Raw genomic sequence first — 72,089 nt, 5'->3', positions numbered from 1 at the left:
CTAAAAACGACTGCGTGGGAGGCTACTTTGTAACCAACCAGAAAAGAAAGTCTCTGCATGCAATGAATTAAAAAAATGGTTATCTTTTTAATATCAGGAAAAGCCCACTAAATTTGATCAATCAATCAATCAATCAATCAATCAATCAATCAATCAATCAATCAATCAATCAATCAATCAATCAATCAATCAATCAATCAATCAATCAATCAATCAATCAATCGATTAATCATTTTTATTTGCCCTTTTCAAAGTAATTACACGAAGTATCCTATTTTAAATTATTTACGCGCATAAGCTCTCGTCAAACCCTTTGGTGTTTTACAAGGATAGCCCCTGATCAAGCTTACAATTATGGTATTGAAGCTTTGAAGATGGGTTTAGTCTGCATGCTCCCCCCCCCCCCCCCCCTTCCCACCCATACACTAATTATGCATGTTTATGTATTAATTATGTATGTGCTTCATTGTTTTTAAAGACAATAACCTATTCCCATGTGTTTTGCATATATACATTGTAATTATACTTACTGCGCCAATAAAAAAGGATTTCGTCGTGTCGTGATTTTTCTCGCCTTTCCTCTCAGTTTTTCCCAATCCCATTTTCGTTATTTCTCTACCCCAGACCCCTAACGCTTTTTTTTTTCGGTCTACCTACTATACCGAGATTTAAACTGAAGCCTTACTGTTAGCGTTGTATTTCCTGCCCTTCTGCTTTACCACTACACTACGAGGAATTTGTTAGAAATTACCCCTCAATAAATATATTTTATTTTTTGTAAGCCATTCAAAATCTACGTAACAATACAAAGGCAAATTATTCATGTGCGTTGCACATGCCTTGCCATTTTCACGGAAAAATGCGTCATTTTCACCCCTTGATTGGCCGGTCTCGGTTTGGGTCTTCCTCATAGATATAGCCCCATGCAACCATGTTATAGTGGTTATAGAGCGTTAACGACTCTTGGCTGACGTCACTTTTTGTAGTTATTGCTTGTGCTCCAAATCGTCGTCTTATTATTTTTGTGTCCTTCCTTTGCTGTTTCGTCCATCGCTTACCCTACGTCAATGCCATGTTACTGCGTCTGTTATTTGACTGACCTTTGCCCATCGTTCCAAGCCTTTAATCAACTTTTAAAGTTGTTGTGGACGTTCAAAGAGAAAATTTTTGGATTTTCATTTTTTTAGATAAAAATAAACTTCCCAGTAAGTTCTTACAAACCAAAAAGGAATTTTTGAAAGAGAGTGAGTATTTGCCGAGAAATTGGTACGTAAGCGATTTCCACCGGAAGTTAATTTTTACTTTGATTGACAGCATATTGCTGCCGGTGTAGCCACCCTTTGCGATAACTGTGCGAACGGTCTTTCTATATATTTTATAGTCTTGAACCCCTCACGTTCCTGCACTTCGAATATCCTGTATTTAGTGGGAGAACTTGGGTTTGTTCGAGTACGAAACTGCGATAAAAGAAGACAATAGCTTTAAGCTACACTTTAAAGTAGGTAATTAAAGGTCTTAAAATCTTCCAGCGAAGCGAATATTTGGAGACGCGCTTGTTTCAATTTGCGAGTCCGTGAATTACGCTTCATGAGCTTCCTGTTTCAGTTTGCTTTTTTTATTTGTTGCTGAACGTTATCAGATTACTGAATCTTGTGTTCTGGTGCGTAAAACGTACAAGTCTCTGCAAGCGGGAAAAAAAATCAATTGAAAAATAACGCTAAGAATCATGTCCTATGTCTTGCTCTTTTTTCGCGTCGGTCGTCGCTATAAGATAACTAGTAAAGGGAAAGTCACCGCTTTTGCTCGTAGCGTTTTCACAAAGACTTACTTATTATGTTAATTTCCAAAACGTTAAATGGAGTCAACTATTTTAAACGGTTCCGTTTAAAGGTGTCATTCCAAGCGTCAAATGGATACTTGTTTCCTATTTGCAGCATTAACGTTTGGGAACGTTCATTCAAGGGAAAATTTTCACCCGAACTTTCGATAAGCAATCTTGAAACTTCGCTATTCTCAACAATATTTTGCTCGAATAAATGTATTCGCCGGAATTTTCGTTTTGACTGAGACTATACATGCGGTAACGGTGGTTCCCCGATAATTCGGTAGTGCTTTGTATTGATAATTTTGCGCTCCTCAGCCGCTTCTGCCTCGGCCTAACAGCTTTGCTTGATGAAGCCGGCTTCAGTCCCCATTTTCGTTTTCCCCATAATCATTACGGATTACAAAATCGACATACAAGTCAACAAACATCGCAGATATCCAACAAAATGGTGAAGGAATTGATTGCTCTGGAACGCGCGAGTACGTGCAAAACTGAAGAAAATTTTCACAGGAGGTGACACAAAGAAAAAGTAGCTTGCAAAATGATTGGCTAATTTTCCATAAAGACTTTTGAGGGTGGTACATGTTTGTGTAGCAAGGAATTCAGTTTTCAAGCGCTGTTTTCTCAAACTTTAATTTTCGCTTGGAGGGGACACTTTCAAGAGTTACAACTCAACAACGATTTGGCCGATGTCTGTCAAATTTGGCCAGATGCTAGAAACATATATATTCAACAAAAACCTGTCGGGGAATTCGATAATTCTTAAAATTCTTTCCTTGAAAGCCATTTCGTGCGTTCACTCCGCACAGTTTTTTCGCAGTTTTGAAAATGTTCTGTAACTTTTGAACGCAATCGAATCAAGGAAAACCCTGACACGTTTTTTAAGCTTTTGAATCCTGAACTGGAGAAGAAAACAAACTTCCAAAATATAAAAATTGCATTGACTTGGAACTCTTGAACGACGATCTGGAAGTTTCGACTTCACGGAAAACCTGGAAATTTATTTTCTTGGAAAAGCAATGAAATATTTGAACACCCAGTTCTATTGGCTTTAATTTGATATGTGGTTTTGGGTATCTGTGATGTAACTGGGAGGCGCCTCATCCGTTAAACTGAAGCCACCTCTGAAGGTACACGGTTACCTTAAAGTGGCCCTTGCGGGTCACGAATGGTGAACAGAATAGTACAAGGAACACAATCTAAACGTGTTGACCGTGGAATGTCCGCCAGTTGGATGCAGGAATGCCCTCAGGACGAGCAATATTGGTATATATTGTAAGATGCGAACCTTTACGAAGTTCACCAGGACCCGCAAAGCGTTCCTGAAGATGAAATATCAGATAACACATGAAGACCGCACGTCTGTGAGAACCTCTGCGAGAACCTATGGCTTTATTTTACGAACGACAGCAGCAAAAATAGGACGTTAAACAAAAATCGAGAGTGAAGAAATACTTTATCATTAATAGTTTACGGCAGTCGCGATTAAAAACCACTGGTTAATCTACCGTTACTTTTACGTCTCACGCGAAAACATATCACTTTTAAAACGTGGACAAATTAAAATGTGTAAAAATTGCTAAAATTGTCAACTCTTGTTTGGATTTTCCGTATTTTTTACCCAAAATTCGAAAATATTGGCAAAGCCCATATGGACTTAGAAAGAGAATATAAAAACTAAAGGCTTGTTTCCATATGATCGTGGATAGCAGATCGCAGATCGCAATAAGGTCTGCGATCGTCTGCGAGCATATGGAAACATACTTCTGCGATCGTCTGCGATCCTGCGATCGCAGTCGCAGAAGATAGAACCATGTTCTATCTCCTGCGATTGTCTGCGATCATCTGCGATCCCCTGCGATCAATTGCGATTGTGCGATCATATGGAAACCAAAGTTTTGCGACCCGCGATCGAAACGCACCCCATAATATATAAGTTCTCTCCCACGATTCAACGCTCGTGTGTTCGATTGTACGAACGGTCTACGTGGCAATACTCGTTTCGTTGTCATCATGGCTGAGATTGAACATGTTAGTAACGAGGAATTTTTAGAGGAAGTTGCACGTTGTGAATGTGTTTACCATCGCAACAGCAAAGATTTTAAAGACAAGAACAAAAAGGCCAACTTTTGGGGCAAAATCGGGCAGAAGTTTAATTTGTCGGCCGGGGAAGCGGAGGCCAAATTTCGCAACATAAGAACTGCGTACGGTCGTTATCGAATCCAATACCGATGTTTTCGACGGTTTTGGAGCTGACGACGACGTCGCTTCATGACAAACAGAAGAAGTAAATTTGCTTGCAGCAAAATCTCCGCTCTTCCACGTTCGCGATGTTGTTTGCTCTTCACCCAACACGAGCGTGTATATTTGACATTTCTGCTGACCAAAACGTACAGCTATCGTCGGCTCTGCGATCGTTGCGATTATATGGAAACAGCCTTTTTTGCGATCGTCTGCGATTGTTTGTTATGTGCGATCTGCAATCTGCGATCGTCTGCAACCGTCTGCGATCATATGGAAACCAGCCTTAAGAGGAACAAAGCGTAGTTATGCCAACGGCGCACTATTGTTATCCCCATTGTTTCCTTTGAACAAAGACTGTATGCATAATTAACGTTGGGCTGTGCGGAAATCTTGTTGAAAATAGAATTAAGAGAGAAAAGAAGTACGCAGGAAAAGAAAACTATTCGAATTTACCAGCCATTAAGGAGAGTTGAATCTTGGCAATGTTGTCGCGTGACAGCGGTCATTTCTCCAAACTGAGGGAAAATCGAAACATATTCACAAAATACAAACGGCTTTTTTTATGGCCAGAAATCGTGTTGTGAAAAAATGTTTTGGTATTTTTCATAAATGATAAAATAAAAAAAAAATAACAATAAAAATAACCTTCATTTACTCTCGGCAGTGTTTATAGCACAAGTGCTAGTGGGGCCGAGCATTAAACTTCGTAAACAAATAATACAAATTGAAAATAACATAGTTAAAAATCCCAACTGGCAGGAGGCAGACCAGCTGGCTATTTACAAGGGCAGCCGAGGAGATTTTTTTTTTGTTAATTTTTATTGATTATTAAATATTCAAGAATACAATTTTAACAATTACAAAGGAAAGAAAAACACGTAATACTAGTTAATTACATATAATAAAACTACAACAGAAACAACAACAAACAACAATACGAAGTCAATTACAAGGACATATTGTATTGGAATCCACTCACACGAAACCTGTCACTGTTTAAATACCTTCCATTGAATATCGTCACGTTTAATTATTGGAAAATATGAATTTCTCCCATTTCTTAAGATGCTGCAAAAGTTTATCATTCTCCTTTGCAATATAGAGCTCAATGTTGTACTCACGTTTAGTCCTCGCGATAAAAGCTGGCAGATTAGTTTCGGATATTTTTTGACACCTATTGCAATAAAGATAGAATTTACCCATTAGTAACATGTGATTGATTAGAGTGAAGTCATCTGTGGCATCAAATTTTCCAAATATGAAATCTGTCTCTTTTAGTGTATTGATTTGAATTCCATTATCCCTCAACCAGGACAAAACGTGTTGCCAAAATTCAAAAGATACTTTGCAGGAGAAAAGCAAATGCTCGATGGACTCTATGTCCTCTTGGCAAAAGGTACAACATGGAGAGTTAGTTAGGCCTAGCCGAAATAGCTTTTCATTGGTGTAAAGAATACAATTTAGTATTTTGGATTGAAATTCCCTAAGTTTTGATTCTAACGGTAACATTAAAAGCTAAGGAGTAAAGCTTTTCCCAATCAACAATTGTATCTGAATACCTATCTTGTAACTTTTGTTTAGCGGTGGGTGGGATCTTTTTTCTCTTAAGGAAAAAATGATATATCTGCCTCGATGAGACATCAGTAATCGCAGTTAAATTGCCGTCGCCTGCCTTGATTGTCGGAGTGCTCGGAATGGGAGCGTTTAATGATAAATTAGTGGAAGCTTTAGCAAGGGCACGCCATTCAGACGGGATTGAATTTACAACACTCATAAGGAAAAATCTTTGCTCTGGGGATGTAAGGGGTGTGAGAAAATCTAGTGAGAAGGAGCAATTAACGGAGATTAAATCGCCTATTCTCAGAAAGCCAAGGTCCATTAAATCTTTCCTGTATGTAGATCTTATGTCTAAACAAATAAATTTGTTGTTCGAAATTATTTCATCTAAAACCTCTTGAGGAGTGCTCGGATTTTCCGGTTAAGTCCGACCACGCTTCTAGACACTCCTTATAATATGCTGGCAACTGAATCTTAAGCTTAGAAGTGTCAAAATTACAATGCAGGACAAAACATCCGCCAATTGGTGATAACAAGTTGTTCAAAATAGTTTTCCAGGGACTTGGGTACTCCTCTAGAATTTTTTTTTTCATGAAGGCTACTCGCTTTGCCTTAATCATGGACTCAATGTCTAGCATTTTTAATCCTCCCTTCTTAGGGTCTGATACAAGAGCCTGGCGTTTAACTTTATCCTTCCCGTTCCAGATGAAACCGTACAAAATTGAGTTCACTTCCTTAACTAAACCCTTGGGGAGCCGAGGAGTTGAACTTGGGGCTGCCGAGAAACAACCCCAGCTAGCGGTCTGAGCGGGACTTGGACCCGGGACCACCAGATTTCAAGTCCGGTGCCCTAACCACTCGGCCACGCCTGCCTCCTTATGATGGCAGTGAATCGAAGCAAAAATTTCCCCTGCTGGTTTAGTCGCAGTCCAAAAAAAAAAAAAAAATGGGATGAGCGTAGTATTTCGTTACATACACTCCAACGGACGTCACGGTCAACAGACCACTGGCCTGAAGCGACGACCGCCTGACTTCCGTTGGAATGTATGTAACGAAATACAACGCTGAATATCCAATTCTCCGTAACGTTAACCTCTTATCGAAAGGGTTTATTTTTCGCCCAATATGGCTGCCATCAGAGGACAGAACTTCGATGCGAACGAAAAAAAAGCGAACTGAAACAAAAGAAAATCGTTTTTGGTAACCTCTATTTTCTTTTGCCGGAAATCATCGGTCGTTTCTTAGGCGCTTGGCCTCTTAAGCCCCTGCTGGAGTACCTTGTCTGGAATTTTCGGGCTTTAATGTTTTATTATACTTATCTGTTATTTCAGTTCATCTCTCAACGCAGGAGTGTACATTGGGAAATTGCCCTAATCTTAACTTGTTAAAATCCTGGAATTACACATGTGATGGACCAGCACCCCATCCACATCCGCCCGGAGCTGTTTTGTAGTAAGAGCTGGCGACGCAAGGGGAAAGTACATTTGCAACGGGCACAGGGTGACGGGATTGACTTTGCAATTGGGATTTCCGCTAACGTTTAGCCGTCAATTTCCAACTTCCACCCGATTTCTAATTCTTCTTTTTCGGCCTTATCTTGGACGGTGAGGTCAGCAAGGTTATCGTTTGGATTGATATTACCGCCAGGCGTAGCAAGGGCCGTGGACTAAATTTGAACCGCACAATGGCCCCTGCTTGCGTTTTTTCGGCAGGAAATTCAAAGATATCGTGGAATATTACTCTTGGTCGTCGTGTAAGGCCGAGTAATCGCGAGAAGGACGATCGAGTAAATTATATCGAGACATGCAAAATAATAAAAAAAAATAAAATAAAATAAAATAACAATAACGCTAAGATTAGAGCCGCTGAACTGAACGCTGACGATGATAAAACTTTCCCTTTCCCTTTGAAACAGGATATCAAACACTGAACCTTGTCCTTGAAAAAGGGGATCTGAACATGCACTGTTTACTAGGAAAATGAACTATTTTTATGACCTCGAAAATAAGACCATTATTCCTAGACACCTCATTTTACATGAACCGCACTCAAACCAGTCTGTAAGGTATTTTATTCTCCTTTAAACAATAGTTTAAACTAAAAGTTCTGAACAACAACCAATGTAGAAAAGCTCTTTTTAATTCATTACTACTATGGTATGAATTTTATTTTTATATACATTGTTGTAAAGATGTGTAATGTGACTCATTACTTTGGGAATTATTGATTTATTTGCCCTTACTTATGGGAAAATTTAAAGAAATACCCCAAGTGGGGACAAATTAAGCTAACATTAATAAAAAGTCACATATTGACTTTTACTCAGATTGGCCTCACGTTTAACAACATGCCAATTATAGCCCTGAAAATTAACTGCCTGCGATTCAAAAATTGTGTTGATTTTGAGTTGTCAAGACAGTACAAAATACATGCATGAATTTTGCAAAATATTAATTAATTTGGGAAATTGACGATTAGTTAGTTATTTTAAAAAAAGTTATTTAGTAGCTATGGAAATAGTTGTTTCTTGTTTTTGTATATTTAATACCCTTCAGGATAATCAAATTACAGTATAAATCACAGTCTATATACTAAACTATTTACAAAGGTGAAGTAGAGCCGACTTTATGGACACCCACTTTTTTATGCACAGTTTCTCTTGTCCTGTCGGAAAGCTCATGTATATATGAATATGTTCTCTTACATTACGAAAAACACCGGGTAATACGGAGAACAGACTCTCGATCTCCCTGTGACTTGGCTCCAAGACAAAATGCGGCAAATCGAAATTGTGCTGTGCTAATAATAATTAGTATAGATCCACTAGTGTTCTATCACGAATGCTGTTCTCTGATTGGCTACGCTACTCGCTATCTATTCTGTGATAAATAGTGAGTAGCGGTTGTCAACAATTAATGGCGGCCGCTTCGTCGCGTTTTCGAAGTGTCTGCGATGAGGATATAGATAATTTACTTGCTAAGTTTTGAACGAGTAGTAGATTTATACTAAAACAATTCGCCCTCCATTTCTAAGCGTTTAGCTGATTGGGGCGCATCACGCGATAGAAATCTCGAGCTCATAATCCACTTGTTAATTATAATAAATAAATAAATCACTTTATTTAAGTGTTAATTTATTTAGCACAGGGCACTAATTGTGGACACCTTCCAGATCGAATTGGAATTTAGAAGTGTTCGTTTTTATAGGAGAGGGGGAAACTGGAGTACCCGGAGAAAACCTTTCCGAATAAGGGCAAGAACCAACAACAAACTCAACCCACATATAACACCGAGTCCGGGAATTGAATTACAATAATAATAGCAATAACTAAGACTATAACAATAGTAATACAAAATTAAACAGGAAATTTTAAATTAACATGTTTGACCTGTGCTTTAAGTGTTGGTTTGTCCCAAACTATGGGCAACACTTCTTTGATTTTAAGGGCAAACCGCGTGGATGCCTGATTGATGATGGCAAAATTGACACGGGAGTATGCAGAGCGACATGCTGGGGAAGTCTCTAAATGCTTGAAGATCTGTCCGTTTCCAAGTGTTCCCTTACACGTGTGTTTAAATATCTGGTGGTCTCACCGGCATAGCAAGCTGCACAGCCTACACACGAAAATTTGTAAACCACACATGAAAAATATGTAAATATTCGTTTACTAAAATGTTTTTAAACGAAAACCCGTTGTCTCTCACTGGGGATAGAGAAGTATATGGAATCAATAGAAACGCTGGGTTTCTGTTGGGTCCTTTAGTAATGTCATTGGTTGATTCTCTTCTTCGTTGGCTTTTGCAACAGAGGGATGTACCCGTTTAAGCGGACGTAAAAAGAAGCTGTAGGAGACACTGCTAACTTCATCGCTAACATTTTACTTCATTAACATTTATGAAACAAAATTATGATAACAGAAGGGACACCCTAACTAATAGAGCGTAATAAAACTCTTCATCATACTATACTTAAATTTACCTAGCAGTTTCACTTTATAGAGTTCGTTTATTTGTAGCTAGTTTGGTCGTTTTTGCCAATTAATGCATGTGATCAAAGATCAACCTATATAGCTTAAAACCTTCCTAGACTAGTGAGGACAGTTAACCAGAATTACTATTTGAAATACGAGAAAAGGACATGAAGCTGGAAACAAATTGATATGGACCGTTATCGTTCATTGATTTTGATGTTACCATGGCCAGGTCATGTTTACTATCTTTACTGAAACGATTGTTTTTTTTTTTAGCTCATATTAGTTTTTCTTTAGTGGTTTTGATTACTCTTCGTTCAATTTTGGAACTGTCTTTAAGCTTTGGGGAAATCTAGAAATCCTAGATGGTGGATTTAAAATAACCGTCTTTTTAATCGTGACGTATTTACCACATCTTATCATGTCATCGATCGTTTGCTGTTGCGGACCAAAAAGAAAACATTTCTTGTATGCTTCTAGTGTCATTGTCATAGTTTTGTTAGTCTCGGAATTGTGGCCCTTAATTCGGTACCCCCAAAGAGACACGCAACGTCACAGGAGATAATTTTTTTGGACATAACATAAAATAACATAACATAACATGACGTAACGTGACATGACGTGACGTGACGGGACGTGTAACATAACGATAACATAACAATAACAATAACATAACATAACGTATTAACGTAACGTAACGTAACGTAACGTAGCAATAACATAGCATAACATAACAACATAACATAACGTAACGTAACGTAACATAACAATAACATAACATAACAACATAACGTAACGTAACGTAACATAAAAATAACATGACATAAAATAACATTTAAGAATTGGTTCATGCTTAGCGTGCGTATATCGAGTTATGGATGCACGCGGGAAGTTTGGAGAGCACGAGAGAAGCGTAAGAGTTGCTCGAGGCGTAGCCGAGAGCAACTCTAGCTTCTTGAGTGCTCTCCAAACTTCCCAATGCATCCATAGCTCGATATACGCACAGCTAAAAGCATGAACCAATTCTTTTATACCAGTGAAAATAAAGTAAACGATTTCTGGAAAACAGGTTTTGTTCCTGATTAATAACAAAAACTCTGAACAAAAAAAAAGGTTAAGGTGGTTTTTCATATTGGTTTAATCTTAACGTTTCATTCACTTCGACAAGCTCTTATAAATATACATTTTTTATGGTGCTGTCCCTCTGTAAAAGTTTTTTATAACATAGCGCGCGCATGCTTCTCCTTCATCTAACTTGCACACGTCATCGGATGGACGCACGGCCGTGCGTATGTTGAGAAATATACCATGATGACGCCAATAGAAATTAGATTAGGATGCGCGCGCGCTATGTTATAAAACATAACATAACATATAAACATAACATAACAAAACTTAACATAACTTAACATAACTTAACATAACATAACATAACATAGCATAGCATAGCATAGCATAGCATAGCATAACATAACATAACATAACATAACATAACATAACATAACATAACATAACATAACATAACATAACATAACATAACATAACGTAACGTTACATAATATCTTGGAAAGGAAAAACTAGAGGTTAGCCTTATGACGTTTCTCTAACTAAAAGGATTAAAAACATACAAGCCATGTTCAAAGTATATAAAATTGTAGATTATTCAGGGACACTCATGTACAATGTTTGGCAAACAAAAATTCTAGTACGTTTTTAAACGCTTGATTTTGAGATATTCATCACTTTATGAAACTCAGATAGCAAGTTTGTTCTAAAAAAATAACTAGTCGATCATTGACTAAAAGCTGCTTATCGGGCCTTATGGGTTCCCAGGACGTTTGACAAGCGGGCCCCAGGCCGTTTTTAATTGTTTTCGCAGAAAATGCGACTTTCTTTTAGTCATTTCGTCTCCCTGGAATCCTGCACAGTCTAGAAATAGTAAATCAGCGCTCTGTAAAATATAACGAATGAAGTTATCTATTGCGGAGCAATTAAAGTTTAATTGAGTGCCGAAAGTAGTTTCGCGTTTGCTTTCATTTTGGTTTACTTGGCTCTTTGATGTGCTGCTAATGACTGTCTGTAGTGCTTGTTACTACTAGAGGCTAAAATTGATGAAACATAACTTTGTGGCAGTTAAGGTAGCCGAACACAGTTTGCGCGTGAATTACAAGTTCATTCCTTTAGTGATGATAGTAAGCGCGCGCAGGGGTTGTGGTAATATATGGCCTAGATAAATTGATCCCTTTATTTTTATCAAATGGATCACAAAGTTAAATAAGTTAAATACATTCAATACTTTATTAAATCTCCCCGAAGGGTTTTTCAGGAGTAATTTAGAACATGTATAGATACAACTAAAATTAACGATAAAAAATAAAAACTTACATATTCTTAATATAATAACAACATTAAATTGCTACTGCTAAAATAATCAACAACCGGTCTCCTATTTTTTTCATTAATTCTGCCTTTGCATGTTTTTTGAATGATCTTAAGAGCGGTTGTCAGTAACTTTCGAGAATCCGGCGACAGAAGCGAAAATTCGAATTTTTTTTATTTGCCCCAAAAGACCCTTTTGGTGAACTATTTTCAAAAATAATATTTAAAAGTTCCAGCGAATTTTTGTTTTGGCAAAAATTGGAAAGTTCGAAATCGGCCAAAACGTGGCCGATGACCCGATCGAAATTATGCAAATTAGTACATTTTTAAAACTCTCGCGTTCAAGGCAAGGCAGCGTTTTCTCGAGTTGACACTTTCACAATCGTTTTTACATCCCTTGTGTTTGATTCCAAACTATATTTTATCTCCACCTAAACATTCTTTCATTTAAAGTTGCCCACGTAAAGAATACAATGTTTGCTATTCCTTAGATAGAGTGATTTTTGCCATATTTCAGATGACCATATCATCAAAGGTATACAAATATACTGGTAATAAAAGAGCTTTTTTTGAACGGGAAATTGTTCTTATTTATCATGTTAAAATATTTAGTTTGGCCCGTGAAAAGCGAGCGCGCTAGGTCGAGATGTGTGGAATGCACTTTGACACAATTCGCCATTTCAGTACTCCATGTTCCTCCTGTTACTTTGCACTTATCAATACACTTCACGGAAACTTTTAGATAAAAGCCAAGGTCTCTGTGTTCATTTCATGCTTTTACACACGTAAATAACTAGCTTCAAACTTGAGTGCACCCCATATTAGCATTAGGTTATCAAATGATTCCTTTCAGGTGAAATTTTCGAGTTTATATTGAGCCGTTCAAGCGAGATGAAAGAGCCGTAACAATGTTGCACTATTCTTCAGTATTTTCGACAAACACACAGAAAATCAAAGCCTGATTAGCGAGTGCATTTATACAGATGGGCATAGAGAAGATTTTTTGTTTCTACTTTTTCGTCATAAATGTATCAGAGGTCAAATAACCGACGCGTTTTATTCATGTGGCAAGTTGAGAAACGGCTGATGTTTACATCTACGTCGGTGCGCGATTTTTTCAGTGTTTTCTTGTGGTGGACTTTATTCGTAATATTTTAGGCAAATTCTGTTATAGGTCCACGTAAAAAATGAGCATTTACACTTTCTAGCTTAATAATAACGGTAGTTTGGAAGTGTGGCATGATATGAGAGACAGGGTATTAATTTCACTGATTTCAAGTTATTTCCCTGGGAACAGCTCTTTCATCTCGCTTGAACGGCTCAATATAAACTCGAAAATTTCACCTGAAAGGAATCATTTGATAACCTAATGCTAATATGGGGTGCACTCAAGTTTGAAGCTAGTTATTTACGTGTGTAAAAGCATGAAATGAACACAGAGACCTTGGCTTTTATCTAAAAGCTTCCGTGAAGTGTATTGATAAGTGCAAAGTAACAGGAGGAACATGGAGTACTGAAATGGCGAATTGTGTCAAAGTGCATTCCACACATCTCGACCTAGCGCGTTCGCTTTTCACGGGCCAAACTAAATATTTTAACATGATAAATAAGAACAATTTCCCGTTCAAAAAAAGCTCTTTTATTACCAGTATATTTGTATACCCTTGATGATAAGGTCATCTGAAATATGGCAAAAATCACTCTTTCTAAGGTTTTAGCAAACATTGTATTCTTTACGTGGGCAACTTTAAATGAAAGAATGTTTAGGTGGAGATAAAATATAGTTTGGAATCAAGCACAAGGGATGTGAAAACGATTGTGAAAGTGTCAACTCGAGAAAACGCTGCCTTGCCTTGAACGCGAGAGTTTTAAAAATGTACTAATTTGCATAATTTCGATAGGGTCATCGGCCACGTTTTGGCCGATTTCGAACTTTCCAATTTTTGCCAAAATAAAAATTCGCTGGAACTTTTAAATATTATTTTTGAAAATAGTTCACCAAAAGGGTCTTTTGGGGCAAATAAAAAAAATTCGAATTTTCGCTTCTGTCGCCGGATTCTCGAAAGTTACTGACAACCGCTCTTAATGATCGGGCAGTTCTAATGTTGTTTCTGAGACTATTCCACACTTTTGTTTCCCTATAAAAAAAAGCCACTTTGGGCAGCCGCTGTCCGGCATCCTGATAGGTTTGGATCTTCACCGTTGCGGAGGTTGTAAGCGTGCGCATTGGATTGCTTTCCCTATTTTACAGCTAATATATAGTGGCACTAAATTGTCAATACATTTGTACATCATTGTCGCGTCTCGCAACCGAAGTTGTTCCTTAATGGTCAGCCAGCCAAGAGCTTTCAAGGTCTGAGTAATATGATTGTATTTCCCTGTGTCAGTTAGTATACGGGCAGCAAAGTTCTGCATAAGTTGTAATTTATAGATGTTCTGTTTATAAGTACCAGCCCACAAAGTGGAACAGTAAAATAATTTACTAAACACTACAGAGTTGATTATTAAATACAAATCTTCATTGGAAAACAGGTGACGTACCCTACTTATTTGACACAAGCGAGATAGCAAGGATGATAATGATAATGATGAGATATGATTATTGAATGTTAAGCCAGAATGAATATTAAGCCAGAGTCCAGTTTAAAAGTTTTACCCTTGAAATAATCCAGTGTCCCGTTTGCGAACCTTTGTTTTCTTTCGTCACCGAACAAATAAAGCGATTTTATGAAGAGCTGTCACACAATGTCACACATGCGCAATTGACCAAAAATTGTGACTGGTTGTGTTAAGGGAAATGAACTGTTTTCAACGGAACCGCCTGTTAGAGTTTCGTGAAATTTAACAATACAGTAGTTCTCTAAAAGCATAAGTCGCCTGCAAACAAAAATCAAAATATGACGGAGGGTATCTTCACAAAACAGTAAAGTGTAAAACGGATATTTAGAGAAGATCCCTCTGTTAAAGTTACATGAAAGCAGTGTCATCATGTCAGTAGTTTGTCAGTTTTTCGCTCGCTGCCTTGCAATGGAAACTGGACCTAGCTCAACAACAAGTACTCAAATTCATTCCTTTATTAGTTTATCTTGCACCACGCTAATTTCTGGCACCCAGAAGTACGTAGTTTTCAAAAAACCGCTTACATTACACCTGTATACTAGAAAAAAAAGTGTTCGGCCACCTTAACATATACCCATGGGCTCTAAAGCACCATTTTTTGTACCAATTCTCTATCTCTTGACACGTGATGCGTTATGAAATAAATTAAGGATTTGCCATTTTGCGTTAGAAGTAATCTTCTTTATATATACGCACACCATGATAGTGTACTTCCTTTAGTTAGCACAAATGTATTCAACAAGCAAATATTTGTACGTTCTTTTGCAAGGATCTCCAAAAAAAAAGTTATTAGCAAGAAGCGTGCAGCTCGTTTGGTTTTGACAAGTCTCCTGAACCTTCTCAAGGGAATTTCTGGCTCGGCAGTTGATGTTGCTCATTTTTGGATGTTTGCAGGTTAGAACATCTAGTCGACCATAATTTGCAGAGATAACGTCAATGATTCTTTCTTCATCGCATCTTATCTTCAGTTGTTCATTTTCACAGACAAGAGCTGTAGAAGATAAAAACGTACACATTTGTTTCGTAATGGTTGGTAATGAAAGCATTACGCCGATGTTGAAAATTGTAAACAAAAAAAAAAAACAACAAAAAAAAAAACAGCAAAAACAGAATCAAAAACCCGACAAAACTGTAATTTATTTTCCGTCGAGCAAGGAAATTAAGGTTCCCGTCAAAATAGACAGCATCTTGTTAAACCAAAGAGCCTTTTAACCACAGAATGAAATAAATTTAAAGGTCCTGTTTCATTTAAGTTAATTGGACCTGAAATCTAACAGGAAGTATTGAATATTTTTTCATCTATTCTACACATTTTTAAGTAATGCAAAGGGTGTTAAAAAAGCATTAACCAGCGCAGAATTACCTGAGCATTCGTATGAGCCAGGAACATTGTTACAGTCAGCAAAAGTAGGGCATGTGTGACTTGCCGTACTGCATTCATCGATATCTGACAGTATAAACAATTAGATGAGCCGAAAGTTTTCTTTTTATTCTTCAGCTGGGTCAAATGAACCCAGACCGAGAAAAGTTGTTAATAGAGCGAGCGAATATCAACCAAATCAAGGAAGGAGGAGCTGACTTACCATCACAATCGATGCCATCTCCAGTGAAACCTGGCCTGCATTTACACTCAAAAGATCCAGGATTATTAACACAATCCGCATTAGCAGAACAGGAAACAGCAACAGGCATGTTGCACTCGTCCACATCTGAAAGAGGTTTAAATGTTTTGATTTTGAACAAAATGTATTCATGAATTCAGAATCAATTTTTAATAAAAACGTACCATTGCAAACTACACCCTCTCCTGTGTAACCTGATCTGCAATTACATTCAAACGATCCCGATGTATTTACACAATCTGCGTTCGATGAGCAATTATTGGCACCTGGAATATTGCATTCATCAAGATCTGAAAAAAAAAAAAAAAAAAAAAAAAGCAACCAATCAGAATATTTAGTCGTCGTAGTAGTAGTAGTAGTAGTAGTAGTAGTAGTAGTGTTAGAATAAGTCTACCTTGCGTTCCAACAAGAAATATGTTTTGTGTGTGAAAAATAACTTCAATAATTTATTAAGGAAAATGATGACAGGTAGCCAATCAAATTCACTATCCAGTTTCCGAATGATGACGCAACTAAATGGAATTACCGACAAATTGATTCAGACGGACTTGAGCAGCCAAGAAGACGGATGTAGAGCATAAACTTTGCCTTACAAAATTACTTCTGGCTATTGGCATTATGCGTGATATATAAAGCTGTTCAATTGAGGCCTTAAACTGCTGTTTACAAGTAAAAACTAAAGTAAAAACCAAGCTTTCGCCGATCAACGGCATCATCGGGGATGAGAAAATATTCCGCGCGCGCTGTATATATATGCAAAGAGAGTGTATGGTGAAGGGTGAAATGTGTGAAAAATGTGGCGTATGTGTGAAAGCTATAGAAATAAACTGTGAGCGTTATACAAGGTTCTAATTATGGATTGTAGTCTCTAAAATGAAATATTAAAATAGCTGTTCCGCGAATTCAGTACATTCCTCTCGGGAATTGAGTGTGGGCTTGTATTTTCTGATGTAAAATGCTTCGTACTGAGGCGTAGATTAGCGGGATCGTTTTTGCTCATAATAATTTTGATGTTAATGCCTTTATGGTCGTTGTTCTGGAAGGAAGAGATGTGTTTTTTAACGGAGGAGTTATCGTTATTGAGATGTTCTCTTACGCGGTCATGGATGAAGCGTGTTGTGCTACCAATGTATTGTTGATCGCATCTGTTGCACGTGAGCTGGTACACTGCATTTCTTCGTAAACACAATCCTGTGTTAGCGATGGGGCATTTGACTCTGGTGCATTTGCGCTCCTTGGAGGTGTGGGATAGGGCTTGTCTGAGCGTGTAGGACTTGTGGGCAACGCGCACTGAGATGTTTTCCTTTCTTAAAATGTTAGTGATCTTGTGATTGAGTCGTTCAAAAAAAGGGATGTTAAGGTACGACCACTCCATGCCGGTAGGCTGAGAGTTTCGTTGAAGATTTTATGGGCATTTTGCCTGCTCTATACTGTTCTCTGGGTAACCGTTAAGGCGAAGGATGTCATCGAATGCGCCCAGGTGTTGTTTTGTAGATGTATTTGAGGAGCATCTGTCTTCAATGCGTTTTCTCTCGTTGCGAATGAAGTTGAGTTTGGATTTGGTTGGCATGGCTGACTGATAGTGGACAAATAGTGGTTTCTTGGCTGGCTTTTTGTAGAATTCAAAAGAGCTGTTGCCATCCTGTGATATGGTGACTTTGAAGTCCAGCAACGACAGCTATTGGCCATTCGGTGTTGTTTGTGGTTTTTCGATTTCAAATTTCAAGTTAGGGTGCACATTGTTTATTATCTTGTGGAAGTGGTCAGCTGTTTCTTCATTAGTCGTTTGGAGATAGATGTCGTCTACATATCTCTTGTAAGGGTTTATCATTAGGTGCGAGGAGAGGGCGATGGATACAAGTTTATCCATAAATAGGATGGCCAATATGCTTGAAATGCTAGAACCCATAGGTAGGCCTTCTTTTTGGCGAAAAACTTGATCTCTGAAGGAGAAGTACATGTTGTTTAGCGTGACTTGGAGGAGGTCTGAAACATCTTGTTTTGAGAGGTGGAGTACTGCGTTTTGGATTCTGTCTGTAGCGTTGGTGATGGCTTCTTGTATAGGTATTGTGGTATATAAGGACACCACATCGAGGCTACATGGATAAGGTAGCGCTTTGTTTGTGGTGAGATCGCCAGCTTGGATACATCTAATAAGTTCGAGACTGTTTTCTAAATGGGCTGGGACATGTTTTAGCATAGGTTTGAGGGCGTTGGCGAGAAGCCATGAAATCCGTTGGGTAGGTCCGTTGACGTTGGATACGATAGGTCGTATTTTGATATCGGCACCTGCTTTGTGGTTCTTGATGAGATGGTAGAATTTGGGCAGGTCTGTGTTTGACGCAAGGAAGCTCTTTTGGACAAAGGGAGGGAATTCATTTTGTCGGCAGATCTTTACTCCAGACTGTGTTTACTTTATTATCGACTGTCTTGGCTGACATGCGGGACACTTTTTGGTAGGTGTTGGCGTCATTAAGATGGTCAAGGGCGACCAGTGTGTATGTATCCTGTTGTATGACGCAGAATTCAGTACCTTTATCACTGGGAAGGCATACGTTTATTTCTATAGCTTTCACACATACGCCACATTTTTCACACATTTCACCCTTCACCCTACACTCTCTTTGCATATATATACAGCGCGCGCGGAATATTTTGTCATCCCTGATGATGCCGTTGATCGGGTAGCCTCCTACGCAGACGTTCTTAGGGGTTCGTCACGCGTTCCTGCCTCACGAACGTCTGCTGAAACGAACAGCCACTTCCGTTCGTCGACTGCGGACCAATTAGGAGTCGTTTCCCAATTTTGGGTAAACTCGTGCTTGATATTAAAAATATTACCCTAGACAGGATGGCGGAGCTTAAATGTGGTTTTTGGTCATGTGTGCCAAACGTTTAGTATAAGGGAGTTGAATGCGTATCAAAGAGAAGTCATAGTGCAATTTGCGCATAAGAAAACTGATGTGTTCGTAAACCTTCCAACTGGTTATGGAAAGTCACTTATTTATCAAGCTCTATCGTTTGTTTACAATTCAATTCTTGAAGCTGCTGGTCACTATTTGTTATTGTGGTTTCGCCGCTTGTAAATCTTATGAAAGACCAGGTAGACAAATTGGCAAATATTGGAATTCTTGCCGCTTCTCTCAGTGAAATCACTGAAGAAAATGCAGGGTGTGATGGAAGGAAAAATTTCAATCGTATAAACCAGGATAAACTATATGCACGTCCGGAACCGAAAATATCTCCACGGGTGATGATTTCCGTTGTTTCGCAGCATGTACTTGTCATAATGAGTCAATGCTGATTGGTCTGTTCAGACAAAGGCAATTTGCCGGCGAACGGAAGTGGCTGTTCGTTTCAGCAGACGTTCGTGGGGCAGGAACGCGTGACGAACCCCTAAGAACGTCTGCGTGGGAGGCTATTGATCGGCGAAAGCTTGGATTTTAGTTTTTACTTTTAAACAGCAGTTTAAGGCCTCAATTGAACAGTTTTATATATTTTTAACCATGCTGCTGAAGGACAACATGAACAGATTATTATGCGTGATCTTTAATTTAATAACGAGGATAATGATAATCATTATGTAAATTTTATTCCAGCGTCAGTGCTTATAGCGTTGTGTGCTAACTTTGAACATTGTAAACGAAAGTCAACTCTGACAACATTTGTTCACAAGAGAACAGGTACTACAACTGAAAAGGCATTAGAACCTAATTTCTGACACTGGCTTTTTCTCGTAGTGTTTAAAATCGAATTTATCTTCAATACGCTATTACATGTATGTTGTAACTGATTGCTTTTAGGTAAAATTTTTGCAGTACAGCAATTTGCAAAGCACAATTTTAAGTATTTCTAATGTGCAATGGATTCGTTGAAATCTGAGAGTGTAAACAATTAAATGAACCTAAAACCTTCTCTTTATTCTTCAGCTTCAAATTAATCAAGACCGAGAAAAATCGTTAATCGAGCAAGTAAAGATGAACTAAACCCGGAAAAGAGGAGCTGACTTACCATCACAATCGATGCCATTTCCAGTGAAACCTGGTCGGCATTTACACTCAAAAGATCCTGGTTTATTTACACAATCCGCACTGACAGAACAGGAAACAGCACCTGGTATGTTGCATTCGTCCACATCTGAAAGAGGTTGAAATGTTTTACTTTGAACAAAATGTTTTCATGAGTGCAGCTTCCTTTTTTAATAAAACCTACCATTACAAACTGCGCCCTCTCCGGTATAACCTGGTCTGCAATTACATTCAAACGATCCCGGTGTATTTCCACAATCTGCGTTTGGCGAACAGTCATTGGAACCTGGAGTATTGCATTCATCCAGGTCTGAAAGAAATCATTTTTTTGTTACAGCAATCAAACAGATTATTTAATAGTAGTGGTAATAGTAGAGTTGCATCTGCATTGCTCTCAGTCAAAAAAATGCGTTTTCTGCGAGTTAAAATCACTCCAATAATTTATTGAGGAAGATGATGACCGTTAACCAATCAAATTTACTATCCAGTTTGGAATGATGACTTCAATAAATGGCAATACCATCAAATTGATTCAGAAGTCTCTCTCAGAACTGAGAAACCGAGGTGTTGGCTATTAATATACAGAGAAAAAACCACAAAACCAAAGTTATTTAAAGGTCGTTTTTTATTGAAGTTTCAATGAATTTGAAATCTAAAATGAGGTACTGAACTATTTCGATTTATTATACACATTCTAAGTTATGTAAAGCAGCGTTTACCAGAGCAAGTTTTTCCATTTCCTGTGAAACCAGATTTACATCTGCATCCGTATGAGCCAGGGACATTATTACAGTCAGCAAATGGAGAGCACTCGTGCCTTGTCGTAGTGCATTCATCTATATCTGAAAGTATAAACAAGTAAATTAGTCCAAGGTTTCGTCTTAGTTCTTGCATTTCATTCCATTTCAATGGATTTTAAATATAAAATGACGTATTGAACTATATCGATTTATTATACACGTTCTAAGTTATGTAAAGCAGCGTTTACCAGAGCAAGTTTTTCCATTTCCTGTGAAACCAGATTTACATCTGCATCCGTAAGAGCTAGGGACATTGTTACAGTTAGCAAATGGAGAGCAGTCGCGCATTCCCGTAGTGCATATAAGTGAATGAGTCCAAAGTTTTGTCTTAATTCTTCAGATTGGTCAAATGAGTCTAGACTGAGAAACGCAGTTATGCGAGCAACCGAATATGAACCAATCAACGAAAGGTCGAGCTGACTTACTACACAATCGATTACACAATCTATGCCTTCTACATAGTAAAGTGGGTCTACATTTACACTCAAACCATACTGGTGTATTTACACAAACTGCATTGGCAGAACAAGGTAACAGGAGCAGGTATGGGTGTTGTACAAATATACCATTTCTGATAGCTGAAAAGGTAGTAGAACCTAATTTCTCTTGGTGTTTAAAATTGATTTCACCTTCAAGACGCTATCATAATTGCTGTAACTGACTTTAACTCAAGTTGTTTAAGGCCTGGTTTAAGAGTTTTATAAAGAAAAAAATATGATTTATTCTATGTAACTTAATCTATGTGAATAACAATGAAATGAAATTTGGAGATAGAAAGGTCTTATCATCCTTTACTCATTAAAGCACAAAATCTCCTCTATAGATCACGTGACAAGTCACGTAATCGGTTTTCTGTAGAAAGCAAAAAATATGACGGGTAGACAATGGTTTTAAAAGAAAGCATCAAACAAAAACGTGTTTTTTTTTTCCCTAAAAAAGATTAAATATCCACAGCCCTTAACGTTTGGAATGAATACCCATTGTTCCCGAAAAAAAAAAAACAAAAAAAAAACATTTGTGATGTCAAAGGTGATTCCCAGTCCTAACTTTAACCTTTGATTGTTTATAAATTTAATTTAAAAACATGAGATCGTTATTTATCAGTATGAAGAAAATTTCCTGGCATGTCGGCGTTTTAAACAATTAGTTTTTTTTTTTGTTCAGGTGATGTGTCACGTGATCATTGTTATGCGTTAAGACAAAGGAACTGATGAAAATTAAAGATCATCCAGTTTTAAGGACAGTGCCTACTTTTGTTACTGCTCATACGTTCTGCCAATCTTTAGATACTCGGGTTTCCTATGGATGCTGCCTACTAATACAGGGATTTTTTTGCGCCGTTTAAAACTATGCAGAGAAAGGATAACGGAGCAAGTGCTCTTGGTATCCAAAAAAAAAAAAAAAAAAATTGGGTAACCATGCATTTTTCAGAGATAACAAAACTTCAATTTGGAAAAAAAAAAAGAAAAACGTCAATTTTTGCTTTGTGTTTTACTGGTTTTAAGAATAATTGTTTCTTGATTATCTCTAAAAAAAGGTGGTTATTTTTAGCCCAAGTTTTGTTTTTGGATTTCAACAGCCCTTGCTAAGTTCTGATTATAAACCACACAAAAAAAACTTCCATTTTAGTAGTCACCATCCTTAACTTGGTAGATTCCCTATGGGACATACTATAGGCTGGTAAAAGACGCCTTTTATTTCTCTATATTTTTAGGCATGTACTTTGTTTATTGAACAGCCAAATCAACTTAAATATTAGGCAGAACAAACCAGTAAAACAAACAAAAAAAAAATTGTTCTGGTGATACATCATAACTTGTAACTGAACCTGTTTCAGGTGTGATTAAAAGTAAACATCAGTTACTCAGGATGATGTTGCTCTAAATTGGAAAACAAAAGTCACTTATACTTGCAAGATAGCACCGTCTGCAATGCATTTTTTTTTGCTGGATGAGGCATAGAATGGAATGGTATATTGTTAATTTTAAGCCGTGGTACATTTACCGTTGGATTATCTTACATCAACTTACCTTCATTACACCTCTCTCCTGAATAACCCGCTTTACAGACGCATCTGAATCCTTTGTTAGTGAACCCAACTTGACATAGAAAATTGTTTCCAGTGCAAGGATTACCGTGGCAAAAATTCTGAAAGTAAAATGGGCAAGTACATTGAGGGATAAATATCTACAATTAAAATATATAGAGGATATTACACGGCGGCGCAAAGATATGAATTTTATTTTCGAGTGGTAAAAACAATATTTTGCGTACGAGCGAAGCGAGTGAGTAAAATATTGTTTTTAACACGAGAAAATAAAATTCATATTTTTAAGCCACCGTGTAATTTTCGTTTTATTACATGGACAATAAACATACGTGATGGAGATTGAAAAGTTGGATTTAACACAGATACTGGGCATTTTACAAACTCTGAGCTTGATACAAAATAAAAGATACTCAGTGCCCCAGGTATAAAAATGTCAGTCAAAATACAAGTAAATGGGATCAAATACATGTAAACTGGTTAAATTAAGTAGTAATGAAAACTCCATTACTGACTCTGGCTTGAATCATCAGATACGGTTGTTTTCAGTCTCTTTTCACTACGAATCTGTTTATTCCTGTCAGCACGACAGGAATAAACTTGAACGTTTACCGTCCCGATTTTGCAGTTTTGAAATAAAACTCCTGTAGATGCATCGGGTAAAAAGCGAGCCGACTCAGTCTTCTCTTCTATCGAGACAGTTGACAAGGTTTTTGAGGTGCTAGCAGTGTTAGACAACACAGCAGAAATTTGTTGTTGTTTCTTATCGGATAAAGTTGAGTAGTTGTTCAACGAGTTGACGTTTTTATGTCCAGTTATTTGAATGATTTCGTTTGGAGGTACATCATTATCCACCAGCTTCTGAACCAAATGCTTTCTGGTGCTCTGATTCACTAGTTGTTTTGTCCGTTTTCAGTCCTGAGTCTTTTATCATGTTCTTGAGCAAGCTTCTTAAAGAATTGACTCCAAGCGGGGAGCATTTAAACCACTTTTGACCTGGTTTCGGGCTTTCAATATTAACAGCAAGATAGAAAGGAGATTCATCGGTCATTATGTCTGCAGGGCGGTGATTTTTGTAGGCCGAGTAAGTATTAATAGGACAGCGATCTGGGATGTTCTTGTTTTCGTACATTTGAGGTTTTTTCTCCCTCACATTTCGAGGGTTTTCATCAGTGCGCGTCGTTTTCGTTTGTCTTTCCCGACTGAACTCGACGAAGCGGTTTCCCTCTGAATCAGTCTTCAACTGCAAATCACCCCAACAAAGATCTCTCTGTTCTTTACCAGGCCTCATCCCGAAGTAAATACAGTTGTTCAACCATAGAGCGTTAAGCAGAGTTCTAGGAGAGTCAATTCCTACGACTACGCAGGTGTAAAACGTTGCGATATCTTCATCTAAGAGCGGATTCGCTGCATAGGGTCGGTTTCCTTTGCCGATAGATTTTAACCGCTTTTGTTTCTTCTTTAAAATATCTTGCACTTCGTGGAATTCCTTGTCGTTAAGAACTGAGAATCCATAGTTATTTTTTTCGAAGATAGTGGTCGATACTTTGCAGAAAAGCTCTGATAGACGAGGGCTCATGCTCGTCGCCGTTTTTTTTTTTTTGTTGTTTTCGAACAGCAAGCACAAACTTTTTGATGATTGCTTGTAGTCCCGCAGGCGTAATATTCTCTATTTCTCTTTTCTCGTCGCAAGTTTCGAGAAATTCTCTGAAAATCTTTAGATCATAGAGCGTTTTCTTCTTAGTATTCTCGTTCTCTTGTTGTTTGGAAAATGCATTTACATCGTCGTCGCTTACCACAACAAATCTTGCAGCCGCCATTATTTTATTCTTAACAGCAAACCAAGTTCATTCAACAAAAAAGGCGGGAGTTGTGACGTCATTGCCGATATGTCACTCGCGAGAGTGACACACGGAAAATGCGTCACCCAGGTCCCGGATGTAGTGGTTTATGGATTCTACGAGTGTTTTAGTTTTCAGTAAAACACTCCTTTCCATATAATAAACACTGTTAGCGATGACCAGAATTGCTAGAAATTACCTAAGAGCAATAAAAACTCTACTTTTGTCTGTTTGTTACTAAGATCGAATTACCATTATCAGAGGATGTCGTTGGCATTTCAAGTGATACGATAGGTGCTATTCTCTTTTAGACCGAGAAAGTAATTTTATCGAGCTGGGACAGAAAGCTTTATAGGGTTTAACTTAATGCCGTATTATCTGCTCTCATAGCTCATAGGAAAAAAAAAAGGATACCTCAACTCCATGGTATATGTAACCATGTCTTTCCTCCAAAGCAGAGTGTGATGGACTTTCATCGGTGACATTGTTCAACTCGCACATCTGTTGTCCATCATCTGTTGGTCCCACATTGACGGACACGCAGTTTGGCTCAAAATAACACTTCACTCGGCAGCCACCTTCATCGGCCACTCTCTCAGTTCTAATCACGTGACCTGGAAGTGCTTTATCTTTTAGCGGTTCGGTGAATATTAACATTCGGTCGTATTCTGCTGCGAGCACTGCAACTGAAATAAGTGCACGTTGTTAACTATAGATTTGAGCGATTGGTGGTTTCATGATGATGAACCCAAGAAGGCCGTCATTTAAATATCGTGACATAATGGCTCATGATACATCTTATAACGTTTTATGTCGTTGCACACCATCATTGAAAACATCTATAGACGTACTATTTATACTTAAAGTGTCATTGTGATAGCTTTAATGGTCGCGAAGTTATGCTACGCCACAAAAGACGAAAAAAGGCCCGTTCTAGATAGAGTTAAGGGAGGGTACGAGGTGAATTGTGACACACTTGGTCTTTTTGTTTTACACCGTCCCGTTATGCGTTAAATTGAAATGGAATTACAATGGTTCAGGAAGCAGCAAACTCTGTACAAATAATATTGAAAACGATGGCTTTAAAATTCTATAAAAAAAACGAGTTGAACTTAAATCAAACAATGATTAAAAGTGTTATTGCAATCTGTCTCAGAGAGTAGGACCGTGGAAAATAATCATTGTTTGTTCTCGCAAATGATTGCTTCTTTGTGTCTTAAATGTATCAAATGAATCACCAATTTGGTCTTAGTGATAAGTGGATTCCTGGGTTTTTCATTTCGTTTCATTGTTTGTTTTTTATAATATTGTAAATATGTTGAATAATATGTAATGATATATTGAAAAACCCTCTCGGGAACGTGTGATAATAAAGTTTGTAATTTACAGTTTGCCCAAAGCCTAAAATCCGGCTGAATGCTGGTAATCTCTGTTGATAAGGAGACTCGAAAGGGTTTCTAGCCTCGTGTGCGAGCGTAACCCAAGCACGCCATAACTAAGATGTAGGGTCAGGTGAATGGATCAAAATGTTGATCAAAAGTCACGCGCGCAGAACACCGGAAGTGGAAATACAGAAAATCGCGCGATCCGGAAATGAAAGCCGCAGGAAAGATTTGTTTTTGAGCGGCGACATATTTTGATATTTTTGCATGAATGCCATATTCAGTATGCAACTTCAAATAGAAAACCTTGGCAGAAATTTATCTAGTAGAAATTTTTGTAGCTGAAAAAATGCCTTTTTTGAAATAACGCAATATCTACTAAATGACTTTTTGCCATACCTCCAAAAGAGTTAAAGAATTAAGGGTGTATCCCAGCAAAGCAAGAAAAACGGTATGTCACCGACTTATTTTTTTAACTATTTTGCAAAAAGCTGAAAGTTAGAAGTCGTTTTTGTCAAGCTGACCTGTTGCCACAGCAACTGCAATGACGTCAGAACTGCCATAAGGATATTGTCCACTGGTGGGAATTTTTATGGGAAAAAATATTTTTCGCCGATTTGAACGAACGAAAATCAGTCAAGCCTTGAACATTGGGCCACCTGGTGGACATAAGATTGCCGGGAATCGACTACAAAAATTTTCAGCGATAAATACTTAGCTATCCATCATAATGAGTTATTGAAGGTGGGAATAGCACACGCAAGCTTTCTGTCTGTCTCTCTCTTTTCTTCTCCAGTGGAAGCGTGCGTTTTTTGCCGATAAAAATGATGACCAGAATAAAATATTAATATAAAAAGGGGCCGTACTATCCTCGAAAGCTAATATTTTTTTACTAGTATGTGAGACAGCTGTTGACCTGCATCCAACAATAACACAAAACTACAAGGTGATACAAGTACTCGAAGGGAATGATTCATTTTTTACCTTGATAACCGTCCCTACTCATACTGGTTCTTGATTGCTTAATTCAAACGAGTAGTTCAAATAAAGGAAAGTTATTGTCAGTCCGCAGTTTCGTTGGCGTTTCCTATGGGTTGCTTCAGCTACCTTTATCAATGCTTCTTGTTGGTAGTTTCGTTTCTCTAGACACAAAGGGGATGGAACTGCTTCGTTGGCCACGTGTGGAGACTAAACTTAGCTATTCCTTTAGGAAGCTGAGGTAATATGTTCCAAAATTCCTTATAAATGCCTTCTTCCTAAATTTTTCCGCGTGTGGTTTGACCGCAGTCATTTTAATTGAACTTCTGATCGACTTTCTCCATCGATTAAAATACTAGTATTTCCAAAAGTAGATATTGCTCAAATATTCAACATAAATAGTTCGAATTTTGTGTTCTAGAACTCAACTAAGCCGCTTAATATTCTAAAAAAAAAAACTTACCAGCCGCATACACTAATGTACCCAATCCAAATGAAATCCACCCAAGGAAAACAACGGTGCTGAGAGACCGCAACATGTTTCTAAGTTGGCTGTAAGTCGTTTAACCTAAGGTCTTCCTGTCAGGTGTGAAATTAACAAAATAACTGGCAACACATTAATTCTTTTACTCTTTCAACGTATGCAAATTAAAAACAAAAACATTCCTGTTTTACTTCCCGAAAGTCGTTAATAATTCATTAAAAGAAAACGAATGAAATCATCTACGTGAAGATGAATTGGATATGTGATCGGCTGACTACAACTGAAAAAAGTTAGTGGACGTTTGAGAATGTGTTAACAAAGCTGAAAACGCGCAGTCATTTGGCTCATCCTCGGTTTAACACATACGTCACGTAAAACAAAAGCAAACAAAGGTATTAATGGAAGAACAACAATATTGGCAACCAAATGTAACAAAACAAATAAAACAGTGTCTCAGGTTTTTGCATCGTGCGCCGTCTAAACACTTGGAAGTTGTTTTGAAGAAACTTGAGGAGGCCTAGTTTTTTTTTTTTTTTTGACCAAACTAGAGTTGTATTTTTGGATAATGTATGGCTCTCAGGTGACGCTTTAATACCTATAACTGCCGGAAATATTAACTTTCAGTCACAGTGCCGCTCCAGGCATCTCTATGACAACCGGCGATAAATTGAAAAAGCTTGTAACATCTTCGAACGAGTTCTGCCTGTTCGAACCTTCGTACAAGTTCTGCCCGCTCTCGCCGGCTTAAGCCTGGTTTTCATTTGCGGCCGACAAACCTGCCACAAAACCTCTGACACCGACAGGGATACTACTGAACATCATCCATCGACATAATTAACAAGATATCCCAGGTCTTTATCGTCTTTATCGCGCTTGACTTTGCACGTATGCCGAGGCTATAAAATCATGTAATGAGAAATAATTTGGTGATACCAAAGTGGCACAATCTATGAAAAAATTCATTAAAGTTCATAATGGCGGCAGTAAGCACTTATACAAAAGTATCTTCACTTGGACTGAAAGTGAATATTGCCGGCGATTATGTCACACGTAGTACAAGGAATATGAGAACCAGGCTTTAATGAAACATTACGCTCGCTTTTGGCATATTATTTTGACGTATAAAGCTTAAATTTGTCAAAAGTCAATAATTCACTGGACTGATTTCTTATTCTTTTGTCAGTTTTTGTTTTGTCATTCTTGAATTTATATACATTGAGTGCAGATTCGTTTATGTCAGTTATTTATGCAGGTGGAATCCCCGGGATATTAGGACATATTTCTAAATAATTAAATCGCCGGGACTTTCAGAAAGGAATTTGCGGATGACTTTGGTACCTTAGGGGAATTCAGAGGGAATCGGGCATATTATTGTGGAAACGGTGGACTAAAACTTACACGAATCGCTTCCAATCAAACTTTAATTACAAAAGACAAATAGAGCACACAAACAAGTTCAGTTGAACAATCGGTTTTTTTTTTTTTTGTTATTTATTTTTTTTCCAATTTCGAAACGTTTATCTCCTTCAGCCATACAAGTCCTTACGATTTGTTATTACACAACTGTCTAGCCGTGAAGCTCAAACAAGTCAACGTGACGTTAGCGCAAACATTAGAAAGATGAAATAAACATTCGTAGGGCTCCAACGTGGGTAAATTGCATTGAGGTTTTTGTTTACTCTTTAGCAGGTGTGTTGGATTGTTCTTAACGTATAGCGATTCTTACCCAATCCTTCCACTCTCTTAAAGCCCCGCACAATATCACGATCGATTGCACCAGGCAAAAATGTCGCTCATTAGCTTTTTGGGGGGTTGCTGATCAAGGACTCGACAGTTCGAGTCTTATGCAGCATCAGGGGGCGCTGGTAGCTACCTTTGATCTTGCCACTTTTCGGAAAGACATGATCGCCCCAGTAAAGAAATCTGTCAATCATTCGAAAACCGTAACGAGCATGCGCGAAATACGAAGGATTCATGCTATTGTGTCCTTGGCGACTCGACGGTGGGAAACGCATTCATATTAAGTTATTTTTATCTACTCTTAGCCTGTTGCGTAAGTAGGAAGATTGAACACTTCGATTAATCAAGACCGCTGGAATGAGGTGCCAGCTTTGTTTTAGGTTAGTAGAGCCGCCAGCATTGAAATTGCGAGCGACATGTTCTCAGCTAAGCTGAGATTTTACCAGCGAGTATATGTGGTGAAGAATATGATTTGTAATGTAGCGAACGATTACGGTTTTCGTCGTCTCAGGAAGATATTGTGCGTCGACAATAGTAGATTTCAATATCGATGCTTGTTCAGTTCTGAAGAAACTAGAAGCCACGCAGTGTTTCACGACTGTCATCGCGAAAGAATGTAAGCTTATTTATCGGCTTGGAACTTTATGAATGTAAGCCTATTAAAAGTATTTGTCCCACATTTTATGCGTATTAACTGTTGAAAGCGTCGTTACGAATGAAACAGCATGTTTATTTTATGGAATTCTCCCTCTGTTTAAATGTTGCGTGACGACAGTTATTTCTGTGAGTTTAATTTTAATGCACAAATGGCTTAAATGCATACACAAGGAAAACGACTTGGGTCCTTTAGAAATTTTTAGATAAGAAAATTTTGCAACTGGAAAGGATAGCTTATAAAGATCTCAGAAGAAGGTTGCTCAACATTATTGTGAATAGAGCTACCAGGTTTGTATGAGCGGTTGCAAGGGTGTTTGTCTCTTATCTGTACGGGGAGATTAACTTACGTGAGAAGACATTCAGGTCCTTATTCTCTTGTGCAAAAAATTGGGAAGTTGAGTTCGGTAGCACCGGGTGAACAATCTACTGCTACACTGAGATCCCGCAAAAACCACATGCATGTGCAGAAACCTTGGAAGGTACATGTAAATATTATTGTCTTACTTGTCACTCTTTAATACAGATGTCCATGACCACCTGTATCGGTATGGTGGTTTTCTCCCATTGGTGGATGCCAAAATGGGGCTACTGGGAATACACCCTAAAACCCAACTGCAAGGGAGATACAGTACCAAATAGATCCCTGGATGGCAAATCAATCATGGTTTCTCTATGTATGCAACAGCCATTTCGAAGAAGACAATCTAAATTATCACCCCGTGATTACTGAAGTGTTTCCAGCAACTCGAGGATTAACCCAGCTGACCACATTACTCTGCAGTATAATTATGTCATCAGCCATGACAATATACATCAGAACTGCAACATATTGCAATACTGTTTAATTGGTACATGTTGTGTAACATAGTCAAGTGTAATTAGCATATTGTAAATTATGCAATCACTGCACATTTTCACACACTTGAACAGTGTAATGACTGGCTGGAGTATTGCTGTTTAGCACCCTGTCTCTTTTATGTTCCACTTCTCACCCCAGAGATATGATAGGCAAAATCTAAAATAATGAAAGGTAACTTCACCTCTTTCTTTAAAATGATGAGATTTATTACCAAGAATACATACTGAATTCAAAAGTCAATATTTGTGACTCACTTGACAAAGTTGAAGGGCAAAGTGCTGCTAATATCACCTCTCAACTTTTCACCATTTAGAAGAGATTGGAAAAGAAAAATCTGTTGTTGAGAGTATGATAGTAACATTTTAAGCAAAACAGAAAATTAGATCACCAGAACCTCCACAATTTATTGACTCTCAGTTGGTAGTTGTTGTAAAGCGAGGAAATTCTACAGTGTACGTAAATGAAAAAATAGGGAAGGTAACGATAAAGTGGAATGGAGGAAGTCTTACTACCTCTCGTGAGTGTCTACAGGAGCAGGTCTAGCCCTGTGAACTATGTGGGTCAGCTAGTCGTTGGTTACAGTATTCTCGGTTTTCGCTGCAGAATTTGCATCCGTGATCCCTCTTGATGACCAAACTTCAGGTGAAAGGGCGACCGAAACCTTCCTGTGAAGTTTGGACGTCGAATAGCCAAATTATTTGCGAATCTGCACAGACGCCCTTTCACATAAAATCGCCGCCATGTTTGTTTATCAAAAAATCAGTACTTAGTCTCGCTCGGCCAAATTTCTTAACTGAGGCGATCATGTAAACTCGGACCCAGGCCTCGCTGCTGACCCCCCCCCCCCCCTGTGCAGCATAATGAGCAGCCGCCACACAGAAGAGTAATGGCTTTTATTTAAACATTGAAATTTCGCGCTTGTCTTTATATTTTTACTTGTTCCTTTTCATCTCCTATGCTAAAACCTTTGATTTGAACGTGGTTCTAGTGTGGAAAAGCTACTTGTGTGTGAAATTAAAGTAATTTATTAAAGCAGGGCACGGTTAGTAAACTGCGAATGTAAAAGTTTTATTAAATTGATCCCAGGTCTAGGACCTGGATAAAGCAATATTTCCGGAAGGAGGCAAAGTTAATTCCTTCTTGGTTTTCCTGTGAGGCCCATGCCTGATCCGTTGTGTTTTGTCTTTTATTTACTTCTTGAAATATCCCCCCATCGCCCACTATACGCAAGGACACGCACGTGTTTATTTGTTGAATTTATTGTGGTGGCATTGGACGAGTTAAAACAGCTTAAATCTTGAATTGACTTGATAACGTGGTGTCGATGAAAATGTTTGATCAAAAGCTTGCTTAGAATGATAGCATCTTTGAACACCTGATGTGCAGGCGTGTAGTTTTGTATTTAGAAATTATACCCAAAGCGACATCCTTTTTTCTCAATCTTCATATTTTTTAATAAATATAAATTTCATCATCATCATCATCATCATCATCATCATCATCATCATCATCATCATCATCATCATCATCATTATCATCGTCATCATCATCATCATCATCATCATCATCATCATCATCATCATCATCATCATCTTTATTTATTTAAACACGGAATCCCTTTCATAAAAATGCTCTTCCAGAGAGCCGTGTAAAAGATACAATAAATCGTACAATATGGAAAATAGGAGTATTAAGTCTTACGTATATATGAATAAATTACAAATGTAATACAATATGAAAAACATATAATAAAGCATACAACAGGAGATAATTAGAACTATTATGTATAAATAGGAGACTAAGGTCTTAATTATATACGAATAAATTACAAATGTGATAAAAATGATTTCAGGCTTGTCTGACCTTTGACCTTACCAGGCAGACTATTCCAGAGAACCGCCCCTCTATAGTGAAAGCTGTTTTTTCCAGCTTCAGTACATGGTCTTGGTACAAATAAATTGTATGTAGAGTTTCTTAAGTTGTAAGAATACATAGAGTTTGTGCCTGTAAAAATTTGAGTTAAATGATTGGGCATAGTTCCATTAATCAGTTTATACACTATTGTAGCTAACTGCCTTATCCTTCGTGTCTCAAGATTATCCCATCCAAGTTCATCTAGTATCTCAACCGACCGTCTACCATAATTTGAAAAGGTTAATATTCTGGAAGCCCTGTTTTGGAGGACCTGGAGTCGGTCACACATCCCCCTCCCACAGCTCCCCCATACTGTACTACAATAATCGAAATATGGCAGTACCAGGGAGCTGTACACTGTGATTAATGTTTCATGAGGTATAAGATGTCTAACACGTCTCAGAGCTCCAATCCCTCCAGAGGCTTTCTTAGCAATGTTATCTACATGATCTCTCCATGTTAAAGATTGATCTATTTCGACACCAAGATATTTATATGAGTTATCCCTTGTAAGGTAATGGTGATTTACGTGTATACTGAATTGATGCTCGAGGTGTTTTATCCTGTAATGACTAGCTACAATCATGTATTTGGTCTTTATCACATTTAGGCTAAGTTTATTAGTTATTAGCCACGAATGAATTTCATGTAAATCATGGTTCATCAGTTGTTCCAGGGTATATTCATCAGAATGTGCAACAGTTAAGCTGGTATCATCTGCATCGGCCCCCAATAAAGCAGTCGTAGTGGAGTGTACCGGTCTAAAGCCTGATTGGGAGTCTGAGAGTATGCCGTGTTTTGTCAGATAACTGTACAGTTGGTTAAAAATAATCCTTTCTATCAGTTTGGTGACAGCTGGCAATACAGAAATAGGTCCATAGTTGTCAGGAATGCACTTCGTGCCATCTTTGTATGTCGGTGTTACTTTAGCTATTTTCCATTCTCTTGGAAAAATTCCACTTCTAATAGAAAGATTAAATAAATTAGCAAGGGATGGAGCTATTATGGAATCAGCCTCCTTTAACAACTTTGTAGAAATACCATCTAGACCAGAGGCTTTGTTTGTCGGCAGAGCTCTTATCAAACTAAGAACCTCCGAAATGGACGTTTCTCTAATACTGAAGGAGTACTGTGTTGGGGAGATATAATCAGATGGTTGTTTTGAAGAGAGTGGCAGCTGAGAAGCTAGTTTTGGTCCAATTTCGGTGAAATGGGAATTTAGAGCATTCGCTATTTCGTTTGGGATGGTATAATTTGTGTTGTTATATGTTATATTATTTATAGATGTTGTACCTAGGTTATTACCCAACAAAGTGTTAATCCCTTTCCACGTCTTTTTTATGTTCTTGGAGTTTTCACGAAAGTACATGCCGAAATATTCTTCTTTGGCAGATTTAATACCAAAGTTGACTCTATTTCTAACACTTTTGTAATCCACCCAACTTTCTTCTGTATTGAGCCTATTAGCTATCTTTTTTAGCTTGTCTCTTTCAGACATTAGCTCCTTTAATTCCGAAGTTAGCCAAGGAGCTTGTCTGGCACGTACCCTTTTGCGCCTGATAAGAGCATGAAGATTACAAATGGACAGAAAAGTTTCTTTCCATATCTTCCAGGATAAATTTGGATCACTATAAATGTCAATACTTTCCCATAGGATCGACATAAGATCCTCTCTAAACTTACTTCGGTCAAAGTCTCTATACTGTCTTGATTCAATAACTCTAGGCCTAGCTTTAATGGGTGGTATTTTTCGTATTGCATAAATTAAATTATATGGTCACTAATACCAATCTCTGAGACTCCATAATGGGAGAAATTGGCGGCATCATTTGTCCAGAAAAGATCTATAATAGTAGATGAATCCTTTGTAATTCTAGTCGGCTGATCTATTAATTGTTGATATTGAAACACATTACATATTTCAAGTAATCGTGATGTGTGGTGGTCACAGGGGGTAGCATTTACATTACAATTCAGGTCACCAAGGATATTAATCTCAATCCCCTGTGACTCCAGTTTTTCAAGGAGGCTTTCAAACGTAACCATTAGATTTATACCACTTGAAGGAGGTCTATACCATGTTGCAACCAAAAATGGCTTGGATCTCGGTTTTTTTACTTTGACACATAGCCATTCTAGTTCAAGGCTGCTAAGAGTAAGTGTCTCATCACGATCGTAGTCTATAGTATTTCTGATGTATAATGTATTTCTGATGTATAATGCTATTCCACCCCATTTCAAATATAACCGAAGGAAACTATTTGTCCTAAATCATGTAATGTCCTTTTTTTAGTTAAAGTCCATTTGCATTTTTCATTCGCTTCGGTTTCTATGTTCTATTCAAATACAATGGGAGTTAAAGGGGAAGTCTCAAGGGGTCTTTCACCTGTTTGGTAAAAAATGGTGAAATAAGACCTTCACTTTGCTACAAAATAATTCTAGAACAACGAGAGGAGAGAAATCAACTCAATTCTTGACAGGAACAACATGTAATCTGTTCTAGCGCATTTTGGAAACAAGAACGGCGAGAACTTGAAAAACATTAGCCTAACATTTTTCAAGTTTCAATCCATACCGGCCGACTCTGTCTCTAGCCAGAGGCACTAATCGACAGTTTTATTGCACTGGGGGGTTGATTTATAACAAAACTAGACAATACTTTTTTGTTTCTGTTGTCAGACAAACCTTTCTGGGTTTTGAAATGACATCAAATTTTCGTGATACTTTCCCTCTAAAATAGCGAAATCATTAAGAGAGTTCTAAGCATCTACCAGTTCCAATTATGCCCTTATTTAATCCTTCTTTTCTATGCATCTCATTGACTTTACAGCAGTATTTATTCACAAGGGTAAAGCGTCCGAGTCTTCTTAATACTCCAAGGAAGGGCACCTATCATGCCAACATGATTGATTAGTGGAAAAGTCCTAAAACCTTCCTACAACCTCGTTCAAAGTAAGTTAAACGGTTGAGAGAGATAAGATTCAGCAATGATCAATAACCATTCTGTTGGTATTATCGGTAACAACAGCTTTGAGAACAACAATGATACCGCGTTTCGCTGTTTTGTGTTCACTAACAGTGTTTCTTTTAAGGTGCTTATGATCATTGCTTATAGTATTGTGATAGCCACGTCAATTGTAGGGAACACCCTCCTAGCAATTGTCTACTTTAAGAACAAGAGCATGAATAATACAGTGGTGAACTGTTGCATAATGAACATGGCATTTGCAGACCTCCTCCTTGCCTTAATTCTACATGCCTCGAACGTTGGCGCGAATTGTTGTCGGATTGGAACGGCTAGTGGACGGTACTTCTGAACTCATACTCTGCAAAATCGTGTCTTTGTCCCAGGAGATTTCAATCTGCGTATCCATCCTAACCGTGGTTATCATAGCGTTCGAAAGGTTCTTTGCGGTGTTGTTGCCATTACGAGTAGTGATACCAAAAAGACTTTCCATGGCCTTGTTATGTTGCACTTCGCTTGTCTCGCTAGCTGCTCGATGTCTAATGTTCTATGCCGTTAAAAACAATCAATTTTCCCTCAGGTGAACTTGGTTGCGTTTGGCTTCACTACTTTAGCTTTCCAACAGCTTTAGCTTTCCAGAACGTTTTACCACACTCTTACGCTCATCCCGTTCTACTGTCTTCCTCTTTTATGCATAATAACACTGTACACAGCGAAACTGATATCTATAAAGCGCAGACAGGCCTTGATTGGCAATGCCACAAGGAATCGCGCCTTAGCCACAAACAAGAAAGTCACACGGATGATACTTGCGGTCATTACAGCATTTTTGCTTGGTTGGTTGTTATATTTTATCGTGATGCCATTGGAAGGTTTTTTATATCTTGTGAGGTGCATTTTCGCAGAATTTTCTTGGGCCATGTTAAGAGACAGTCCGTGTTAGATTCGACCGCTCAATTTGGGTAAGTCGTTCGATTTCCTTCAAATTTTCAGCAACAGACAAAGTTGATATCACATTAATGAAAACACATTTCTTTTGATTCTAAACTTAACAAGACCCGACATTTTGAGGCGAATGTTCAACCTTCCCGAATCCCCGAAAATCGACCTTTCACCGCGTCGAAATTAACCCGTTTTCGGATGTTTGCTGCCGAAAGAATATTAATCCCTAAAACCTTACATTTATACCACGAACACATACACTATACTTCTTTACAAATATGGTATATAGAACTCATATTATAGAGAACTTTTAAAAGGAGGGCATCTCAAACATACCGATGTTAACGATTCGTGCACGGAGCGTGTCAAGTGCTGCAACAAAAACAAACATTTCTCAAAATTCTGACTTACTCTGGAAGTCTCGTGTACTTTTTCAAAGAGTACTAGGATAGTGTCCTTAAACTACGGAATAATATTTAGTGGCTCTCTATACTGCGAAAAGTTACGGCCGCAACAATTTTGGGCAAATCTCTTATTTTCCGACACGTGTTGTGCGACAGCGATGGCATCCCAAGGCAACAAACTTCGACTTTTTCTGTCTTGACCGCAACTTAAAGTAGACAAATACGTTTTAAAAGGGTAAACAATTAAAAAAATACCTTAAAAGTTCCACTGTTTTGCCTTCAAGACTTCATGTTTCACCGATTAACTGTCAGCAAATTTGATGGCCATGTCACGGATACCGTGACACGGCCGAATCCGTGTTCTTTAATTGTTGGCTTGCAGGCGACGATCATGCTAGCTAAAAACCTGAACATCTCTACAGAGTTCCGTGAAATTAGTTCTGTTACTCAACCGGGCACTCTGCCGACCAAACAGTCATCAGTTGCAGAGAAAGATTTTTGAACGTGAAAGGCTTTTGAAAGTTGTCGTCCATCTTTGTTTAGATATAACCGCTGACCGCAAAAACACTTCCGTCTGCGAACAAGAAATGAGGAATAACTGTACATGGGCTAATTTTCTCCTTGATTAAAAAAATAACGAAAGAAAAAGCATAAAATCAAACTGGGTTTTGTGTTATGACTCTGTTTGTTGTTATTGTGTATATACAATATACATATACAATAATCTTTTCGTGTGTATGACTAATCAGAACAAGATACTGACCGATCGATGATCATGTGATTCACTAAGAGAACAATGTCGAAACCCGAATTTGCTCGTTTTCTGTTGTGTTGAACACCAAGTGTGGTCTAATAGAGGTGACCATGACACAGTGTTCCTTTGCGAATGTTGCAGTGATATTTCTAGTGACCTGTGAAGTTGGCATTTGTCACGCGAGAAGATGACCGAAGTTGAACTTATACTGGCTCGTGCCGGGCTACATTTGACCTCGGAGGCAGTAAGGTCAATGAGATGAACATATGTCCCACGCACAGAAATAATCTTGGCAGGTACTGGCAGCCTCCATGAACTTGCCAGTATCCTGAACACACTGGGAAGATCAAACGAGTTGATGGCGACAAAGTGATAAATTTAAAAACATCAAGAGAGATTTATACTCTGTTTGGTGAAACAGCACAAGTGTGATCGTGTGAGTTGTTAAAATGTTTTTATTCTATTTTTAAGTACGGACTTTTTGCCTTTCATCTCAGTGTCTATTTAAAAATTAATTATTACTTTTTTTTCTGTCGCTGGTTTAGCGTTTTGTACGGCATGCCGAAAAAAGCATAAGGGGAAACTTGAAGTAGCGACGTGGTTGCGTGACCAAGAAGACCAGCCGAATAGTGATTGTGACTGAAAGTTCAGACTGGAGGTAATATAACAGACTTGAAATAAATTAACTTTCTGGGATCATTCCTACTTTTCGCGTTCTTAGTTTGAAATTGAAAGATGGGGGAGTCTTTCTCTTGAGGGGCTAGCGGAAGCTGATTGTAATGGGCCTTATCACGGTTTTCGACGCCATTTTGACGAGTAGGTAAACAAGCGTCAAATAACAGTGTTTGTATGGAAATCCGATGTCAAATAATTTTCATAAAACATTGCTTCTGAAAAATTCATGAATTAGAAACTTTTGGAACTAGGAAAAGGATTTTAAGGAAAAAAAATTGGAGGGATGTAGCTGTGCCAGAAAGCGTAACGTATGAAAAGGAAGGCATTTGCGTTCGCAGAGCATATGGTATAGGGTCAGGGAAGGTGTTACCCTACGATGACATCACATCACATCACCAAGGTCCAACAGGAATAGCTGTTCAGGACAATCGCGATTTTTTTGCGATAACTAGCGCGCGCCAAATGAACGTGAAGAAATCTGACAGTGCCATCAGCGGAGACACCACTGATGTTTGAATGTCCAGAACCTGGATGCCAGCGAATACTCAAGAGCTTCCGTGAACTCGAAACACACATTGAAATCGGAGAGCATGGAAAGAAGCCAATGAATGAAAGTATATATGATCGACTTAGGAGAGAGTGGGCCGCGCGTTTCTCTACAGTAGATGAAGACAGTCAAGAAGCTTCTAATAATTCGAGAGAGAGCGCCCGAGGTTCAGAACAGGCAGCCAGACCCTCAAATCTCACGGGAGGATGGGCCCTTTCAAAGCCACGTGCCCCAACTCGATTTTCTGAAAATGAAAAGGATTACTTGAAAGCAAAGTTTAATCAAGGAGAACGAACGGGGTTGAAGGCTAATCCAAAACAAGTCTCTGCAGACATGCGGAACGCCCGAGAGGAACAAAATAAGCGTCGCTTTCCGAGAGAAGAATGGCTAACAGTTGTTCAGATAAAGAACTTTTTCTCTCGGCTAGCGTCATCTAAGAGGAAAGGGCAAGATGCAGCTGATGATCAAACAGAAATTGAAGAAATACTGGAAGAGGAAGAAGAAAGCAACAGACAAGAAGTGGTGAACAGCATTGTTGACGAGATCGGCCTTCTACATCCCATTTACTACGACGTCTATGACCTTTTTCAGTAACGGAAAACCAACAAACTTTGACAGTTTAATGTTTCAATGCTAAAGAACATTCTAAAGAACAATGAAGTCCCTCTCACACATTAAAGGACAGAAAGAAGGATTTGGTTCAGCACTTGGCTATCTTTGTTGAAAAATGTTCGTGTTTTCTATAAAACTATCTAGCTAAGAGACAGAATAATATTTAGGCACACAAACAGGAGAGCCGCTGAAAAGTCTAGCCTAAATAAAACCCCCGGGATACAAACAAGATAAAAAAAAAAAACTCTGCTAGCCTTAGCCTCTTGTAGCGGTTTGCCGGTCCAGGACGAAATTGTAGATACAAAGTTTACGATTTTCAACTGAAAATTGCATATTTTCGCAGTTTCCTGCATTTTCTTCTTTTAATATTAGAATTCGCAGTTCTCGCTGAGACCATTCTGACGTCTCATTTATTGCAAGTTTCGTAAATTCACAGTTGCTGTTGAGACCTTTCTGAAGTCTCATTTCTATATATTTCTCAGTTTTGCGATATTTTTTTTACAGTTTTTGTTATTACTTTAGTAAAATACATCTTAGATCATGTAAAACGGTTAAATAATGACAAAAGGTCTGGATAGTAGCAGATATGTCGTAATCCTAAGGAACCACACAACACTTTTTAAAATTAAAAACATGTTTCGACAGAAACTTCTGTCATCTTCTGTCATCTTCTTGTTTCTGTTGAAACATGTTTTTAAATTTAAAAAGTGTTGTGTGGTTCCTTAGGGTTAAATAATGAGTTGCCAGGAATAAACAAGTATGCATTTGAAGTAGAAAATAACTTAGAAATAATCAAGTAATTAACTGCAAGTTAATAACAATAAAACTCTAGAAATTGAACTTAATGCACGACTTGTCACCTGTAGACGATGTTTTGTTTCCGGTTCGATCGGACCAGAAGTGTTGTTGCGGTCAGCGGTTATTATTTCAAAACAAAGATGGACGACAACTTTCAAATGTCTTTCCTCGATACAAATTCTGCAACTGATGACTGTTTGGTCGGCAGAGTGCCCGGTTGAATAACAGAACTAATTTCACGGAACTCTGTAGAGATGTTCAGGTTTTTAGCTCGCATGATCGTCGCCTGCAAGCCAACAATTAAAGAACACGGATCCCGTGTCACGGTATCCGTGACATGGCCATCAAATTTGCTGACAATTAATCGGTGAAACATGAAGTCTTGGAAGCAAAACAGTGGAACTTTTAAGGTATTTTTTTAATTGTTTACCCTTTTAAAACGTATTTGTCTACTTTAAGTTGCGGTCAAGACAGAAAAAAAAAAAATTTGTTGCCTTGGGATGCCATCGCTGTCACACAACACGTGTCGGAAAATAAGAGATTTGCCCAAAATTGTTGCGGCCGTAACTTTTCGCAGTATAGAGAGCCACTAAATATTATTCCGTAGTTTAAGGACACTATCCTAGTACTCTTTGAAAAAATACATGAGACTTCCAGAGTAAGTCAGAATTTTGAGAAATGTTTGTTTTTGTTGCAGCACTTGACACGCTCCGTGCACGAATCGTTAACATCGGTATGTTTGAGATGCCCTCCTTTCAAAAGTTCTCTATAATATGAGTTCTATATACCATATTTGTAAAGTAGTATAGTGTATGTGTTCGTGGTATAAATGTAAGGTTTTTCGCATAAATATTCTTTCGGCAGCAAACATTGGAAAACGGATTAATTTCGACTCAGTGAAAGGCCGATTTTCGGGGATCCGGGAGGATTGAACATTCGCCTCAAAATATCGGGTCTTGTTAAGTTTAGAATAAAAAAAATGTGTTTTCATTAATGTTATATCAACTTTGTCTGTTGCTTAAAATTTGAAGGATATCGAACGACTGGCCCAAATTGAGTGGTCGAATCTAACGCGGACTTTCTCTTAACTGTGCATGCAACCCAGTTATTTGTTTTATGTTTAGCCGGTGAAAACTATCGAAAGGGAATTAAACAAGGTTGCCTTGGACGATTGCGATAGAAAAGGCCAAGGATGCATGATTTAAGAAGAGGCGTCCTGAGAGATCGTTCGATTTCCAACATTGCAATATTACGTGTAAGAAAACTGAAGCCTGACTGAAGTTTTCATCCAATAAGTGGTTCCAGTGACACAAGTTACAAATATGAGCAAAATGACGTTTAGATAGAGAACTTAAATCTGAGCACGCAGTCATTCGATTCGCGAGTCTTTTACTCGGAAAACACTGGAACGGGCCTTTTTATTCTTTCAATTGTAAAGCTGGAACGCTGGGGATAACGACATTCTTCGGCCGAGCCGAAGGGTGGTTGAAAAAAAAGGAGTAATTTAATAACCAGGGAATTAATTTTTTGACTTAAATTTACCGCCTCTAGTCGTTTTCGACATAAAACACGACTAAGGCAAGTAACAAGGCGTCAGGCGTCCTTTTATGTGAGGTTGAGGACAAAGCAAAAATAACAACAACTAGAACACGACAATGACAGTAAAAATAGTACGTTTAAAGATGTTTCCTTTGAAGTCGGCAACGGGAAGCTATGGCATCACATGGTGTGGTAAGAACCAATAAAGAAACACTTATACGACCTAAAACTGCCTGTCAAAAAAAATATCTGTCATGATAACATCAAAGGCAATGAACACTAAGCGATCAAATCAAGTTGTTGTCGGTTGTAAGTAATGCTTAGCCATGAACACTTAGGTGAACTAACGACAAACCAACAGTTCATACTGTTTGTAAATAGCGAGTGCATTTTCTCGGCTTATATATCGAGTAGTTTTAGTGTCTCAGGTTTAAGATAAGAATCTGGCAAGTAGTCTATCAACTGAGGTCTTTATTGTTTGCAGAGATTACTCAATCTAGCTTGATAATATGGCTTCCTATCGTCAATCGGATGTCATTAGCATTTCACAGTCTGCTTGACTTGAGAACAATTTTTTTATCGTAAAAAATTCGTTTTCGAGTCACGAGATAGCCTAACTGTCCTTCAATGGTGTAAATAGACCTTTATTTATCAGATAGCTTCTTGTTCTTTAGAATCTCCAATTTCGTTGAACCTGTATATCACCCAGCTCTATTGTTTGAGAGCTATAGTCCATTGTTTCTTTGTGTCACTGTTGTTGTTTTCAGCCAATTAATATTGTAGGCTGTTATATGGGAGGCGGGTACCCCTTATACAGGCTTGAATAAAGTCACACATGTAATGTAAGCACCGGGTTAGGGTAAACTTTATTTGAATTGTTTTCATTCAAGTTAGTTTTTCGGTACTGCAAGTTTTCTTTTGGCTACGATAACATTCGTTCTGACACTTGTAACTTGGCGTTTGACAGGAGGACAACCAACAGAAGAAAAATGATTTGTGCTTAACAGCAGCACAAAAGCGCATCCGTTAGAATATAGTCTCGAATTTCACCGAGACATTTTAAAAACTGGGCAAAATTAATGATAACTCCCAAATACTGCGCACTGAGGACAAAAGGAACTTCTCTGGCCTTGGTAAACTTTCAGCGGAAAGGTTTTCGTGACAACAAGTGAACTCGTCTTTATAATCAAATCCGTAGCACCTCAACTGGCACGCTTACCAATTTATTGTTATATAATGTACTGCCAGTATATAATCTATTGTTATATAATCTAAAATATCTAGAACTTGACCTTTTTCTAGTGATAGGTGTTATAAACGTCCTTGCTTTAAAACGAATGGCAATTACACAAAACCTAAAGACAAGAGACAACAAAGGTGGTGACGAGGCCGTAATTACCGGTATCTGCTAATTTTACATGTAAATGCTGCAAATCAAATTTTAAATGTAAACGGGCGTGCCATACACTTCTACTCTAAGGCAGTTCCAATTTATCTGCGTCACTGGATGAAAGCGAATGTATCTTGCAGACACGGGATTTGGTAGCTCGTGTTGGTTAACTGTGTTGCCGTCTCCGTTCCTGTGGAATTTCTGAGAATAAAACGTGAAGAGTGATCATTGACCCAATAATAATAATTTTATTGTATTTAATCTGATTCCCAGCCACAAGAACTAAAATAAAGCAAAGAATGAACGGGCTTTACTGCTTTACTGTCTAGAAATATGCCTTCAATAATAAGTTAATATACAAGTAATGTTCACCTTATCGGATAACACGCACGGAATCACTAGATTAAACTTCCTACTTGGATAAATCAACTTTAAAAAAAGTTGCTTGGGTGAATTAACTGTGCCATGCCTATTTTTTTTTTCCATTGTACTTTACTCCGGGGGAGCTGTTGTTTGATTGCCTCACAGTAACTTGAGGCGAGCTGATCTCCTGAGGAGACGTGAATTGTCCGCGAAAGTTTAGAAACCAAAAACTCGCAGTTGATTTTTGGGAAAATATGTAGATTTGGCGGATTTTTAAGAAATTCAGCGACATAATTCCCTTGATAATGAAAAACAAAATGATTTCCGGAAAGAAACATTTCTCCCCCAGGTTACCCTTAAATGTTATACGTCTTGCAGGTTTTTAGCTCCTCTGGTCTAAGAATGTTGGAAAAGCCTTACTCCGGGCGCTTTGTTGATTTATCATCTGTGATTGATAGGGTACAGTTTTTTGGCTTCAGCGCCCGCCTTCGATATCCAATAAATTAATTTGAATGTCAATATCAAGGTTGTTGTGTTTTATTTCAAAAGCCACGCGCGTATATGTACGAATTGTTACTGGAACAAGAGCCACGAAGGTCGGTTCGTAACCTTGAGTGGAGACACAAGACAAGTTGAGCAGAAAGTAGATACTATTTTGGTTAGATTTTGTTATATCGAGCAACACATGCAAAAGGGAGTAGAAACATTCAGTAAAATCAACGTTGAGCAAAAAGTTTATATCTCAAATGAATCTACAAGAATTAGAGTGCATCTGAGTTCAGTTCTCACACGTTTGTAGCGATAAAAGGTTTATTAATATTTTAGTGTAGCAGCTTTTGTTCTCAAGTTTTACGCCGAGAGTTTTTCAAAAGAAAAGACGTGGACAAGGTCCCCTCAAAAGAGTTGGGGGAGGGGGTAAAGACAATCAGTCTTTTGTTCTTCTTCTTTTTTTTTAAAATACTCAATCGTTTTTACAAAATTCTGTACCAAGGTGTTCATTTATAGACGGCGTTGCCTGAACTTTATCAGCTTTCCAAAACGTTTTAAAATTGTTAGACTACTAAAATTTCGGAATGGATTATTTTGGAACAAATTTTCTTCCAAAATCACACGGTTATGGCTTTTCAGGCTTGATATTCTCTGCTGACATTACGCCGTTACAAAATTTGACCTGTTATAACTTTAAGGTACCTCAAGGTGTAGATTTGCTGTAAATTAAATGTAAAATACAGCAAGATTTGACGCCGAGAAATTCGGATTTGAGTCCGTTACGGGTCCAAAATTGTACCTGCCGCTGCGGCAGGTAGGAAACTTGCTTGGATAGTAGCCCTCGCGTCTACAGCGAAAAGGTACATTGGGAAAAAGCGTGTGTATAGCTTACGTTTAGCTTATGGATAATAAATAAAATCTCACCATTTCCACGCCAGCTAGATCTCGGTAAATAGTCCAGCCATTTCCATCAAGTGAGTAATGTATTTTGAAGTCTACCACCCATGCGTTGTGACGGCGTGGATTGCTGGGATCAAGGCCTTGAGTAGCAACACCACATATTTCAAAGGTCCTTCCCAGATCAACTTTAAGCCAATCTTGATTCCCGGTCCCGCTTTGTGCACACCAGCTGGTTCCAGGTAAGTGAAGCCGACCATCATATGGATGGCGGAAGGCAGACTGAGCATACGTAGAAGACGTCATTTGATCATCAAGGATGACAGTGGCATGAGCAACACCAACAGCATTCGCGAAGCAGGCGCCAGTCATCGCTATAAAAATGTAATGTATCTTTTTCAGTAGATACCAAAGGTTAGTCACTTTCACCAGCTAGAGGGTCTGTAGTGAATGAAATTGTGCGTAGAACTTCGGTTGATTTTTACAGATCACTTTACAAACACAGCGTCATTTTCATTTTCGTACATTTAGTGAAAACTAGACTTCAGTCACGTAGTTGCTACACCCTTTAAATAATCCGATAATACTGAGCTCAGCTATCACATGTACAGTTAATTATATTTTCTGCGAAATCTCTTTTATAGCCGCGGTGGAAACGTCAGAGTCAGTCCAAATTGCATCAGAGTGAGGGTTATTTTTAATGGAGTAAACTTATCATAGGTAGCAAATTAAAAATATCACGAAATTAGAATACTTTTCAGCCTGACCTTGCATCGTAAACGCATTGATGCTTATCCGTTGTTTATTTTAATCTAATCGATAATCTTATGTTAGACATTAGATTAGATTCCGTGGACCTTTGAAAACCCATGACTGCACTATATTCACTTTTTGAGGAATGTGAATCTGTAAACAATTATTTGCTATTGCTCTAGTGTTTTGATCTTTGATTTAATAAATCATCAACTGGGAGAAATAGGTAGCAAATTTCTGCTAGAAGGTGAAATGATTTTAGTAAAGCTCTTTTCCCCAAAAATTCACGAGAGGGGAAAGTAATTGCCTAAACATTAGTCTGCAAAAAAGCAACCACAGCTGCTCTCAAACAGAATCAAACGGCCGCTTGGCAGAATTCCAATTTCAGCAGTCATTAGTATGATTACCAGCCGAAACGGACGACACGGAGACCACTGAGTTACTAAAACATTTTCATGTCTGCAGAAAAATTCCTAAAGAAAACATTTATGATTAGCAAAGAGATACAAAAAAAGAAAGGATTCCTTTTGGGTGCAACTGCCTATTACTTATCCCGCGTAATGGGGAAGACTCTCCAATTATCACTAAGCCATAATGCACACCCTCTCTTGTCAGCGCCCAAATCGTTGCATGGAATTGCCAGAGGATTTTCAGTGTTACAGTTAGAATTGACTGGAATACAGTGCCAGACAATGGTAAACATTGCAACATTTATTTGGCTTAAACGAAAATCTACTCTTTAGGTGTGTTGTATACATAAAGGCAGAGCTATTTTTGTTGTCGTATGGATACATTGTGGCAGTGTTTTCAGTTAAGTATCAAAAGAAATTTTGTGCATATTTTAGTTTACTTCTTCCTTATTTTTCATTGTACTTTAGTTCTGAATTGTTGTCGTTGGGGAAGAAGACAAAAAAAAAAAAAAAAATTTATCTGTGATATTGCGTTAAAATAACGCCTTCTATATTACCTTTACACCCGTAGACTTCCACCCTCATTGATATGTGGCCATGCCAAGCTGTTGGTAGAAAACGGATGTAACGTGCCCTGATTGGTTGTTTGAGAACGTGAGTAACAATGCTGTCCCGGTTTGTGTTTCCAGTAAATTCCTAAATCAACAAAATAGGACTTAACTCTCGCGGAACATTTATTTGTTGACTCATTGTTCTTCAAGGGAACATTATCTGTCTTTTACTAGCTACAACAGCAGCAAAATCAACCGATCTGTCAGTGATCAACGGATTATTTGATAATAGGTCGTCAACATGATCCAGATACAAGAAAACCGACACCAGAAAAACTTGACGTATTGTGTTATCGGATCCGCTCTGACGAAGTGCTAACGCTCGAAACGTCCGCACTCGAATTTCTTTTCTGTGGTCTATTTGTAAAGGTAATCACATGAGGGCGAGTACTATTAAGGATTAATTGCACGAGTGGAAAATTTGAAGAAGATTTGGAAAATTTTGAAAACACAAGTGCAATTAATATTTAATAGTACGAGGTCTCATGCGATTACTTGTTTATCACTAAAGGGCAAAATTTATACGAAGGAAAATCACGCGCGCAGTCTATTTTTTTTATCTGGGAAGCCTCTTTAGCGCTACGGCAAACCATTAATCAAATTGAACTGACCAATCGATTCAATGAAATTATATTCTCCAAAACTGTGTCGTGATACACTGCCAAAAGTCTAGGAAACAAAGCTCATTTCAACAGAGCGTTTCTGCCAACAGAAGAACAACAAAGTGCTTTTAACTGAACAAAACACAGTGTAATCTGAGTCCGAATCCTAGAGCATGATTCTCTTGTAAGCCCGCTTGCTCTGGCTAAGACTGGATTGCAAAGAATGGTTTCCTGCGACGTTGAGCGTTACATTGCATTGGCTCAAATCGTAGGCATGGCTGGAAGCTGACCTGGACTGAGTTTGAACTAATGACAATGGATGGAGAACTTGTCTTGAAGTGGAAGCAGGCTTGGCATTGTCAATGATGTTGGACATGATTTTCTGCTCGTTTCATCACCGGAGTCGTACTCATCTAGGCCCTGCTCGGATTTGTTACCCGTTATGTTTTTGATCTCGCATTGTGGAATACCGCGGTTTTAAATTTCTTCACAAGGGTCTTTCTTTCACTGTGGTTGGTTAGCTTCTTTTCGGGGCAGACATCTTTTAACGGTGAGTCCTCTTTCATTGTTTTCATTATGTTATTGATTGTATTCTTACCCATCGGTGTTTTCTTGTACCACATGACGTTGGTTTGAGGCTTGTCGATAACAGCCAGGTAAAATAGCCGTGTTTTCTTCATTTCTTCTGGACGTTTTTCCAAGAATTGCTTAAACAGAGCAACGGGGCACCTCTTGGGATTAGCTAGCCGAGGTTTCACTCGGAGACCACCTTGTCTTGTCTTTGTAGGGCCTTCGGAAAAAGTGATGAACTTGACGCCATCATCTTTTTTTATTTTTAATAGGAAAATTTTCGACCATCATGTCGTGGTGCTCTTGTCGACCACGTAAACCAAAATGCATTGTTAGCAGCCACCGCATTTTGTTTATCAAAAAGCGAGGGGTTTGGTTGCCTAACTGAGATTTTTCCCATAGTCTCTCCTCTTCTTCCTTCGTCAGGCTTTTTGCTTTGTTGGGTCGTTTTCCCATGCCTTGTTCGCGCAGCTTTCTCGCCTCCCTTCCAACACTTTCCTCGAACACAGGAACTCTGTATCCTTCACGATAGACTTTGGATAATTTTGGTTTCTTAAATGCCGATCTAAAGCCCCCTGCATCACCTTTAGCGGTCTGACTCGTAGTCTTGGCGGTTTTCTTTTCTCAGCTCAGCGTAGAATTGCGAGAATGCTTCGTTCAATTATGGAATGTCGTAGCTTTCTAGCTGTTCCTCTTTTCCCCTAGTTTTCGCCCACTTTTCAAAAATTACTTTCCAATAGTCTGTGATTCGTTTTGAGTATTTTTTTTTTTACTTTCGCATTTCAAAAGTTCAATTAATTCGGCGTCCGCTTCAATAAAACAACAAGCCATTGTTGCAACAAAAACTTGGCAACAAATTTCAAGATAACGAACGGTTGCCGTGCAACGGATTAATCAATCATTAACAGGTAATCATGCCCTCTCTTGATTGCTAAAAATGCCCTCTCTCTCAACCAATCAGCGCTCAGTAATTTTGCCCTTTATTGATAAACCTTTAGTTATCAAATCTGTTGATAAAGCTAACATTCGTTTCTACTCCCCTCCTACGCAGCACCACAGTTTCTTTAGAAACTAACCCCCTTACGTAATTTTAACCTTACCTTATATTGGGAACATGTATATTGTACTACATGTGAGGTCATTTCCTTGAATTTATATGTTACATTCCCATACAAATTCGTATATGTCATGAAAGGTCATCGTGGGATAGAAGTGGACACTATTTATAAAATATGTATTGTGCCACTTACGTACCGAGGTAAAGATTATAAAATAGCATTTTTTTATCCAACGTTTTTTGTAAAATTCTTTGTAACGGAGAAAAATTAATTAGCCTTGTCTGAGTAAAAGTTGCGCCTGTATAAAGTTGAGTTTGATATGATGATATGCGGCCTGTAATTCGTTTACACTACAGTACTTCCACTTATTTGTGAAGATAAAAGAAAGTTTAACATATTTAAAATATTTTGAACTCGCCTTGGCCACGGTTTGCCCTTTTTCCTTGTAGTACGCAAAGTTTACTCCATCGTCACTACTGTACTGCAACTTGTATTTGGTTACCCACTGGCTGTGAGCTATATAAGGCGACCCTACGATATAGTTTCGTCCTTGGGTTGCTACGCCTGTCACCATGGTATGCTGATTACCCAGATCAACTTGCAGCCATTGATTGCCATCATTTGTTCCAGCTGCCCAAGATCCCGATTTGGCTCCAGTTTCCTGAAAGTTCAATCTTCCCTGCCTCGAGGCATGATTGACATCGAACTGTGAGGAGGCAGTGATTTTTGCGTCTGATATGGCGCCACTCTCCATGCCGAGAGCTTTGTGGCATTCTAGACGTTTTGAACAACAACAACAACAACAACAACAAGAAATAAACATAAAATGATAATAAGCAGATAATTATAAAATAGGTAAAACCTCTCAATCTGCCTTTAAATTGCTTACAACCGTGACCGTTTCAGCACGTCGAAAAGGACGATCAATGGGGAAGACCTAATTTTTAAGATCATAGCAAGCTTCGCTTAAATATAAAGCAAACCATGCTTTCAAGTAAGGTAGTTCCAAAAATTTCGGAAACATTTCAACAGGAAGGTTTGAGGATCAATTTTCTGGTACCTGCTTCACTGCGCCTTTCAATAACATACGGACTCGGAACTTCAGCCTTAAGTAACGATTTGCGTGTTTTACTAATTTCAATCATAATTACGGCGACAAACGACTGGCCGCAAAAATGAAAAAGAATAAATAAATAAAAAAAAAAACCCGACAAAGTGGATCGAAATCCGCCAATCACAGGACACGAATATGACCTTTTGACCCCGTTGAGCCAAATGTTATTATTTTCTAGGACGTCCGCTGCAGTGATTAGGGACCTTAAGCAACCACGACGACGAGCGGAAGTCTTCCAACGCATGCCGCAGCTTCTGCGCATGTCATAGACGTCGTCTACATGGTGTCGAGGACGTCAAAATAACCGATTTGCCGTCTTGGAGTGAACGTAAGTATTAAAATTGATTTTTCTCATCTTTGTGTCCATTTTAGGGAGCTTACTTTCTGCTTTTTACCGAAAGCTGGACGTAAATATATCCGCCAAGTTAGACAACTATTAGCTGAATTGCTCGATGACGGCGGGAAAGAATCCGTAAAACTTTTCATTTGCCTTCAATGCTTATGACTGTATGAATATTTTCCCAGAGGGACTATTTCAGTAAAACTAAGATTAGATTATTACCGAAGCATTCTATCTTGGGTGCCCAGGCGTACAAACTGGGGCAAAAGTAACCGCTTAAAACGAGCTTAAAAGAGCATGGATACTTTCGCTGGTTCTCAGGATTCTTCGATTCAAATTCTTCCGATAGAAGAAGGAATTCTTCTTCGTTAATGGTATTGTGCTCAAGGCTTAAAAGAAGCAACTCTCGTATTTCTTTAAATGACGCCATTTACAACTTTCAGAGCTTCAAGGTCGGAAGCTTGCTAAAACATTTGTTATTTGTTTTTCGCGCCGTTCGGCGACCTCAACCCAGCTTGCTTAAACATTTGTTTCTTTCCCACCGTGAACGGCGTCCTCGGCCCAGGTTCTATTCGGTCACGCTCGTCGTCGTCCACAGACTCGTCAAGACTGCTTAAGGTCCCTATTGACGGCAATGAAAAACAAAACGGTTTGTTGAATCTTGATCTTCATTGTCCGCATGTTATTGAAATGCGCAGTAAATGGAAAGAAATCTACAAATTACCATCTTAAAAGTTGCCTTGGACAGCTCGAGAACTCATGACTTTCATGATATAAAATTATGGGAAGATGTTGGTATTTATTGGAATACAGTGCCAGGCAATGTGAAGCAAGGCAATATTTATCTTCATGTGGTAAGGCTCCTGGCTAACACAACAATCTACTCTTTTGGTCTGTTGCATACATAAATGTAGGGCTATATTTGTTGTCGTATGGATATATTGTGAGGGAACATCATTGTTCCATATATGTGTATTATATTAGTTCAGTCTCCAATCAAGTATTAAAAGAAATTTTGTGCATATTTTGGTTTATTTCCTCCTTCTTTGAATTCTACTTTAATTCTGAAATGTTTTGCGCAATGTCATTCGTTGTTGGTGAGGCAGAAAAAACGTCAAATTTACGTTTGATATTACGTTATCATAATGTCTTCTACAGTACCTTTACAGCCATAGAGTTCCACCCATGTGGCCATGCCAAGCTGTTGGTAAAAAACGGATGTAACGTGCCCTGATTCGTTGTTTGAGATCGTGAGTAACGATGCTGTCCCGGTTTGTGTTTCCAGTGAATTCCTAAATCAACAGAATAGGACTTAACTCTCGCGGAACGTTTATTTATTGACTCATCGTTCTTCAAAGGAACATTATCTGTCTTTTCTTGCTACAATAGCAAAAAATGTTTGTGACGTTGAGCGTATCATGAGAAAATCAAGCGACCTGTTAGTGATCAATGGATTATTTGATAATGGTCATCACTGCACGAAAAAACGCCTTTGCGCACATCAAACGTGTGGTCAAAGACTGTCAAAGGCCGCCTTTGATTACCTTTGATTCGAATTACAGGTGACAAAGGCCGCATTTGATTCACGCGCGTCAAAGGTGGAGTCAAATTTGATTTGAATCAAAGATATTTGTAAAGATATCACATATTTGATCCACCTTTGATGCGCGTCATAGGCGGAGTCAAAGTTGTTTGATTTCAATTTGACCCGCGTCAAAGGTAGGGTCAAAGTTGTTACTACATTTGAACTCACTTTTGATTCGAGTCAAAGGTATAAGCAAAGGCGCCACATATTTGACGTATTTTCAATGCGCATCAAATGTGTCGTTAAAAATGTTATTTTATTTGACCTCATCTTTGATACGAATCAAAAAAAGAGCAAATCCAATTTTTCGTGAAGTGGCATCACCATGCATATGATCCAAAATCAAGAAAATCGAGACCAGAAAAACCTGACCGTCGAAACGTCGGTGGCCAATTTACCCTTACCAAACATTCGCTTCTACTCCCCGCCGACGCATCCACGCAGTTTCTTTAGACACTAACCTCTTTAAGGTGGATTTTTATTATCGCGTAAATTTTACGTGCGTACAGACGTAAATTTAGATGACTTTACGTACGTAATTAAATAAGAAGCGACGTATGAACGGCTTGCGTAAACGTAAAAAAAGTTGAGCGCTGTTCAACTTTTTACGTTTACGCACGCGGCTCATACATCGCCCCCTATTTTATTTATGTACGTAAAGCCAGCTAAATTTACGTCTGTACGCGCGTAAAATTTACGCGATAACAAAAATCCACCTTTAGGTATTTTAACGTTTCTACTTTTTCCAGCATGTATATTGTACTACTTGTTACGTCATTTCCTGGAATTTAAGTGTGTGTTACATTCTCATACAAATTCGTATACAGCTGTTACGACAAAGGTTGTCCAAAAAAGCGTAAAAGCGTACGCGACAATGCCGAAATGTAATTTGGGAAATACCCAATAAATTTCAATAACAGCTCAGAATCCATATTGCTCTTCATCCCAAGTCTTCGAAGCATTATGGATTCTGAGCTGTTATTGAAATTTATTGGGTATTTCCCAGACTACCTTTCGGGATTGTCGACAACCTTTGTCGAAACAGCTGCTTACCTAGGTAAAGATTATAAAATAGCAATTTTATCCAACGTTTTGGTTAAATTCTTTGTGATGGATAAAATTAATTAACGTTGTCTGAGTAAAAGTTGCGCGTGTATGAAGATGATTTTGAAATGATGTTATGCGGCCTGTAATTCTTTTTTAAATTCAGTACTTCTATATACAAATCAAGTTAAAAGTAAGTTTAAAGTATTAAATATTCAGTTCTAACTCGCCTTGGCCACGCTTTTCCCTTGTTCATTGTAGTACGCAAAGTTTACTCCATCGTCAATTCTGTACTGTAGCTTGTATTTGGTTACCCACTGGCTGTGACTGACACTCCACTGGCCATTATAATTTCGTCCTTGCGTTGCTACGCGTGTTACCCTGGTATGCTGATTACCCAGATCAACTTGCAGCCACTGATTGCCATCATTTGCTCTAGCTGCCCAAGATCCTGATTTGGTTCCAGTTTCCTTAAAATTCAATCTTCCCTGTGATGCGGCATGATTGCCATTGTTCTGAGAAGAAGCAGTGATTTCTGCGTCTGCTATTTCTCCACTTTCCAAGCCAAGAGCCTTGTGGCATTCTAGATGTATTAAGCAGCAACAACAATAATAATAATAATAATAATAATAATAATAATAATAACAACAATAATAATAATAATAATAATAATAATAATAATAATATAATAATAATAATAATAATAATAATAATAATAATGATAATGATAATGATAATGATAATGATAATGATAATGATAATGATAATGATAATGATAACCCTTGGAAAGTAGGTAAGAAATATGAAATACGAATGGAGACATTTATTTAGTTAAAATTTTATTATTCGAACTTTTAATAACTGACGGACTGTGCGCGGAACCCACTGGCGCGATCCTGAATTTTGCAAGACTTGAAGCTTTTAGTACTGGAGAATACAGAATTTACTCAAAACCTACTAATTTGCTAGTTGTAAAAGATGACCTGTGTGTAATATGATGAATTGCAATCATAAGCTATTCACAACACTAAAAAATGGAGAGCGAAGGTAAGACTTCAAAATAACGGGTTTGTTTTATTCACAAGGATATGCATGCACACTATACGAAGTTCTAATCTCTTGGGGTTATAATAAATGTTGGTAAATACTCCTTCTCCACTCAAAGAAAAAAACAAAAACAAAGCACAGCAAGCAAAACTTACCAAGAGCTCTTGGTATCCAAAAAGAAAATTTGGGGTAAGTGTGCGTTTTTCCGAGATAACATTGCTTCAGTTTAGAAAAAAAAAAAAAAAAACGATATACATTGCTTTGTGTTTTACTGTTTTCTTTTGTTTATTTTTGTTCCTTCGTTATCTCCAAAAAATGCTTGGTTACCCCAAATTTTCTTTTGTATTTCAACAGCCCTTGCTAAGATCTGATTTCCCCGAAAAGTCATAATCCACACGAAAATACTTCCTTATTAGTGATTCCCTATGGAACACACTATAGACTGGAAAACGACGCCTTTTATATCTGTTTTTTTGTGGCATGTACTTAGTTTATTGAACAGCCAAATCAACTTTGATAGAACAATCAGTAAACAATTACGTTCTGGTAATACAACATCACTTAATTGTAACTGAATCTGTTTCAAGTGTAATTAAAGGTAAACATCAGTTACTCAAGATGATGTTGCTCTAAATTGGAAAACAAAAGTCACTTATACTTGCAAGATGGCCACTGTACGCAATGCACTTTTGCTTTTTGCTAGATGAGGCATAGAATAGAATAGTATATTGTGAATTTTAAGCCGTGGTACATTTGCCGTTGAATTATCTAACTGAACGTACCTTTATTACACCTCTGTCCTGAATAACCCTCTTTGCAGACGCATCTGAAGCCTTTGTCAGTGAACCCAACTTGACACAGAAAATTGTTTCCAGGGCAAGGATTACCGTGACAAAAATTCTGAAAGTAAAATGAGCGGGTACATTAAGGGATACAGATCTACTCTTAGCGATGACCAGAATTGCTAGAAATTACCTAAGAACAATAAAAACACCACTTTCGTCTGCTTGTTTCTAAGATCGAATTACCATTATCAGAGGATGTCGTTGGCATTTCAAGTGATTTGATATCGGCTATTCTCTTTGAGACCAAGACAATAATTTTATCGAACTGGGACATAAAGCTTCATGGGGCTTTGCTTAATTCCGTATTATCGGTTCTCATAGCTCATAGAAAAAAAAAGCATACCTCAACTTCATAGTAAATGGAACCGTGTCTTTCCTCCAGGGCAGAGTGTGATGGACTTTCATCGGTGACATTGTTCAACTCGCATATCTGTTGTCCATCATATGCTGGTCCCACATTGATGGACACGCAGTTTGGCTCGAAATAACACTTCACTCGGCAGCCACCTTCATCGGCCACTCTCTCAGTTCTAATCACGTGACCCGGAAGTGCTTTATCTTTTAGCGGTTCGGTAAATATTAACATTCGGTCGTATTCTGCTGCAAGCACTGCAACTGAAATAAATATACGTTGTTAATTATAGATTTGAGCGACTGGTGGTTCCATGGTGATGAGCCCAAGATGGCCGCCATTTGAATATCGTTACATAATGGCTAATGATACATCATATAACGTTTTATGCCGTTGCATACCCTCAAAGGAAACATCTATGGACGTACTATTTATACTTAAAAAGTCATTGTGATAGCTTTAATAGTCGCGAAGTTATGCTACGCTACAAAAGGCGAAACAAGGCCTGTTCTAGTTAGGATTAAGGGAGGGTACGAGGTGAATTGTGACACACTTGTTCTTTTTGTTTTAAAACGTTGCTTTTGAAATTCTATAAGAAGAGAGTTGAATAATATAAAAAAAAATAATACTAATTAAAAGGGTTATTGCAATCTGTCTCAGAGAGTAGGACCATGGAAAATAATTATTTATTCTTCTCGCAATTAATTGTCGGTTGCTTTTTTGTGTCTTGTATGTATCAAATGAATCGCCGATTTGGTCTTAGTCATAAGTGGATTCCTGGATTTTTTAGGTAACTTTACTTTTTCTTTCTGTTGTAATATTGTTGATATTTTCAATTATATGTAATTATACATTGAAAAAGCCGCTCGGGAACTTGTGATAATAATTTTGTAATTTAAAGTTCTGCCCAAAGCCTAAAATCCGGCTGAATGCTTGAAATCTCTCTTGTTAAGGAGGATCGAAAGGGTTTCTAGCCTCGTGCGCGCGCCATAACTATGGTGTACGCGTCAGCTGAATGAAACGAAATGTTGATTAAAAGTGGCGCGCGCAGAACACCGGAATTGGAAATGCAAAAGATCGCGCGAACTGTAAATAAAAGTGAGAAACATTGGTGCGTGGTTCGATGCAACGTTCTCGATGGCCTCTCATGTGACAAAGACCTGCGGTGCTTCGTTTTACCATCTCCACAACATCAGACTTATACGAAAGTACCTGTCACCGGATGCAGCGGAGACGCTTGTGCACGCGTTTATCACTACTCAAGCAGTTTAAGGCCTGGGTTTGAAGGGTGTTCAGAAATTATGAATGATCCCCTATATCTTCGGTTTCTCTGCCTAGAACAGGATGAAATTTTCCTTGAATATTAAACTTGATGTTTTCTTTTGCCTTAACGTATAATTTTGATCACGTGACAAATCACGTGACCAAAAAATGAAAATTACGTAAATCGGCGATATGGCGGCGAATTTTCTTTATATAGATAACTGAATTAGTGTTTCCGAAGACGATTTTAAATAGTTAACTTTCTATGTTTGGAATGACTGTCCTTAAGTTTTTAAATTGGAGAAATTAACAATCGAAGGTTGAATTGTGGGCTAAAAAATGACCTTTGTGCTGATAATGTTTTTCTGGAGAACAATGGACGATCATTCCAAACGTGAAGCGATGGAGATATTTAATCTTTATTAGGAACGCGTTTTTGTTTGATGTTATTTCTTAAAACCGTCGCCTACCTGTCAAATCTTTGCTTTTTTCACAAAAAACGATCACGTGACATGTCACGTGATCTATAGCACTACTTATTATGCTTAGAAATTTTCAGAATAATAAGATCTTTTTATCTTCCAAATTTCAGTTCAGTGCCATTGAATTTGTTAAAGTTATCTAGAATAAACCATTTTTCCTCTTAAAAACCCTTAACCCAGGCCTTAAACTGCTTGAGTAGCAGGGTTGACTATTGCAATAGCTTAATGTACGGACTCCCTGCGTACCAAATAGATAAAGTACAACGCGTCCAGAATGCTGCTGCTAGGCTAGTTGCATGCGAGTCTAAATATTGTCGGATGACGCCACTGCTCAAGAGGCTGCACTGTCTGCCAGTTAGATTCAGGATCCAATTTAAGTTGCTGCTCATCACATTTAAAGCTATTCATGGTATTGCACCCGACTACATCAAGGAACTTATAGTTGTGAGGACACCATCTAAGTATGGCTTAAGATTCAATGACAGTTTATTGTTACGCCATCCAAGTTTTAAATCATATAAGACACTAGGGGATCGTTCTTTTGCAATGGCCGCAACTAGCCTGTGAAACGATTTACCAGAACATTTACGAAACTGCGGCAACATCACCCAATTTAAGGCGCTACTTAAGACACACCTTTTTACTATGGCATTCGCTCCTGATTGATTTTTTGATTTTTCTTTTTTAAGTAGTTTTATATACATTCTTTTAATTTTTTTTTAATTTTTTTTATTTATTTTTTTATTCTTTTTATCTTTTATTTTATTTTTATTTTTTTTATTTATTTTTTATTCTTTTTATTTTTACATTTTACATTTTAATATTTATTTTTACTTTTAATCATAACTTATTATAATCGAAGTAATACTCCTATTGTTTAAATTACATATTGTGCTTTTGTAATTATTGTAATGCGCGTTTGATCATCTTGTCATGGAAAATGCGCAATATAAGCGAATAAATTATAATTATATAAAAGCTGCAGAAAACATTTGCTTTTATCTCCAAATTTTGCTCAGTTACCTATCTTGACTTTTTTTAATGTATGCATATTGCCATATATTTAGTATACCACTTCAAGTAGAAAAGTTTGGGAGAAATTTATCTAGTAGAACATTTTGTCAGTAAAAAATGTCTTTTTTGAAATAACTCTTGTAAAATTTCATGAATTTACCATATCAGAACGTTAGCAAATAAAATGTTAGAATACATAGAAAATAAAACAGGTGGGAATTTTCATGGAAAAAAAATATATATACTTTTCGCCGATTTGAAAGCACGAAAGTCAGTCAAGCCTTCAAAACCAAAACTAATATGATAATTTTGATATTTTCTGTTTCGATCCATTTTGCAACCATTGTTTGAGACTGTTTATCTATTTGTCGGGAAGCGCCATGCATCGGCGTACGGGAAAAATTTTGTTGGGGGGGGGCTGAACATAATTTGCCCGAATGAAACTTGTTGGTCACAGATGCACAAGATGATTCTTTCGTCACGTCAAGTTTTTTACGCCATACCGTGAGAGCATGGGCATTCAAAATAGTGCAATTATTTTCGGTAAATCGAGATCAACATTTCTAAAATACAAAACCATGAAGCGAGAGATAAAATGTACCCATTTGAGCTCTAAAAGAAGTATGAAGAACGATTACTTCGAGACCCAAATATGTGAATAATCCTTTGTATGTAATTCTGCATTGTCTTGTTTGCATACTTTCTTTAAATGTTAATAACAGCGATACTGATAAGTCGGTCTTTCTTGTCCCATTGTGGATCTTAAATTAAAATGTCTTGATGCGGCGAAGGGCGCTGAAAGACCTTTCAGCAGAGCACGAGGTTGCAGAAATTGTGGCCAGGATGGAGGCAACTTTATATAGAACAGGTAAAATGTCATGGAGACCATTGTGATCGGCTAGCTACCCCTGACAAAAGTTAGTGGACGTTTGAGAATGTGTTGACAAAGCTGAAAACGCTTTGTTGGCAGTCATTTGGCTCATCCTCGGTTTAATGCATAAGTCACGTAAAACAAAAACAAACAAAGGTATCAATGAAAAGAGGACAATATTGTGCTAGGCAACCAAACGTAACAAAGCAAATAAAACAATGTCTCAGATTTTTGCATCGTTCACCGTCTAACCCTTGGAAGTTGGTTTGAAGAAACTTGGCGAGGCTTAGTTTTTTTTAACCAAACTAGAGTTGCATTTTTGGATAAATAGTGTATGGTTATCGTATGATGCTTCAGTCCCTATAATTGCCGGAAATATTAACTTTCAGTCACAGTGCCGCCCTAGGAATCTCTATACAACCTGCGATAAATTGAAAAAGCTTGTAACACCTTCGAACGACTTCTGCCTGTTCGAACCTTCGTTAAACTGCTGCCCGCTCTCACTGGCTTAAGCCTGGTTCTCATTTGCGTTCGACAAACCTGCGACAAAACCTGTGACACTACCAGGGATACTGCTGAACATCATCCATTGACCCAATTTACAAGATATCCCAGGTCTTCATCGCTTACGCGCTTGACTTCGCACGCATGCCGAGTCTATAAAATCATGTAATGAGAAATAATTTGGTGATGCCAAAGTGGTAAAATATATTTAAGGATTCATTAAAGTTCACAATGACAGCAGTAGGCACTACAAAAGTGTTTTCACTGGGACTGAAAGTAAATATTGCCGGCGATTATGTCGCAAGTAGTGTAGGGCATATGAGATCCAGGCTCTAATGGAACACTCCGCCCCGTTTCTGGCATATTGTCTTGAGCCGTATTAAGCTTAAATTATCACAAGTCAATAATTCGCTGGACCATTTCCTTATTCCTTTGCCAGTTTTCATTTAATTTGTCTGTTTTTGCCATTGTTAAGTTTAGATTCAATGTTTGCCGATGCGTCTATGTTATTCATTATGCAGGTGCAATCTCTGATATTACGACATATTTCCAAATGATTGAAATCCTGGGAACTTTCAGGAAGAAATTTGCGGCTGATTTCTTTGGTACATCAGGGGAATTCAGAGGGAATGGCATGTAATGATGAAAACGGTGGACTAAAACTTACACGAATTGATTCCATTGACCTATAATGACAAAAGACACATATAACACACAAACGAGTTCAGTCAAGCAATTGTCCTTCAAATTTTTTTTTAGTTCATTTTCCTTCCAATTTCAAAACGTTTATCTTCTCCATCCATGAAAATCCTTGCGAGTTGTTATTGCACAACTGTCTAGCCGTGAAGCTTAAGCATCGTGACGTTAGGGAAACAGAAAAATGAAATAAACATCCGTAGGACTCAAACGTGGGGAAATTGCACTGAGGTTTTTGTTTATTCTTTTAGCAGGTGTGTTGGTTTGTTTTTTAAGGATAGCGATTCTTACTCAATCCTTCCACTTTACTAAAGCCCCGCACATTATCACGATCGATTGCACCAGACAAAAATGTAGTTCTTTGGGGGGTTTCTGATCAAGGACTGTACAGTTCCAGTCTTATGAACTTTAATGAGCAGCCGCCACCCAGAAGAGAAAAGGCTTTTTTTCTTAACATGGAAATTTTGCGCTTGTCTTTACTTGTTCTTTTTCATCTCTCTAATGATTTAAACCACGGTTTGGATGTGGAAAAGCTACTTGTGTGCGAAATAACAGTAAATTATTAAAGCAAGACACAAGTTGTAAACTACGAGTATGAAAGTTCGATCCCAGGTTTAGGACCTGGATAAAGCAATATTTCCGGAAGGAGTCGAAATTCATTGTTTCTTCTTTTTCCTGTGAGGCCCATGCCTGATCAATTGTTTGTTTTCTTTTATTTCTTCTTGAAATATTCCCCGATCACCCACCTTACGCAAGGACACGCACGTCTTTATTTGTTCAATTTATTGTGGTGGCATTGGACGAGTCAAAACAGCTTAAATCTTGAATTGGCAGTTTTTACCGCGCTTTGACTTGATAACATGGTGTTGATGAAAATGTTTGATCAAAAGCTTGCTTAGAATTGCTGCATCTTTGAACACCTAATGTGCAGGCGTGTACTTTTGAATTTGGATATTATACCCAAAGCGTCGTCCATTTTTCTCAATCTTCAGAAAATACATATAAATTTCATATAAATTTTTAGAGCAACAATGTTACCGTGTTTCGCTGTTTTGTGTTCACTAACTGTGTTTCTTTAAAGGTGCTTATGGTAATGCTTATAGTATTGTGATGGCCACGTCAGTTGTAGAGAAGGCCATATTAGCAGTTGTCTACTTCAAGAACAAGAGCATAAAGTATACTGTGAACTGTTGCATAATGAACATGCATTTGCAGACCGCCTCCTTGCCTTATTCTACTTGCCTCGGATGTTGGCACGAATTGTTGTCGGATTGGAAGGCTAGTGGACGGTACCTCTGGACTCATACTCTACAGAATCGTGTCTTTGTCCAGGGGGATTTCAATTTGCGTCTCCATCCTAACCGTTGTTATTATCGCCTTCGAAAGGTTTTTTGTGGTTTTGCTGCCATTACGAGTAATGATATTATGTCAGTTTTTGTTGACAGACAAACATTTTAGGGTTTTGAAATGACATCAAATTCGCGTGATACCTCCCCATAAACAATAACCATACACAAAAGATTGCTTTGATTGACAGCTACAATAGACATAATTTGCATCTTAAAGATATGTTTCTCTTCAATTTGAAATAAAACAAGTCAGGCCTTAAAAACAAAACAAAGAGAAAATAATGCGATAATTTAAATATTTTCTGTTTCGCTCCATTTTGCGAACAATGTTTGAGAAAGTTTCTAAGAAAGTGAGTGTCATTCGTTCTCAATTTAACCACCTGCTAGGCATTGTCACCGACAATCGCTTAGCGGTCATCAGAGTTAATGATGCCAAAAAAGGCTAGAGTACGTAGTGCAAGTTAGGAATAACACACGCAATGTGTCTCACTTTCTCTGTCTCTCTCTATTTCTCTCGGCAACAAAGCCAGCAATTTCCCTTCTCGAAATAAAACGTACATTTTTCCAGTAAAGACGACAATAATAAATGATTGATAAAAAAGGGGCCGTGCTATCGCTGAAAGCCTATATTCCCTAGTGTGTGAGACAACTGTCGACAACTATCCTAAAATTAGAGAACTTTAGCGGCTAAAGCAGTGTCACAACGCAAAAGGTGTATGTCCATTAAACCTTTTGTGTTTTAATTTGGTGCCTTCATTTGCAAGTAAAGTCACTTGTGTACACGAAAGAAGCAATTTTTTAGCTGGAAAATTGATTATTTTCCTTTTTCCTTTTTTTAGCTTGATTATCGTCGTTTTTCTTACTGGATTGTTTAGCTACGAGTAGCAGGAATTTGTTTACAATAAACATTTTTGTGGTCTTGTCGTTTTTCTACAGATACCTTTATCTGTGCTTGTTGCCAGTGGTTTCCCTTCCCTAGATACAAACGCGGTGGAAGTATCTCGTTGGCCAAGTCTGAAGACTATGCTAGTCCGCTAAGAAGCTTAACTAAAGGCAACATGTTCCAAAATTTCTTATATAAATGCCTGTTTGCTGAATTATTCAAGATGTAGCTTGGGCAGTTGTCGCAGACTTTCAAAATTTCAATGATCTGATCGATTTTCTTTATTGCACAAACTCCGCTATGTTTACTCACTAAGCCTTCATTAATTGATTGAAAGTCTGACGGTGTCACGCCAAGATAAAGTTACTCCTACACGGATAGAGTCTCATAATATTGGTCTTCCCAAAATTAATTATTGGTCAAATATTAAATTTGAATGTCTCGAATTTTTGTGTTCCAGAACTAAGCTGCTTGATTTTCTAAGAGAAAAACTTACCAACACACAGTGATGCACACAATCCGAATGAACTCCACACAAGGGATACGATAGAGTTAGGAAACAACATGCTTCTTAGTTGCCTGTGAGTCGTTTAACGTAACATTTTCCTATCAGATGTAAAATTTAGGAAATAGCTGGTAACACATTAATTCTTATGCTATCACAACGTCGCCAAATTAATAAAACATTGCTTTGTTATTTCCCCAAATTAATAAATAATTGATGAAAAGAAACCTAAGGAAACCATCAACGTGAAGCATAATTGGGTATGTAATTAAACTTTATATTCGCTGTTCTTCTTGTTCTTGTTTTCCTCTCTTATTATATATGCGTATATATGTGTATACCTTAATTTATGAAAACATAGCCCCCAGAAATTGGGCACATTTTGAGACCTTCTAGGCTGAGGGAATATGCTAGTCATTAACAAGGCTTCAATTAGGGTTTATCACAAGATTTTAAGCAAGGTCAAAGAATAGTATGGGAGAGAAAAACGAAAGAGGCTTTTCTTTGGAATTAGACATGACACTAAGTAAAAACATCTGCGTTAAATGAAACATGACCTGTGAACTTCCTACAAAATGTGTCACAATTTAGCAGTGATTAACCGCGCCAACGCATCTAAAATCTCGCCCAAAACCCGGTCTTTTAGCACTCAAGTCAAGCTTTCTTTAACAGAATCGGCTTCTTGAGAGAAAGACAGCGTTTCAAATTGACTTTTTATGTTCATACTAGATTTAAACAGCCCACAAATTAGAATCACGGCGACCGAACATCTGCAGAAAATTATTTATGGAACTCGAGAGCGGAAATACCACCCAAAATCGCACTTCTCGACTAATCGATCACTAGCCTAACGACGCTACAGTTATAAGGGTGTAAAATAATCGAATAGCTTTTCAAACTCACGCTTTTTGAAGACAAAATCCTTGCCCATCCTTGCTAGTGTTTTCCATACTAACTTAAGTCCCGGATGTTGAAATCAACATTTGAAAAGGGAAGGGTTAGCGCCTTTTTCCACCACAAAAATATACTAAGTCTTTGGATGGGTCAACAATTCGCGCAAATTTCACGTTGCCCGAATAGAAATCATTCCTAAGACTTATTTTTTAAAGCCAAAGACTGTCACCTCCTCAAGCAAAGCACACAATATGCTATCCTTTATAGTTCACGCCCGAGTGACTGAAAGTTCCCCGTTTAGCTCAAACGAGAACTAAATAGGGAGCATATTAGACGAGGCAGGACGCTGCACTCGGAAGACTTCTTCCCTCACTAGACTTTATGATGTCCTCAGGAAAAATTTGCTTCAGAAGCCAAACAAAATGCTAGGTCTTATGACTTAGTTCTGAAATCAGAGCGCGCGCCGAATTTAAAAGCCAAATCGTTGTGTGGTTAAAGGACGTTTGAGAGAGAGAGTAGGGCTAGGTTAGCAAAACAGGGAGGGAGGGAGGGGGGATGGAGAAAATTATTTTGATTTTATAATTATCTGCTAGTGACCCTTTATACATTCTTCTTATTGACTTGAATCAAAAGAATAATGCAAAGAAATAACAATAAATAAATAAAATCTCACAAAAGAAAGCAACAAGGCAATATTTCTGGAGCCATGTTTTCATAAATTTAGGTATATGTGTATGTATAATTAACAATTAGATTATTCGCTCTCAATTTCTATCGCGCGATAGTTGATGAGGGCGAAGCTCGAATCAACTATCATGGACAGAAATTGAGAGCGAATAATCTAATTGTTTTAGTATATGCTAGTCGTTCAAAACTAAACAACAAGACAGTTCACGTTTCTACTTAATTATTATATAAATAGGTCACACCATGCGCGGATAATTGACAACTGCCGTACATTGCATTGGCTTCTGTGTGTGCGCCTTTGCATTTCATTCAAGATTTTATAAACTGTCATTCGCTTCAAACTGAAACGAGGAGTCGAGTTTATTGTTTAAGTTTCATATGCTTATGCATCTCTAATTTACCATTTGAAAAAAAAGTATGGCTTCTGTTAAGAGTCTTAGTTATGTTGAAAGAGTTGAGAGTTTTTAAAAGATATATAGTACTACAAACGTTTATGCTTCATATGCTTATGCATCTCTAATTTACCATTTGAAAAAAAATATGGCTTTTGCTGAGAGTCTTAGTTATGTTGAGAGAGTTGAGATTTTTTAAATGATATCTGGTACTACAAACGTTCATGCTTCATATGCTTATGCATCTCTAATTTACCATTTGAAAAAAATATGGCTTCTGTTGAGAGTCTTAGTTATGTTGAGAGAGTTCAGAGTTTTTAAATGATATATAGTACTACAAACGTTTATGCTTCATACACTTATGCATCTCTAATTAAACATTTGAAAAAAAATATGGCTTCTGTTTAGAGTCATAGTTATGTTGACAGGGTTGAGATTTTTTAAGCAATAGCAATAATAATAATAATACAGGTGTTTATGCCTTATACGCTTATGCATCTCTAATTTACCAATTGACGGCAATATATGTACCGTATGTCTTCCTTTAAGAGTCTTATGTCCCAGTCACACCAAGGCTTAAACACGTTTGAAAGCTGTTTAGTTAAACAAAATTTAATATTTTTCCCTTCATAAAAGCTGCTTTTGGATTTTTGTCGACTACAGATTTAGCACAAATGAAAGCATAAGTTAAAGTTTACTTGAATCCTATGTCAAAGCCAATGGTTCGGCTTTCTGTTACCAGTTTTCATTTTGTTAAACCTGGTTTAATTAAACATGTTTTGTTGGTGTGAATGGGGCTTTAGATATGTTGAGAGAGTTCAGACACGCTTATATGTCATACATTTGTTTTGCTTATTATAGATTATATATTTCTGGCATTAAAAATTTGATATAGATTTTTTTCTTTTGTATTAATTTAAAGGATTTATGAATATGCATAAATAAAAAATTAAAGTAAACTTGTATAGAACAGAGTGACTTAAGGACGGTGCCTACCAATTAAGAAGTTTTTTTTGTGTGTGTGGTTTATGACTATGAGGGGAAAGCAACAGGGTACCTGTTGCAGAGATGTGTTGTAATAAAATGTTTACATTTAAAAGACATTATATGCACTTAATTTATGACAATTCTAGTAATATTTTATGGTCTGATTTTAGCTTTTTTGCAGAGATTTTATTGGGATTTTGTGTTCTGGCTGTTGTATTCTTTTTTTTTAAACAGTCGTTTTTTTACAGAGAAAATGTGAATAATTTACAGAGATTAAACTGTATACATTTTACAGACATTAAATGTACTTTTCGTTGACATAATGTGTAGTTTATTTGTGTACATTTTATGCAGTAATTTTTGTTTGATTTTTACAGACGTTTTATTGACGTTTTATATTCTTCGTTTTACAAAGTTTTTTTCTGAGCTTTTTTTTACAGAGAAAATGTGCAGATTTTACAAGGATTAGTATATACGTTATAAAATGTCTGTGTAAATTTCGGACAAAATTTACAAGGAAAAAGTAAGGATTTTACAGACATTTCATGCGATTTTAAGGCACAAAATGTGGTGAAATTTACAGAGATTTTATACGGTTTATAAAATCTCTGTAAGTGTGCAAATTTGCAGACATCGAAATTTACAAGTAAAATGTAGACATTTTCCAGAGATTTAGTTAACTTTATTGAAGTCTGTAAATGGTCCAAGTTTTCCAGTGAAATGGTTCCTTGGCAGTATGATCAAAGACTTTTCGATCTGGTGAGCCACCCAAATAAGGTAGGAAGGGATTTATGACCAGTCCTGCTTTATACACAGTGAATTTTTGTGTTCCTTTTTTGCATAATAATAATAATAATAATAATAATAATAATAATAATAATAATAATAATAATAATAATAATAATAATAATTAATATTTGTATGGCGCAAATTAGCATGTGTATATGATCAAATGCATCTCATGAGCGTACAGAGTTAGCGCTATTGATTCATTTTACTTGCCATGTTTTATTGAAGCAACATTGGACAGATCTTTAGGCTGAAAGACATTCCTAAGGAACACCTCAGTTGGCTACTTTTTTTTCTTTTTACAAAAAGCCCAAATTTAGATGCAGTCAACCTTAACTTTCTGAGAGAAAACCATTCAGGATCAACAGACTGTTTCACTGTCTTCTTCTCGACTTGCCGTGCAATCTCTAGGTTCAAGTTTAGTTTGCCAGGAATGAAACTGCGACTGATCAGTGGGTAGATTGTGTGGGGGTGCGAAGGGTGTGGCTGTACAACGAGTACTAGTCAGATCAGGAAATGAAAGTATAATTTAATTTCACATGGCAACTATTTGATCAGGTGGTCGATCAATCCAAAACAGGCATCTTCTTTAAGGTCTCTCAGTTGATAGCTCAAAAATCCAGCCAATCGGTACATTTTCGAAGACTATGTGCTTCTTGATCAGCTAATAAGTACGAGCATGAAAGTTTCTTCTCTCTTTGGTTCATTTCAATACACATCCTTGAAAAAGTCTCTCTCCTCCATCTTTCAGATTTCAAAATTTTGGATCTTGCGTTGCAAAGTTTACACGTAACTGGCAATCCCTTTTCTGTACCAGCTCGGTCAGCGCTTGAATTGGCAAAAACAGAATTCATAATTCGCTCAGCTACAATGCGGCCACCTTGGGGTTGATGACACATTTGTGGTGGACTAGTGCAACTTTTATCTGCAGGAATTTCTGTTTTGCCCAATACAAACCAATGATATAGAGTATAACGAAGCCCCGTAATATGATTGCAACGTCCTCCTTTAGAAATAGTGAAAAGAAAGATCAGAAACAAAGTTTCAGGAAGCCAAGTTAAGGGAGTCCTTGTGGAACCGAAAACCAATCGTACATATTATAATACAAATCCCGCTTTACAGGAGCATTTAGCTTTTGAAATTTTCTGCATCACCGTTGCTGTTAACAACCTTAATTTTCAATGAATAAAGATATTCGTTCTTTCGTTGCCTGCAATGGCAACATGCTTGCACCATGCAAGCCAAATCTCCATGTCGACTCGGAAACATTTGTTTTTATCTCAAAATTTTGCTCGGTGACCTATCTTGATTTTTTTTAATGTATGCACATTGCCCTATTCAGTATGCAACTTCAAATAGAAAAGTTTGGGATAAATTTATCTACTAGAAATTGTTGCAGGTGAAAAATGCTTTTTTTTAATAACTCTTGCAAGATTTCATGAGTTTACGTACCATATCAGAACGTTAGCAAATAAAATGTTCGAATACATGACAACTAAGACTGGTGGGAATTTTTATGGGGACAATATGACTTTTCGCCGGTTTAAACGCACGAAAGTCAGCCAAACTTTGAAAACAAAAACTAATAAGATAATCTTAATATTTTCTGTTTCAATCCATTTTGCAACCATTGTTTGAGACTGTTTATCTATTTGTCGGGAAGCACCATGCATGGATACTTGCGTCCCGTTCGTGCTCTCTCCTTTTAAAAATGTCTGATTTTTTCTTATGTATGTTTTTTTCTCTGTGTTTTGTTTCCCAATAAAGCTGATAAACTTAACTAAACTAAACTGATTTGTTTCTTGAGAAAATTCTTTATTATCTATTTTGTGTCACTGAGAAAGAAAAGCTAGTCTCAAATGCACTATTCATGATGCCCCGAATTGAACACTGTGGCCACCTGATGGACATAAGATTGTCGGGAACCGACTAGACCAATTGTCAGCGATAAACACTTAGCTATCCATCATAATGAGATATTGAAGGTAGGAATAGCGCACGAAACCTCTCTGTCTTATTTTTCTCTCGATCGATCGACAACAATTACAAAGCAATTTTTTCTTCTCCAGTGAAAGAGTGCGGTGTTTTTTTTTGCCGGTAAAAGTGATGATGATAATAAAACATTAATATAAAAAGGCATATAAAAAACCAGGAAAGATTTGTTGCTGCTCGACGTTTGCTTCAGCAAACCTCTGCTGATCAAATATAAAAATGGGCCGTGCTATCCTCGAAAGTCCATATCCTTTTTTTTTTTTTTTTTTTGAGTGTATGAGACATCTGTTGACCAGTACGTCTCAAACAGCAAGGTGACAAAAGTACAGGAAGGGAATGGTTATTATTTTTTTACCTTGATAACCGTCCCTTCCCATACTGGTTCTTGATTGCTTAAGTCAAATGAGTAGTTCAAATAACGGAAATTTATTGTCAGTTCACATTTTCGTTGGCTTTTCCTAGGGGTTGCTTCAGCTACCTTTATCAATGTTTTTTTGTTGGTAATTTCGTTTCTCTAAACACAAAGGGAATGGAACTGCTTTTTTGGCCACGTGTGGAGACTAAACTAAGCTAGTCCTTTTGGAAGCTGTGGCAACAGGTTCCAAAAGTTCTCATAAATGCCTTCTTCCTAAATTATTCGACATGTTGTTTTACCGCTGTCCTCCTAATTGAACTTCATCTAATAGACTTTCTTCATCGCTTTAAATTCGTATAGGGGCGATTGTCTCACAACACCAGTATTTCCAAAAGTATAGATATAGCTCAAATGTTTAATATAAATCGTTATAATTTTGTGTTTAGAACTCAACTAAGCTGCTTAATATTCTAAAAAAACTTACCAACTCCATACACTAATGCACCCAATCCAAATGAAATCCACCCAAAGAAAAAAATGGTCTTGGGAGACAACATTTCTAAGTTGCCTATCAGTCGTTTAGGCTAAGATCTTCCTGTCTGGTGTGAAATTTACAAAATAACAGGTACCACATTAATTATTCTGCTCATTGAACATTCATTTTTTTATTTTCCAAAAATCGTTAATAATTAATTAAAAGAAAACGAATGATTCCATCAACGTGAAGAAAAATTGGACATGTGATCGGTTAACTACTACTTACAAAAGTTAGTGGACGTTTGTGTTAACAAAGCTAAAAAAGGCCTTGTTGGCAGTCATTCGGCTCATCCTCGGTTTAACACATAAGTCACGCAGAACAAAAACAAACAAAGGTATCAATGGAAAGAGAACAATATTGTGCTAGGCAACTTAAAGATAACAAAAGAAATAAACAATGTCTCTGACTTTTGCATCGTGCACCGTCTAAACCCTTGGAAGTTTGTTTGAAGAACCTTGGTGAGGCCCTAGTTTTTTTTTTTTTTTCTTATAACCAAACTGGAGTTGTATTGGTGGATAAATAATGTATGGTTTTCATATGACGCCTAAGTACCTATAATTGCCGGAAATATACTTTCATTCACGGTGTCGCTCCAGGAATCACTAGACAACCGGCGATAAATTGAAAAAATCTTGTAACACCTTCGAATGAGTTCTGCCTGTTCGAACCTTCGTACAAGTTCTGCCCTCTCTCACTGGCTTAAGCCTGGTCCTCATTTGCGGCCGACAAACCTGCGAAAAAACCTGTAATACTACCAGAGATACTGCTGAACATTATCCGTCGACATAATTAACAAATATACCAGGTCTTTATCGCTTACGCGCTTGAATTCGCACGCATGCCGAAGCTATAAACTCATGTACTGAAAAATGATTTGTTGATACCAAAGTGGTAAAGTCTATTAAAGGATTCATTTAAGTTTATAATGACAGCAGTAAGCACTTTTATAAAAGTGTCTTCACTGGGACTGAAAGTGAATATTGCCGACAGTTATGTCGCAAGTATTGCAGGGCATTTGAGAACCAGGCTTTAATGGAACACGTCGCCCCGTTTCTGGCATATTAATTTGACGTTTAAAGCTTAAGTCAATAATTCACTGGACTATTTTCTTATTCCCTTGCCAGTTTTCATTTAATTTGTCTGTTTTTTGTCATTTATGAGTTTATATACATTGAATGTCTGTCATTATGTAGCGGGAATTCCTGATAATTTATTACGACATATTTTCGTCTGAATCGTCTGAACTTTCAGAAAGAAATTTGCGGCTGATTTCTTTGGTACCTTTGGGGAAATAAGAGAGAATGGCATGTAATAGTGGAAATGGTGTACTAAAAATCACAGGAATCGATTCCAAACGACCTATAATGACAAAAAACACATATACTGGCAGACAAAGAAGTTCAGTTGAGCAATTTGCTTTCAAAATCTTAAAAAAAAATAATAACAATAATAATAATAATAATAATAATAATAATAATAATATTAATAATAATAATAATAATAATAATAATAATAATAATAATAATAATAATAATTTTCCTTCCGATTTCGAAACGTTTATCTCCTCCAGCCATGCAAATCCTTACGATTTGTTATTACACAACTGTCTAGCCGCGAAGTTCGAACAACGTGACGTTGGCGCACATATTAGAAAGATGAAATAAACATTCGTAGAGCCTCAAAGTGTGTTGGGTGTGTTGGCTTGTTTTTAAAGGGAACCTCCACTCCGACAACAAATTGACGGTAAATTGTTTGAAATACTGTCTAAATTCTCAATTTTAGTTTAAAAAGTAGAAGTGACATTCAAGTGCACAAAAAAATAGATATAATTATCGCTTATTTTCGATTTTAAATTACCCGGGCACCACCATTTTGGATTTAATGACGTCATACGGTTGCCGCTATTGTCAGTAAGCACAAGTTCTTTTGTGTGAAACAATTGAGCAACCGTATTACGTCACGAAATCCAAGATGGCGGCGGACGGGAAATTTAAAATGAAAAAAGGCGATAATCAAATTCTGTTTTGTCCAACACAGAAATATTTTTTTTCCTTGTTCTCCAACAAAATTTGAAATGAGATCGTATTTTCAACAATTTAACGTTATTATTTATTTGTTAGTTATTTATTTCAAGAATGGAGGTTTCCTTTAAAGGATAGCGCCTCTTACTCAATCCTTCCACTCTCTTAAAGCCCCGCACAATATCACGATCGATTGCATCAGACAAAAATGCAGT

The 72,089-nt window shown here is 37.6% G+C and overlaps 2 protein-coding genes across 4 annotated transcripts; both read right to left on the bottom strand.

Moving 5' to 3' along the window:
- Positions 1 to 12,818: 12,818 nt before the first annotated feature.
- On the bottom strand, positions 12,819 to 27,872 carry LOC146473855 (uncharacterized). Its single transcript, XM_085117655.1, has 10 exons — positions 27,756 to 27,872; positions 25,347 to 25,618; positions 23,075 to 23,192; positions 20,964 to 21,086; positions 20,429 to 20,554; positions 20,228 to 20,353; positions 16,381 to 16,506; positions 16,178 to 16,303; positions 15,958 to 16,041; positions 12,819 to 15,585 (listed from the first exon to the last, which is right to left on the bottom strand). The coding sequence occupies exons 1-10, from the start codon at positions 27,829 to 27,831 to the stop codon at positions 15,311 to 15,313; spliced, it is 1,452 nt and encodes a 483-aa protein (XP_084973781.1). The 5' UTR covers positions 27,832 to 27,872; the 3' UTR covers positions 12,819 to 15,310.
- A 15,165-nt stretch (positions 27,873 to 43,037) lies between these two features.
- On the bottom strand, positions 43,038 to 63,321 carry LOC146473854 (retinoschisin-like). Of its 3 annotated transcripts, none has more exons than XM_085117890.1 (6): positions 53,639 to 53,813; positions 51,941 to 52,071; positions 49,744 to 50,099; positions 47,042 to 47,180; positions 45,349 to 45,695; positions 43,038 to 43,773 (listed from the first exon to the last, which is right to left on the bottom strand). In XM_085117890.1, exons 1-6 carry the CDS (start codon positions 53,662 to 53,664, stop codon positions 43,624 to 43,626), a joined length of 1,149 nt encoding a protein of 382 aa, XP_084974016.1. In that variant the 5' UTR covers positions 53,665 to 53,813; the 3' UTR covers positions 43,038 to 43,623. The 3 variants fall into 3 exon arrangements, with proteins under 3 accessions (XP_084974016.1, XP_084974018.1, XP_084974017.1); XM_085117892.1 differs by lacking the exons at positions 43,038 to 43,773; positions 45,349 to 45,695; positions 47,042 to 47,180 and adding exons at positions 55,238 to 55,355; positions 55,644 to 55,915; positions 63,211 to 63,321 and having other exon boundaries at positions 49,967 to 50,099; positions 53,639 to 53,991; XM_085117891.1 differs by lacking the exons at positions 43,038 to 43,773; positions 45,349 to 45,695; positions 47,042 to 47,180; positions 49,744 to 50,099 and adding exons at positions 50,213 to 51,401; positions 55,238 to 55,355; positions 55,644 to 55,915; positions 63,211 to 63,321 and having other exon boundaries at positions 53,639 to 53,991.
- Positions 63,322 to 72,089: the final 8,768 nt, after the last annotated feature.

Source organism: Pavona decussata, unplaced genomic scaffold (assembly GCF_977016875.1).
Source record: "Pavona decussata unplaced genomic scaffold, jaPavDecu1.1 SCAFFOLD_92, whole genome shotgun sequence".
NCBI classification, from domain to species: Eukaryota; Metazoa; Cnidaria; class Anthozoa; order Scleractinia; family Agariciidae; genus Pavona; species Pavona decussata.
This window is presented reverse-complemented; position numbering and strand designations above follow the sequence as displayed.

What these genes read in the sequence shown, in the direction of transcription:
- LOC146473855 (XM_085117655.1), bottom strand. Translation starts at nt 27,831, where the DNA reads ATGTTGCGGTCTCTCAGCACCGTTGTTTTCCTTGGGTGGATTTCATTT. An exon ending in TACATTAGTGTATGCGGCTG is followed by an intron (nt 25,619 to 27,755) that starts GTAAGTTTTTTT and finishes CACTTATTTCAG; the next exon opens with TTGCAGTGCTCGCAGCAGAA. An exon ending in AAATGGAAAAACTTGCTCTG is followed by an intron (nt 20,555 to 20,963) that starts GTAAACGCTGCT and finishes GATTTCTTTCAG; the next exon opens with ACCTGGATGAATGCAATACT.
- LOC146473854 (XM_085117890.1), bottom strand. Translation starts at nt 53,664, where the DNA reads ATGAACAAGGGAAAAGCGTGGCCAAG. An exon ending in GGAACTCTATGGCTGTAAAG is followed by an intron (nt 50,100 to 51,940) that starts GTACTGTAGAAG and finishes CAAAACGTCTAG; the next exon opens with AATGCCACAAAGCTCTCGGC. An exon ending in ATCTAGCTGGCGTGGAAATG is followed by an intron (nt 43,774 to 45,348) that starts GTGAGATTTTAT and finishes TTTTATTCTCAG; the next exon opens with AAATTCCACAGGAACGGAGA.